At 31.7% G+C, this 72089-nt stretch overlaps 3 protein-coding genes and 1 long non-coding RNA gene across 7 annotated transcripts; 2 read left to right on the plus strand and 2 right to left on the minus strand.

Moving 5' to 3' along the window:
* The first annotated feature begins 13885 nt into the window (after positions 1-13885).
* On the plus strand, positions 13886-19688 carry LOC139491838 (uncharacterized). The gene is made up of 7 exons (XM_071279730.1): positions 13886-14047; positions 14417-14503; positions 15022-15162; positions 15879-15989; positions 16698-16896; positions 18532-18640; positions 19459-19688. Exons 2-7 carry the CDS (start codon positions 14438-14440, stop codon positions 19607-19609), a joined length of 777 nt encoding a protein of 258 aa, XP_071135831.1. The 5' UTR covers positions 13886-14047; positions 14417-14437; the 3' UTR covers positions 19610-19688.
* A 5352-nt stretch (positions 19689-25040) lies between these two features.
* Positions 25041-25901, plus strand: LOC139492541 (uncharacterized). The gene is made up of 2 exons (XR_011656886.1): positions 25041-25271; positions 25695-25901. It is a non-coding gene; the product is annotated as an uncharacterized lncRNA (long non-coding RNA).
* A 7214-nt stretch (positions 25902-33115) lies between these two features.
* Positions 33116-41699, minus strand: LOC139491839 (uncharacterized). Of its 2 annotated transcripts, none has more exons than XM_071279731.1 (7): positions 41585-41699; positions 38875-38956; positions 38191-38331; positions 36792-36902; positions 35947-36145; positions 34112-34226; positions 33116-33332 (listed from the first exon to the last, which is right to left on the minus strand). In XM_071279731.1, exons 2-7 carry the CDS (start codon positions 38941-38943, stop codon positions 33194-33196), a joined length of 774 nt encoding a protein of 257 aa, XP_071135832.1. In that variant the 5' UTR covers positions 38944-38956; positions 41585-41699; the 3' UTR covers positions 33116-33193. The 2 variants fall into 2 exon arrangements, with proteins under 2 accessions (XP_071135832.1, XP_071135833.1); XM_071279732.1 differs by having other exon boundaries at positions 35956-36145; positions 41585-41698.
* Positions 41700-60999: 19300 nt separating this feature from the next.
* LOC139491836 (uncharacterized) lies at positions 61000-67284 on the minus strand. Of its 3 annotated transcripts, none has more exons than XM_071279726.1 (7): positions 67167-67284; positions 66602-66683; positions 65914-66054; positions 64512-64622; positions 63671-63869; positions 61997-62114; positions 61000-61217 (listed from the first exon to the last, which is right to left on the minus strand). In XM_071279726.1, exons 1-7 carry the CDS (start codon positions 67190-67192, stop codon positions 61082-61084), a joined length of 813 nt encoding a protein of 270 aa, XP_071135827.1. In that variant the 5' UTR covers positions 67193-67284; the 3' UTR covers positions 61000-61081. The 3 variants fall into 3 exon arrangements, with proteins under 3 accessions (XP_071135827.1, XP_071135828.1, XP_071135829.1); XM_071279727.1 differs by having other exon boundaries at positions 63680-63869; positions 67167-67283; XM_071279728.1 differs by lacking the exon at positions 67167-67284 and adding an exon at positions 67129-67152.
* Between the last annotated feature and the right edge of the window lie 4805 nt (positions 67285-72089).

The raw sequence follows: 72089 nt of genomic DNA on the forward strand, positions 1-72089 counted from the left end.
TCTTTCAGTTTAACGTTAGCTAGTGTTTCAAAGCTTAGGCTGGTATCTACTTAATCTTTTAACTTGAAATTACAATACAACAATCCTTTTAGTTCTTATATATCCAGTTTGAGTTTAAATGTGAATATAAAATCAAACCATCATGACTCGTTTCTATTCTTTCAACAAAATCAGTACTTGGGCTTTCTAGTTATTATTCCTTTAATATATACTTTATATGGAAGAACATCCTAAGACACTTTCAACAAATAAATGCATATGCAATATCTCGTGTTTTTAGTTTTTAAGGTCTGTTATCGCAAATAATCTCCTTTATCAAATAGACCATTTCGTGTAAAGATAGCATGTTTTCCTATTATCAATATATGCTACACAGCAATCTAACTATTCTATGTTTATATGCTGTACATGTGAAAAGGGGTGTATGTGGTAAATGTGAGCCATAAATGAGATTTTCCCAGAACAGAGTGTTATTGCCATCCATTCAAACAAAGAGTTTACCTGTTGAACCTGTTATGTTTAATACTTCAGCATCCTGAGGTATCTTCTTTTCCTTATACACAGGATATTTAAAATCTTGATGAAACTTTTTCAAAGAACCTTTAAGAGAATTGTCGTCAATAACTCCATCCAAGTTAATATAATACATTTCCTTCACCACTTTGTCATTGTCAATATTTATGGTATTATCTCCTTTGTTCTGTAAAATAAAGAGTTTGTTATTATTCACACGTACACATAAACAGACGCATTATACATTAATTATGAATTACGGTAAGATTAAAGGACCTGACATGTGTTTAATTTACGTAACATGCATGGTGTTTATAATTCATCAATTAATGATTTATGGGTATATCACTACGAAATATAGCAATTATATTTACTATTTAAAAAACAGTTCTAAAATCGTCTTTTCTAAAATATTTGAATTGACCAATGTTTTTAATCGAATAAGAAATCATCAAATGGATTACACACATGCGACCAACAATAATATACATGTGTCAGACAGGATTTCAATCTGTGAATTGTTCCTCAGTGTATAAAAACTAATAAATGTATCACAAACAAAGAAACGTTGATTGAAGTTTGCTTGTTTCAGCCACATTAATATCGATCATAGCGATCATAGGATTTTAATCTGTGAATTGTTCCTCAGTCTATAAAAACTAATAAATGTATCACAAATGAAAAAAAACGTTGATTGAAGTTTGCTTGTTTCAGCCACATTGATACCGATCAGCGGTTTCAATCCCTTTTAGAGTTTTTTAACCGATTTTTGATAATCTGAAAAATATGACATTTAAACCAAGGTGAATATATTTCATACCCAGATGTGAATAAAACCCTCCGTTACTTGACCGGCGTCTCCTGTAGTTTCTGTGTCTATGTCCCGCAGTCTACACTGTTTCAAGGAAGGAAGACATTTCAACTCGTGAGCCTGTAAAGAAACGCTACTATTTTAAAGGATAATGAACAGTCTGTAATGTTAAGTCGTTTATCAACTGATTAATATTTGGTAGGTGCATATCTTTAAATTCGCAATACTCTTTAATATACATTAATGATTTTAGTCTCTAGAAGAAGGATGAGATCATTCCGTCTATTGAATCAGAAAAAAAACGTAAAGTATAGGTCACAAATTGTATATATTAAATTGACAAATATTCCTGAAAACTGCACTTTTTCGGTCTTTTTATTTCACTCAAGACGGTTATATGATTTCAACTAATTTTTTTGTCTTTTATGATAAATATAGAATGAATACTCGTTTGTTCATACATTTGAAAAAGCTTCATATTAGGGAAGATATGGTTTTAGGTTTATAATGTACTGGATCAAATTAATTTCGTAAGCGTTTCTAGTGAAAGTAAATCCAATGAATTTTATTAAGAATATTTTCATTGTGTTGACATGAATAGTCTTTTATATTTCATTTCTGATTTTATACTTCCAAAGTTTATATCGTACCGTTACTATAGTTTTTGTCAGTGCATGATCGTTTCCTTTTCATAGACGGAAATTGGCACAACGTTTTTAAAAATGAATGCGTCGTCCTATAATTTACTGTTAGCAGTTTTTGTCTCACTCGATATGAACTGCAAGTAGACAAAGAATGACAATCGGTTTCGTTTTATAGGTCCTAAAACGACCTTAAACACATATGATCTATATTGACTGAAGCAAGCAGAAATTATAAATTAAAATGAAAATATTGTTTTACGAATTAATTGTTGACTTTGATTGAAATAAAGGCAACAGTAGTATACCGCTGTTCAAAATCCATGGACAAAAAACAAAATCGGGGTAACAAACTAAAACTGAGGGAAACGCATAAATATAAGAGGAGAACAACGACACAACACTACAATGTAACTAACACACACAGAAACGGACCAAGCATCAGACAAAATCCCACGAGAATAACAAATATAACATTAAAACCAAATACATGAATTTGGGATAGACAAGTACCGTGACACGTCTTATCGCAATGTCAATTTACACTCAAAATAAGAGAAAACAAACGACGCAACGTTAAATTGTAACACACACAGAAACGAACTATAATATAACAATGGCCATATTCCTGACTTGGTACAGGACATTTTTAAAGGAAAAACTGGTGGGTTGAACCTGGTTTTGTGGCATGCCAAACCTCGCACTTTAATGGCAATGTTAAATATAACATAGAAATGACAACATAATATTACAGGACTACAATACAAATGAATAGGAAAACGTATTAGACAAAGAAACACATGATTAATGAATAACAAAAATCATCAGGTTTACAATTTAATACTCCAAAAACGCGCCTCGTCCACACAAGACTCACCAGTGACGCCCAGATATAAAAGATCGAAAGCGAAAAAAAGTACAAAGTTGTACAGCACTGAAGATCAAAAGTTGAAAAAGGTTGTGTCAAATACGGCTAAGTTTGTATGCTTGGGATAAGAACATCCTAAAGTTATTTATAGTTACCATTAGCAATTTTGTGATATTTTTATTTAAAGGCTACCACCTATTTCAAGTGTGTAAGTAATGATAGTTGTGTTAATAAATCCCCGCTCCTAGGTTATAGTGTTGTTGTTAATCATTGTTATTTACAAACCTGACGGAAATCTTGGATAAGGTACAATTCCATAACATCATTATGAGCTGGAGTGTGAATTTTAACTGTATTCTCTTCTAAATGCGTCTCTATATTCTCCAAATATTTTGTGTTCCCGTCTATAACGTGATAACCAAATTATGAAAAATACTGAATAGAGACTTCACAGGTCAGAAATCAAAAATGTTAAAACAGAACTATGATAGAAGAGGGCATATCAAATTCAAAACAAAACTACATGTAGATCACAACAGTGTATTTGTCTTTGAATAAACAATTTAATACAAATACAGTTTATATATGTGAACTGGAACCATTAATCAAAGAGACATTATACTAATGACAAAATATATTTGACACGATTTAGCCTTTACTTAGCAATATCATATATTAAGGAGGCTCGCGGATATAAGATTTTGGGAAAAAAATTAAACATTAATTTTTCATTACAAATTTTATCTATTAACTTAAGTAGTTGATACTTTATCATATGGTACAAAAATCTTTCCAAAAAATCAATTCGTGTTGGCCCCAGGTGACTTTTAAAATGTAAATATCATTGAAAAAGCTCGAAATTATCTCCCTTTGGTGCAAAAATGCCATTTTTTGGCATTAAAATTGAAATATCTTTTTTAACTCATCGGTGACCTATATTTTTTATTGTTGTTTTCGAATAAGCTGTACATAAACTAAATAATTAAGTTCTTTTTTTATTTCGATATTACCGCTATTTCTCCTATTAGTTCAACATAAAAAAAGGACATTAACAAAAATGTATGCTTCTTTCGAAGGCAGATTGTGAGCGTTCATTTACGCATCTTTTTTATTTCATTTTTCTATTGGGTATAAGATAAAGTTCATTTATAGAAAAATATAGAGAAATCCTATATTAAATAAAAATATTGATTTAGACCCGCGAGCCCCCTTAAATGTCAGATTTGTGAAATACAAACGATCCCAGTATAAACTTGTTTACGATTTAAAAATAATATCCTTATCAGTAACAGTTTGTATAAATAGTTATCAAAGGTAACATGATTATGATTTAATCCGCCAGACGCGCTGTCGTCTACATATTACTCATCAGTGACTCTCAGATCAGATCAGTTATAAAGCCAAATAAGGTAAAAGTTGAACAGTATTGAGGACCACAATTTCCATTAAGTTGTGCAAAATACGGCTAAGGTAATCTATTCCTTGGATATAAAAGTCATTAGTTTGTCAAAAATTCGAAGTTTTGTAACAGGAAATTTATAAAAATGACCATATAAGTGATATAAACTAAAAGGACATTCACAAACATTAAGTCTAAAAACTTTTATCGTTTATCAAAGAAGTGTAGCGGATAAGAATGTATGAAAATAAATGATAAGCACACACAATGTATTTTAGTTATGCAGGGAACTCATGCGTGCTCTGACAACGAAATAAACATACCATATCCATAGAAGCCGTGACAACGGACAGAAGTAAAGCATTTATCAGAATCATCACTGAACGGTTCATTGTTGAATTATTTCTATCTAAAAACATTAGGGAAAACAAATTAATCAACTAAAGTTTACTCATAAATTTACTCACAATTGCAGTTTAACACTTGAGTTCTAGGTTGTAAGTGAAAGCTCGAATTTACACCTTAATTAAATCGAAATTTTTTTTTCGATATAAAAAAGTATAAACAATTAATTTAATTATAGCAAATAAATTGTTATCTATACATTAATTTTGTCAGAATGATAATTTGAACCTCTACAGTTTAGTTTATTAATGATTGTTATTATTTTTTCGCTTTATTGGTTACATAAAACAATAAAAAAAAAGTAAAGCAATCCGATTCATTCAAGTCTTATACCGCTAGAACATATCACTTTAGAATTCGGATTCGCTTTCTTTTTTGCAGTCTTCCCACTGATGGGTGAGGCGTCGTCGCTTTAATACTGTTAATCCAGGATGTAAAATAATTTTCACAGTAATTTTATGCCACTTATGTTTGGAGGAGTTATTTTGGATATATATGTCAAGTAAATACAAGTGGTCATAAGATTTTTGGACACGGAAGATATCTTGTAAGAAAAATATCATTGAAACACGTTTTTTCTAGCATTCCACGAAAACATATTGAAATTTGCTTATGTAGTATTTTATAGTCTGCAAAAACAATTGTGCATTTACTCTTATGAGAATACAAAATCATCTCGACCATTTAAATAAAGTATCGATTTTCAGACTTTAACGCAGTTCCATCATCATGTTTGCCACATAACAACAGATCTGTTCTAAACATCTCCTTCTTTTTCTCTGACTGTGACCTATCTAATTAGACCAATAACCTGTCAAATGTGTACGTCATTTCGAATCCAGTAGATATCACATTGGCTACCATACTAGATTTTCTTACTGTTTTGAAATATCAACTAAAGAATATTCGACTTATATATTACATACATAAAACAAATATTGAATTTAAATATCATTTTATGTTTGAAAATTTTCAAGGACATTACGACAACTATACAATGGTTTATGTATTGACTTTCGTATTATTCTAAGAATTTCAATTACCTTGAACAATACATTATATTTAGTGGCTAATTTACACCTTATATTGTGTCTAATTTGTACCTTCACGTTTGGGCAAAAATTATTTCAAGATATTCAAAATATAGAATTTATGCACAAATTCATGTATCAGAAAATATTATCATTCGCCTCTTTTGATATAGACTGGAATTTTAGAATTCTTCAAATACAAAGAATACAAATCTTAAACTAAATACATGCTTACTTAATATATAAAAAAGAAGATGTGGTATGATTGCAAATGAGACAACTCTCCACACGAGACCAAATGACTCACAAATTAACTACTATGGGTCACCGTACGGCCTTCAATGATGAGCATAACCCATACCGCATAGTCAGCTATAAAAGGCCCGGAAATAACAAATGTAAAACAATTCAAACAAGAAAACGAACGGCCTAATTTGTGTACAAAAAAATGAACAAAAAACAAATATGTAACACATCAAAAAACGACAACCACTGAATTACAGTCTCCTGGCTTGGGATTCTACAAATAGAATTTGGCGGGTTAAACACGATAGCGGGATCCCAACACTCACTAATCTGGGACAATGGTGTAACTGGTCAACATAAGAACGAACTATACAAATCATTGTATAAGGTTTAACTCATCAGATTATATCCTTTTTGTATTTCTTATTGGAAATGTGCTTTTCAAATGAATGCAATGGTTAAAACATGATAAACACTGCTTCGACAGATTTAGAACATTTTTAGTATACAAGGAATTTTACTTAGAGTTCTTATATAAAACGTGAAGGTCCGTGACAAGGAAAAGTGTTTACAATTGCAAAGTACAAAAGACACAGAAGGATTTTTGTTTCAGTAGAAAGGGAAGAAAAGGAAACTGTATTAATATTTTGATGTCTTATGAATAGCAAAATGAAATAATACTCTACCTTTGCCGCTTGTATTATCAATTTAGGTTGTGAAATAATTGTTTACTAGTATTAGTTTAAGTGTTATCAATTGGTCATAAGTGAATAAGTCAAGGAAGTTCGGTGTAAGTATTAAAAACCTCACTTTTCTATATATAATTTTTTATCACTTGCTGAATAACATTTTTTAAATAACAATTCATAGTATCCTTTAATACGAATTTAAAATAACACCCTCCATGTTAACAATCATTTATAAAAGTAAAAGGCAAATAGTCAATTCTTATATTACCGACTCCGGAATTAATATTTTTGTAACCGATTACTTTCAATGTGGTACTCGATCAAACAGGAGATACGTAAATAAGTAAATTCAAGATTGTACTGTGTACAATTTTGAAGGAAAGTTAACTGTTTAAATGATTTCTATACATGGCTACATCATTGGAAAATAGTGAATGTCCCCACAAATTGCACCGATTATATATTTTATTTTTACTTTTTTTGACTGCTCGTAATTGATCGAGTACCAGGATGTCCTAACACAGAGTAGCAGTGTCGAATAATTGTAGAACCCGGAGTCAAAAGTCGCTATATGAAAATGGTTTAATTTATAGGGGATCCCGTGATTTATAAGGGGTATCCTAAGATATCGGTTATCTGAATCCAACGCAACACTATGAAAAATTCTGATATCCAGAATAAAATGCATGAACCAAATCTCTAAAACAACTGTCGTCTAATTCGATAAAAAAAAAATTCAAGAATGTATCAGTATATTCTGCGTCAATTTTAAATGTATATTCTCCATTTGAAAGTGAAAGATGCTTTATTTATAAAAAGAAGATGTGGTATGATTGCACTTAAGACAACTCACTATTGAAGACCAAATGTCACAGACATTTACATCTATAGGTCAACGTAGTGCCTTAGTTTATTATTCTTTTTTCGCATCAGTACAAATTGATGTATATCAGTTTTTCAAACTTATTAAACTGATCTGATACGGGATAACATAATAATGTAGACACCATCTGTTAAACTGAGATATACATTGTAAAGTATAAGTCTCAACTGCATATCATCAATACAATAATTTACTATTAATAATTAACTCAAGTTAACTTTTCTTTTTTAGTTTTTCTTCATTTGGGAACACTCCTAATTATGTTCATAAGTCTATATGGCCAACTGGAACCTAACTATTATGACTAAATGCAGTATAGATAAATTGTTTCACAGCTTCGATAAGATGTGAGTTACTCTGGCCGAGATGATTAAAAACCTACTTATTTGCTTCTTAGTGTATAGCCATGGCCAGTTTAAGTTCTAGAATTCTTATGACATAAAGTATACAAACTTTAAATCATATATGCATGCTTACTTCATATTACTTATTCATTCAATTGGGTGTGTCATTGCCACACACTTTCTCACATTCATGATGTAAACTGCCATGTTTTACATAAGATTTGCAAATTATAGCAATGGTTAAAATAAAATAAACAATGCCTTGTCATATTCAGATTTTTTTTAAATACATATATATAACTTGACTGTACTTGAAGAGGAAAAAGTGAAAACAATTGTATAGTGTAAAAGGCATATCAGGTATCTGTTTCGGAAGAAAGGGTATATGTGTTCCAGACCATATGAGTATTTGGACCGTACGCGTACGGTCCGGACCGTATGCGTATACTCGTACGGTCCGACCATACGCGTACGGTCGGACCGTATGAGTATACGCGTACGGTCCAGCTGACCAGACATGTTTTGAGATCATATGGGTTAAACTTTAAACAAACATTTATCAAAATCTTTATTTTTAGTTATACAAATTGTTATTATTACAAATAGATGGATGAAGTGAATAAGCGAACAAATTGACATTAAATATTTGTTTAATAGTATATCGGAATCCTATTTTGTTACTCTGGCCCAAGGTGACAATATAGTCTTGCTACCACAAGGAACGTCATATTTTTTTTTACATTAACATGTTTTGTTCATGCATGTTCCTTTGCATATGCATTTTTTTGTAAAGTTCCTAGATATTCTATAACAATTGTCCTCCCACATTATGCTTACTTCCGATAACTTCAATTTCAATGAGCATACTGAGCTGCAATTAATGAATTACTGACATGCTAAATACAGAAGATTAACAGATTTTAATAAGCGTGATTTTTTTTTAAATAGTTAAAATATTAAGTTTTTATTTCAATTACTATTGAACTTTTTATATTAATTTGAGATATAAGTTATGTTGATCTGTTATATACATTTGTATCTAGTAAACTTGACCAACTTCTTAATATTAGTCAGACCGTACGCGTACAGTCCGACCGTATACGTATTTTGAATGATTTTTATGATTTATACAAATATTTTATGCATGTTCAGGACAAAGCTATAGATATAAGAAGAGGTGGTATGACTGCCAAACTGTCAAAGTACAGTCTTCAACAGAGAGCCTCGTCTCTAACTGAACAGCAAGCTAAAAAGGGCCCCATAAATGACTAGTGTAAAACCATTAATACGGGAAAAGCCACGGTCACATATATATATAAAAAAAAAACGAGAAACACTTACGAACAACATCAGCAAACGACAACCACTTAAAATCAGATTTCTGACTTTCATGTAGGGCAGGTGCAAACAAAGGCAGCAGGTTTAAACGTTTATATAGGTACCATCCTTTATCTTTATAACATTGTAACATCACAACATAGAAAGACACACTATAAAATTTCAATTCAAATTGTTTTACTCAATCAAAAGAAATATTAACACAAGTGAGCCAACAAATAAGGGGTGGCATGTTATACAATTTTATAATGATAACCATGACATTGAACAACATTCTACCAAATAGAATTATGTACACAATTAAATGATAATATTTTTTGTACGGTATACAGTAATGGAGAACGGAAATAGTTTTTTTTTTTCATAGTACGAACAGAAGTGAAAATGTATAGTCATACCAAACAATGTATCATAGCTGGTATATATGAAGAGAGAGAGACGAGATGTAACACTTAATAGGTAAACATTAAATAACAAAAAAGCATTACAATTTGCATCAACAGGTGAAAGTTACACGAATTTAGGATTTGAGAATACTCGCAGTTTCTGAAAGCTAGTTAAAAGCAAACTTAATTAATAATATAAAATCATGCATCAGAGACTAAATTTAACTACCAAGGGATTTAGTATTTCAACGTCATGGACAGTCAAGGAAGACATGACTTGTGCACTGCAAAAAATAACAGAATCAACAGGCAGTAGGACAGTTCGAAGTTAACCTCTATATAGAAAAAAAGTTAACATGGATGGGAATTTATACATCTCGATTGAGAAGAATACAAATTTAGTTATATTTTAATTTGCTTATGACAAAATCGATATTTGTATTGAAACCTTGCGGCTATTACGAAATTAGTACAGTATTTGTAAAGCGCATTATAAAATAACAACAATCACGTCATTGATCAAAATTAGGCGCATCACATTAAAAAATAAATATAACAAGAGTGCATACGCTGAAATGTCTCGCCTACTTTACTAATCATTGATATTATGTTGATAGTTCTTAATATAAAGCTTTATTACAACTGTCACATAAACTTCACATTTACCAAGAAAACTAAACATCTGTTTCTCGTTTCTTGTTTTTTTATTTTATATAGATTAGACCGTTGGTTTTTCCGTTTGAATGGTTTTACACTATTAATTTTGGGGCCCTTTATAGCTTGTTCTTCGGTGTGAGCCAAGGCTCCGTGTTGAAGGCCGTACATTGACCTATAATGGTTTACTTTTTTAAAATTGTTTTTTGGATGGAGATTTGTCTCATTGGCACTCACACCACAGCTTCCTATATCTATCTGGAGCTGGCATGTCAGAAACTGCTAGTAGTCTGTTGTTATATATGTATTAATGTCATTTTGTTTATTTTCTTTTGTTTCATATTCTGACAACGGACTTGGACTTCTTTTAAACTGGGTTGTACTTTGCGTATTGTTGTGCATTTGTTTTTCTACATTGGCTAGATGTAGAGGGGGAGGGTTGAGATCTCAAAAAAACATGTTTAACCCCGCCGCAAATTTGCGCCTGTCCCAAGTCAGGAGCCTCTGGCCTTTGTTGGTCTGGTATGATATTTAATTTTAGTTTCTTGTGTATAACTCGGAGTTTAGTATGACGTCCATTATCACTGAACTAGTATGAATATTTGTTTAGGGGCCAGCTGAAGGACGCCTCCAGGTGCGGGAGTTTCTCGCTACATTCAAGACCCATTGGTGGCCTTCGGCTGTTGTCTACTATATGGTTGGGTTGTTGTCGCTTTGACACATTCTCCATTTCCATTCTCAATTTTATTGACCAATGAACCATATGAAAATAAGGTCAAGGTCAGATAAACCATGCCAGGCAGACATGTACTGCTAACAATGCTTCCATACAACAAATAAAGTTGACCTATTGCTTATAGTTTAAGAAACACAGACCAAAACACAAAAACTTAACAGTGAGCAATGAACTGTGAAAATGAGGTCAAGGGCAAATTGAAACGGCGCGACTGAGATATAGATCATAAATGTTTTTCCATACACCAAATACATTTGACCTATTGCATATAGTAATAGAAAAAAAGACCAAAACTCAAAAACTTAACTTTGACCACTTAACCATGAAAATGAGGTCAAGGTCAGATGACACCTGCCAGCTAGACATGTACACCTTACAATCATTCCATACACCAAATATAGTAGATAGTTATCAAAGGTACCAGAATTATAATTTAGTACGCCAGACGCGCGTTTCGTCTAAATAAGACTCATAAGTTACGCTCATATGAAAATATTTATAAAGCCAAACAAGTACAAAGTTGAAGAGCATTGAGGATCCAAAATTTCAAAAAGTTATGCCTGGGATAAGAAAATCCTTAGTTTTTCGAAAAATTCAAAGTTTTGTGAACAAGAAATTTATAAAAATGACCACATTATTGATATTCATGTCAACACCGAAGTGTTGACTACTGGGCTGGTGATACCCTCGGGGACGAAACATCCACCATCAGTGGCATCGACCCAGTGGTGTTAATCGTTATCAAAGGTACCAGAATGATAATTTAGTACGCCAGAAGCGCGTGACCTATTGCATACAGTACGAGAAAAACAAAACAAAACACAAAAACTTAACTATAACCACTGAATCATGAAAATGAGGTCTAGGATAGATGACACCTGCCAGTTGGACAAGTACACCTTACAGTCCTTCCATACACCGAATAATCTAGACATATTGCTTAAAGTATATGAGATATGGTCTTGACCACCAAAGCTTAACCTTGTCCACTGATCCATGAAATGAGGTCAAGGTAAAAAAACTGTCTGACGGGCATGAGGACCTTGTAAGGTATGCACATACTAAATATAGTTATCCTATTACTTGTAATAAGAGAGAATTTAACATTACAAGAAATGTTTACTTTTTTTAAGTAGCCACTGAACCATGAAAATGAGGTCAATGACATTGGACATTCACTGACGGAAACTTGGTAACATGAGGCATATATATACAAAGTATGAAGCATCCAGGTCTTCCACCTTCTAAAATATAAAGCTTTTAAGAAATTAGCTAACGCCGCCGCTGCAGAATCACTATCCCTATGTCGTGCTTTCTGTGACAAAAGTCGCAGGCTTGACAAAAAACGAAAAAAGAACCAAAATAAAACAACAACAACAAAATACATAAAAAAGATTATAAAAAATCAAAAAATATATAATATAGATATGAAGCACCAACTAAAACTTATCAATCAAGCAGATTGGGAAAAATTATGTACACTAAAATATATTTAACGGTCTCAAATGAAAGAAACCAAACACAATGTCCTTCACATATCTATTTGTAGCTCAAACATATTTTGTTTTTCGATGTGTGTTAATTAGAAATATTTATTTATGTCGAGGCGATGGTTATAAATGTCATAAATTTGCTGAACACTTGAACAAAAAATGATGAACTTGCATTAGTTAAACACTATTAAGCAATCTTCTTATGCATACTTAATGCCACTTGGAACCTCATCGAATTTATCATTGCAGACTTCCGTAATTGTTATAAAGAAAATATTTAACACTTGATTACGACGAAAAACGTTAAAAGCAATATTTTTTCAAAAATGTTAGTTTGTATAGGTGTAATACCACCAAATCATAGTATGTCACATCCGGTTATATATAAAAAAGGGTCGAAAAAAATAATCACTTGAATTTGGCAGTTGTAGGATAATACCATTTCATAGCAGTAATAAATTTCTTAGTCAAAACATATATCTCAAAGCACAAATGTTTTTTATCTGTTTTTAGGTGAAATTCGTAAATAATTCCCTGTATGGGGGAGATCCTATCATCCAATAATTAATTATAAATAACTGTACGCTCTTTGATTCTTCTCTCCGGGAGTAACATAGTTAGTACGTCGGTGGGAGCTACAAACAGTTGTGTGTCCTTTCCCAGGTAACGAAATCTTGATATCAAAATGTGTCTGTCTCATGTACCAAGTCAGGAATAGGACAGTTATTCTTCACTTGTTGGAATCAAAATGTTAAAAAGGCCAAAACAGGACAAGTTATAGTACATGTACCCCGTTTAGATGTCATCAATGTAAATTTTAACATTAAACTAAATGAACTGATCAATTAAGCCAAAATTAAGTTTCGACAGAAATACATTGTAGACTACTAAGATTGATATACACTGGGTTTAAATGTATACATTAAAAAGACAATACAATGTCACCTGAAAATAAAGTGGCAATCCACAACAACTCCAAAATATGAAAATAACGATATATGGTATGACTATCAATGATACAGCTATCATCATAAGGAAGGTGATGCTATCAACTGTTCACAAATCTAGTACCTCTTCCCAAGTTTTTAATAGTTCCGAACTGGCACAATAAAGCCAGAAATCTATCTACCTATTCATTGTACAACACTATACAAAAAATAAATATGTGTCAGACAGCAACCAACAAAAACAGCAGCAAAAGGGTAACAAATAAACTAACAAACTCCAAGGAAAAGTTTTTTTAAAGTCCTTTAACAAAGACACAATCATTAAAAATGTGACCTGAATTATCATGTTTGTAGATGTGAGGAATCTTTCTAATAAATTGTTTTTCACAGGGCGTTGATAGTTATGAATTCGCAAAATACTTAATCATAGACGATCACATCAAAGAAGGTTTCTAGGTCAATGCTGGTATGACTTCTTCATTCCACTTTACACGTCGTCAAGTTAATGAAGGTCTTCAAAATATGCTTAGGTGGCGAATAATTTATAGATTAACAGAATATTCGTACTTTATATGTTCTCAGAAGCAGAATCTGCATCCTGGTTGGTTAACATAAAAGCATTCATGATTTCTTTCATTTCGAACTTGAGAAGAGATTGCAAAGGTAAGTAGTTTCGAAATCTATAGATTATTTACTAGAGTTCATAATTGTACCATTTACACAGTTATAATTTAAATGATATTTTATATCTGCTTAAATGTTTTTGGAAAGCATAGTAAAATCAAGTTATTATTTTTTTGAGTGCTGTTTATTGGAAGTAAACATTACGGAATAATAAAAAAAAATCAACATTTACCAGGTATCTTCTTTCACACTGAATTAATAAGCAAGTCCGACTATTTTTTTTATTAATATTTTCTTAAAAAACGTTCTTCCTGTAAATAATAGACCTTCAATAAAAACTGTGTCTAAATTGTCTTAGCTTTATAACGATTTCATTAATAAGAACTAATAATTTAAATTTCATTGCAGAATTAAAAATAACCTTTAAACATGGGAAGAATAATGATTATTGTCTTTGAATTTTTGTTCCTGTCTGCTGTCATGGCTTTTGATATGGTATGTATATTTCTATGTCAGATCATTAACAAGTTGGACACATATCTGATATATGACAATTTTCTTTTATGTATTATTTTGTTTTTTGTATTAACACATTTGTACGGAAGTATATTAGCGCCACACAACTATTTTTTTTTACATTTTTTCCTATGTTTAATAACACAAACGCAAACCTTTGCGATATAACACAAACATTTGTTTGAAGTTGGATATGCAAGTCTACATCTTGATAAAATTAATACTTAACATGCTTCCATGGTACCTTATTTTCCTGTTGATGGCTTCTACCTTTTGTCATATACTGACATGTATTTCGACTAAATTGTCAACCGAGGTAGCCTTTCTTCTACTTGTCTTTCGTTTAATAGTCAGAGTTCCTTGTTTCGTACTTTATTTATTGTTTTTTGTGTTTGTGTTACCGCCTTATATATATTAGATTATATATAATATCATGCATATGCTATAATACGACTTATTTTTAGCGTTTGAAATTGATGAATTTCGATCGTTTTCAGAAATTTGATTATCAAATAATTGATGGGGAGGCAAAGTATTTGGAAAACATAGAAACCAATCTCGAAAAGAATATAGTGAAGAGTCATACACCAGCACACAATGATGTTATCGAATCCTACAAAATACAAGACTTCCGTCAGGTTTGTAGTATAACACATATTGAGTATTTCAATCTCCAGAGCAGAGATCATATCTGTTCTGTACAATACTTGACTGTCCCTTTGGTATCTTTCGTCCCTCTTTTCTAGCACATTATAAGTCATATTGAGTGTTATAAATGAAGAGCTTATAATTAACGGATATATGAACTCTGTGCACCGGAGACTGAAGTAATAATACTAAAACAAAGTCCTGTATCTTGTATTACGCAAATAACAGTAAACCCAACTACATTTTACTTTAACAAGTTACATTTTAAAATTCTTCTCCGGTCATTTTTTCGAAATAAAATGATTTTAAAGATAATAATATTGATTAATAAAAAAAACATTTTTGGTAGGTATAACTTGGTAACAACGACATTAATAAGCCAGTCATTTTACATACGAATACTTTTAATTTCTATTTAGGTGAAGTTCAGCTTTTGATATTTTCATTTATATCATTTCCACGGTTTTAATAGATACTTGTCTCACTGAAAATACTTACGTCTGTTATTGTTTATGTTGATTAACTTCCCATGTTGAAAATTAACATTTCAAAGGATTTTAATTTGTTAATATTGTAACTCATTCTCCCCAGAAAAGTCGTTCATACCATGCCAATTCAAATGGCTTAAATATCTACTAGCCTGACGATTGGCTAGTAAACTAACATCTTATTACTTTTTGATTGACACTATAGTATTGTGTTATAGGGTCAACAGTTGACATGTCTCCCATCCATAAATCAGTGTAGAGTTAGTGATATAGACAGAGAACACACAGTAGATGCTGGACAAATAACAGAGGCGTTTATTCATAGCTGGGTATGAATATTAACAATGTGTTTATTACTATGACATATGCTACGTTTGTACCTGCTTACTCTTCTTGAGGAACTTGTATCGTCTACAGCGTTTGGTTATATCAGGTGCTCTGGAAGGGTAAATGAATAGATCTTAATGCACATATGGCATCCGTTCAGTTTTGCGAATATTTCGACTTCATGTCATTTATTCTCAGTTACCCTAATATGTATAAATGCATGTATATAATACAAAATATCCAATTCGGGAAGTTTTATATGGATACAACTCGGAAAATATAATTTTATAATAAAATTGAGAATGGAAATAAGATCGCGATTCATTTTTGATTTGCTATTACTGAAAGGAATTCAAACAAGTCATCAGTGATTTATTTCACATTTAGTTTTCATTTTCCATATAATTACTATATAATAATGACAAATTTATATAACCTCTGATTTAAAACATATTCGAAGAGCTTTTAAGTGTAGGTATGACATTATTTTAATTTAAAAATAATCAGCTGAAATATAGGTTTTTATTATTCTTTTGTCTTTTTAAAAGATAAGAAAAAACATGTGTTTTCAGTCTAGATATAAATGAATAGTTAGATCTACAGACTATGCTTGGCCTCAAGCATTACTAAAGAACTATCAGTGTCGACGTTTGAATCTTTTGCAGTAAATAGATAGGGTTAATTTTAATCTGTTAAACTGTTTTTTTAAGAATAAAGGCGATAAAAGCATAATCAGTGCAGATGGGGAAGTTGTCACGGAAATGTACTATGCCGATAATCATGACGTCATTCAACCTACTTTCCTCAAAGGAGCTGTCAAAGAATTTTATCAGAATTTTGAATACCCACTGTACAAGGAAAAGAAGATACCTCAAGATGCTGAAGTATACAATATGACTCACTCCACAGGTAACAAAAATATTCTGCGTCTCAAATAAGAATTATGGAAGCTTTAATGAGTTTGTACGTCCCTAAGGTTACCGTTTTATCTTTTAAATTATGTATTTTTAAATAGTTTGTCGTCGGACATCAGTGAAGAGACTGCTATTGTCAAATTGAACATCTAGTAAAGAAATATTGGTACCGTAAGTGTGTTATCACAGTCAGGAGTCTACTTCGTCAAAATTATCTCCCCATTACGCCAGTTCATTTTCACAATCGTAGAAATGGAAGCCATTGTAGGGATGACGCGCTACCAATATTGCTCTTGGAAACCGATAAATTTATCCATATTGCACCACTACGATCCTTATATGTTAGTTGTATTTTAAAAGACAAATGTATCAACTAGCTAATGAGCATCAGTTAATAATCTTGTCTGCATTGATTCAACTTAAAACTATTGTCTGATCGGTTGTCAGGTGGAATTTTCGAAAATTCATAAACATTTAAAAAAAATTTAATTAAATATTTCGTGGAAGGGCAGACTAGATTTTTTTAGTGTATGAAGACTATAAACCCTAGTAATAACACACAAAAAATTAGAATTTTTCGAAGATATGCATTTTCATCATCCAACTTGAAAGACTGTCGTCAAGTACTTTCAGTAAAAAAACAGCTATTCGAACACACCTTCTCTGTTTTTGTGACTCATTAGATAGGTATTTCACTTGACCCATATATTTCATCTTTTAGTACTGTGATTCTTTTGTGTTATAAAGTCAACCTGTAGCTTTAATATATAAAAATGATAGAATCTGAAGCGAGACGATGTATGAAATATTCTTACTTTGTACGATATCAAGACAAAATACTCAACTCAAACACGCCCTAACACAAAAAGGTGCATTCGATTTTCTCTTTTTGTTACCCATTTTTTGGAATTTTTTCTTCAGTCACATAATGGAAGGGCAGACACGAAAATTACTGAACTAATAGATTGATATGTTTTCCGTCCGTGGTAATTTTTTCATAAAAATTGGAGGTTATGCATTTTCTTCATCCAACTTGAAAGATTTCTATGTCGTCGACTTGATATCTAATTGTTCTGCTTAACTATGTACTAGATAAATTGAAAACTTATGCAAATGGTGTTTTTAAAATAAAACCTCTCGTAATTGAGAAGAAAACTGCAATTTTGTTTGTTTCTATTTACTTTTAAAAATTTGGTCACTATAGTAAACAATACAGTAAACATTTATCGCCTTCTCTAACAAAGAGCTTCGATTCTTTTGTTCTATTTCAACCTGGTTTCCGACTGATCAGCTACCAAGAAATCATATATATAGTCATGCTAAGTAAATGTACTGATTATAAAATATTAAAATTCCAAATATTAGGGTTTCTATACCCATGCAAAAATAACCGAAGCAAGATTCTCCACATCTTTTGAAAAAACAAATGTTTATGACTTCAAGTATATGGTGTATTGTCACAGTGAATGAATGATGTATTTTGCTTGGGCGATTGGGCTATTTTTCTTAATCAAATAAATGTTAAGCTTTTTAACGGGAATATCCTTTGGGACATTTCTTGTTATATAATTGATGTTTTTTTATGGATATGAAAGAGAAAGCTCTAATAGTTGTGGTACTTTTTATTTAGAACATCGTGCTAAAAGAGGACTCGACATTTTTAATAATGACTGCAGGATGAAGGTTGTGTACGGTATTGATTCTGGACGGAGAAGCAATCATCTTAGAATATGTCAAAGGTGAGTGACAAATTACCATTCATACTTAACCTGATTATTTCGGTTCTTCTCGGTAATCTATCTCTACTTCTTTCGAGGACCTGAATTCTTTACGAATCCTGCATTGTGATTGGTACTCTTTAGAAGAGACGATTTATCAACAATCATATCAATTTTATCGAAATAGGATTAGGTATATCCCGAGCTAATTCTGAATATTTGGTGAAAGATTTTTTTTAATGTCTATGCATTCAGGCAATCTATGAGTTTGACACTGTCCGTTTGGTATCTTTCGTCCCTCTTTGATCTTGAAAAAAAGATATCTTTGAATAAACCGACATCGGTTAATATAAAAAAAATTATCAATAATTTAATCTTAGTACTTCAAACTGAACTTTCAGCAATCAACGATAAATCAATCAAAAAGTTTCTCGAATATGAGAAAACGTTCTCTAAAAAACTCATCGGATATCAGAATAATTGATCACTTTATGGTAAAAGCATGAAATTTGGCATAGTGAAAGATGTCACAAACTTAAGGAATACAACTAAGATGTGTAAATTATTACTTTTGAAAACCTATATACAATATATAAAATATGTAGGTTTATTCAATGACTTATCTACAATCGATGGAAAAAAACGTTTTCACTGTGTCAAAATTATGATACGCATCATTTCTTTTTCCAGACTTCATTTATTTTACTCACTGAATAAAGACTGAGCCGTAATGAAAGGAAAAGTGCGTTACATGACAAGATCGATTAAGCAATATATAACAAACGTTTACAACATTTGTTGTGCAATACGGTAACATCATTTACGTTGATATTTTTCAGGCAAGCAATGATAAACAGAGTGATTGTATTCAGAGATTGTAATAATGTTCACATTATTTCACCACTGGTTCATAGGTGCATATGTTGTTCTTGGGTTACATCCATCAATCTAGCAAGCGGTGATTGTCAGTGTATGAGTATGGGATGGTAGAATATATCAAGTGTTATTCTTCCAAAAATTGGAACAAGCAAAATTATATTTTCATCTTAATAAAATAATTTTGCAAATGTTATGTTTTGTTTTATCATAATGGTTATCTTCTTACTGGTGATTTAGGTCTACATATTGGAACATTATACACATGGCAGTGATTTGTAGATACAAATAGTCTACAATATTTTAAAAAAAAGCTTGAATTGAAATATGAATAGGATATTAGATATTGTTCAAAATTCGATATTTCACATGAGGCAATATCAAGGCTAAATTTGTTAGAATGAAAACTATTATGAATCTATTAAATAATTGTATAGTTAATTTAAAAAGAAGATGTGGTATGATTGCCAATGAGACAACTCTTCACAAGAGACAAATAGACATAGAAATAAACAAATATAAGTCACCGTACGGCCTTCAACCATCAGCAAAGCCCATACCGCATAGTCGGCTAAACAAGTCCCGAAATGTATAGTAAGGTTGTTACCAGTTTACTGTCATAGTTTTTTTCCATATTATATATTTTTTCTTTACGTCCGGGTATGTACTAATATGAACAACATGACAGAGAGCCGCCTTCTGGAGCACCTGAGATCACCCTCGATGTTTTGTTGGGGTTCTATGTTATGTTTTATGTACTTTTGTTTGTCTGAGGGTCTTGTCTTGTTTTTGCCATGGCGATTAATTGAGTTTAAATGTTCCTTTTGGTATTTTGCACTTCTCTTTTGCAGGATTTATTATAAAGAGAACCGTAACACAAATCAATCAATAAAAAAAGAATAAAAGAACGTAAGATAGACAAAAAAAACAAAGGAATAAACATGATTTTACAATAATTTAAGCCTATTTTGCAAGCATCTTTGTTCGAGATTTGTACCTTAGAATTAAACATATTTGTAGCTGAAAATATCTGACCGCACCAGTAGCGTACATTTAGCATGGTCGGTAATGTTCCCGGTAAAGGGGTTCGTTGGTTCAATCACTGACATAGGTCAAATCAAATATCCTAAGATAATAACAAGTAAATAATTTCCATTAATTCATGTGACGGTTCATTCTAATACCACGGATATTGAAAATATTTTTACCCACTATATTTTAGCTTACCTGTCACAAAGGATTATGCGAAAGAACAGATATCTTTTCCACTGATTCTGCTGCTCCAAAGTGTACCAAATCTGAACTATGCAATCTTTAATTACCTGACAACAGTATCGTAACTATGTCCCTTCTTAATAGGTCTATTTAAAGGTTATGTTAGCTTCTGAGGTGAATACTGACAATTTTGTGCTTTATAAAGAATATTACCATAAAAGATTGGATGTGAAATACCTGAGCTTATGTTTAGATGTTTAGTGCAAGATATAACCCCTCTTTTCAGATGTAAAACAAACAAAAATATATGTAATTGATATTTTGTTTACATAGTTCCAATCTTAGCAATAGTTTAACCGTTTGAGAAATTTATTTATTGTCATTGATCTAGCCTGAGGGTTTTCAAAAACAGAGGTTTTTTTTCCCTAATAGACACATAAACTATACACACACATACACACACACACACTCAGTCAATCATTAATAGAAGATACTTGCGTAGATCATGTGTTTTCAAAAGTAGTATCAAAAGACGCAAGATCATGAACATGGGTAAACGAATGTGGGACGCACAAAAAAAAATACAATTGACTAGAGGCTGTGTCGTTCACCTGTATTTACTGATGCTTTGGAAATCATGTAAAATAAGGTTAAAATCATAATTAGTAGTATTGGATATTAGATATTATAATGATATCTAAGATAATGACAAAAAACTGCAAAATTTCCATAAAATTACTAACTCAGGGGTAGCAATTCAACAATAGATTGTCGGATTCGTCTTAAAATTTCAGGGCAGATAAATCTTAATCTGATGAACATGTTTGCCACCAATTCGATTGGCTCTAATTGCTTTAGTTTCGGAGATATAAACCAAAAACTGCATTTTACTCCTATGTTCTATTCTTAATCATGTTGGCCATAATGGTTCCAAGGCGGGGTCATCGGACACATTTTTTTTAACTAGATACCATAATGATGAGTGTTGCCAAGTTTGGTTAAATTAGACCCAGTTGTTTCAGAGGAGAAGAACGAACGACGAACGACGGACGACGGACGGACACCGAGTGATGAGAAAAGCTCACTAGGTCATTCGGGCCAGGTGAGCTAAAAAAGGAAACTTCACAAACATCTATACATGTATTATCATAATCAGGAGCAAAACCAGGTGTGAACAAATTAGCAAGCATTTCCTACTACACATGTGAATCCTAAAATATGTTTATCAAATTCACCTGCAAAATCATTCAGTGCAGAAACCCGTTGGTCTGCTACAATCACTATCAATTCAATATCCACCGTCATGTTCTTTGGATCACTCTGAGGCTACAGGGTTTCGCTGAAGAGGGATTAATGAAGCGAAAATACTACTTTCTCAAAAGACAGGGCTATGAATCAATCAAATTAAGGTCATCACTCAAGAAATTTTACGGTCGCCATCATGAGATGATTGGCCATTATGACAAAAATGTGTCAGAAATCATATCTGATATTCTTCCTCAGTCATAATAACCTTCCATCATTACCGAACTGAACAAAGAAATAACACGACGGATGCCGTATACGTTGCAGCAAATGCTTACCCTTCCGGATCACCTGATTTCACTCCCGGTTTTTAGTGGAGTTTGTGTTGTTTCTTAATTATTATTTATAACTGTTGATGTAAATGTCCTTTGGTTTTGTGAGTCTTTGTTTTGATTGTTATTGTCTTTTAGAATGGGAACATTAAATATATTTATTAAAGTTATGTACACCGGTATGTAAACATTACCACGTGTATTTGTTTATAAATTTACACGTGTTTGAAAGTATATAATAGGTTAAATGTTTTTCATTGGTCGAGTTAGAACTGACCATAATATTTGAATAAGGTCATTTCAAATATTCCGTGCTATACTTTTGGCGGTTTTGTAAATTAAAGATATTGTCATTCGAGGTTCGCTTTTGGTGCAGTAAAGTTGTAAGCTTGTGCTTAACCTGAGTATGTCTGAGAATAGAGAAGGAAGTCCAATGTCTGAAGGTGAGACTGAGCATTCACACATTTCAAAATCACAAAGTAGCAACCACATAGTAGAAGAGCGCCGTGATTTAGCTGATACTTTTGAACTTTTAAGTGTATTTTGACAATAAGTAAGTAGATCTTAAATCAGATTTGGTCCGTGAAAAGGACGTAAATTCAAAAAAGTTAAAAGAAGAGGTTTCCCTTAAATTCAAGCACGAGGTCAACAAAATACAATACAAATTTAACGAGGAAACTATTACCGAGTTAAACAAGGTTTATAGCTTTGTTCCCCGTTCCGAAACCAAGGTTTTACGTATCATCATAGACCTCATAGATAAGGTTAAGGACAGAAACAAACTGATACGCATAGCAGATACTTCAGCCGGTGGTTGGGCTACTGTCAGAGAGTATGAAGCAAATGTTATCGCTTCAGACTCTGAAGATGAAAAGAAAATCCGCCAGGCGGAGTCCAGAGCCATGTGTTCGACTAAAGACAAATCCCGTCTCCCAAATCCCTACAAGACAACTTCTAGACCGGCTCCCGTTGAAACTGCTCCTAATCCTTATTATTCCGATCAGTATCAGCGTCAGAACCCGCCGCCCTTTCGAGCCGGCAGCGGGCGGCGTGAGCCGTCCCTGCACGATATGTTCCATGCCTGTAAGCAATTTGGCCACTGGAGGAAGAACTGTCCACTTGTCAAATGCAACCAGTTCAACTTCAACAATACACAACAGAACAATTAACAATGAACAGTTAGTTAATGATAAGTATTTATATTTATTTTCTGAATTTGATAGTGATTATTGTTAAAATCATGATATTGAGATTTGACAAGTAAGATTTTTTGAAAATATCAAATCTAACACGGGTATTTTCTCTGGTGTAAAGGGAAGGTTAGCTAAAAGTATTCAGTACTGGGAGCATATTGGTGCTAATTCTTTTATTTTAGACACACTGAAAAATGGTTATCTTATTCCATTTATTGATACTCCTTCGAGCCTGTACATGAAAAATAACAAATCTGCTCTTAAGAATGATGATTTTGTTAGCAAATCTGTAAATGAACTTGTTCTTTCAGGTTGCGTCATTGAGGTCCCATTTCAACCTTACATTGTCAATCCGCTCAGTGTAACTACTCAAAAGTCTGGGAAAAGGCGTCTAATTTTAGATTTGAGCACTTTGAATTTATCGGTGAAAAAGGAAAAGATTAAATTTGAAGATTGGAAAATAGCTGTGCAATACTTTCAGAAAAATGATTATCTGTATAAATTTGATTTGAAATCTGGTTATTTTCATTTGGATATATGTCCACAGCAGCACACGTATCTAGGTTTTTCGTGGGAAGGTAAATTTTATTGCTTCACTGTTTTAGCATTTGGTCTTTCAACGGGTCCATACATATTTACAAAGTGTCTCAGACCATTGGTCAAGTATTGGAGAAAAAATGGTATAAAAATAGTTTTATATCTTGATGATGGATTTGGTATGAATAACGAAAATAATGAATGTATCAAAGATGCTGAATTCGTGAAACAATCACTTTTGAGTGCGGGTTGAGTTATCAGACTGCAAACAAACAATAATTTCTCAATGTCACATGTATATCAGAAATTTATAAAGAGAAAACTAAAAGGAGGTTTTCTTAATACACTGTAGCTATAAATCAGTCATCAAAGTTTAACGAAATTTTAAGGATACATGTATTTCCAAAAACTTGAAAGTCACCCCTTTTCTTATGACATGTATGAAGAAAATCTTATAACTCAGAAACTGACAAACTTAATTTTATAAAAATCAAATGGGACCTTACAACAAAAAATATGAACAATTTAACTAAGTTTCATGATATTCAGCATTTTTATGTCCCACTCAACGAAGTTTTCGGGGGTATAATGTTTTTGACCTGTCTGTCTGACGTCAAGTCCTGTTTCTTGTAATCACAACTGTTCTCAAACCACACAACATAATTTCATGAAATCTTTTTAGATAATAAGGTCATACATGTAGATGTGCATATCAACAGGAAATTAAGATTCAATTTTTTTTCTAGGAGTTAAGCCCCTTTGAACTTATTTGCTTTAATGTACTACTTCATCAGTTTGTTATTGCAACTCCCCTGAATCCACACAACAGAATTTCTTGAAACTTTGTAGATAATAAGGACATACTATGTAGATGTGCATATTGACAGGAAATTATGATTTAATTGAAGTTTATCAATTGCCAAGGTACATTGAAAGGTTGTTCTTTTATTAAAATCTGCACATATATAGGATTTTTTATAAGCTTTAACTTGATCTTCTTTATGTTGTTTGCTTACATTTTGTTTCAATTTACTTAAAAGTAAAAGTATATAGGAAAGGTATAAATTAGTGAGCATCGGTTCATACTACATGTAGTTTTTGTCTGGACTTCTTGATTAATTTATATATATATATATACAATTTTAGCTTGTTACCAAATGAAAGGAAAGGACATTATTGGCAAGGATTGATATTACTGGTGAACATGTATGTCATGTAGGTGTGAATGCCCTGCAAAACAGAACTGGTATCAAAGTAAGTTCATCTGTAGAATTGCAGTTAATTTAAATAATTTTATGTTATCTACCTAAAACTGTTTCAAGTTTAATTGTACATGTACACTGTGGCTTATTTTTTTCACTTTCTGATTCAATGCATGCATCAAGCCTTACTCTGCTCGCCTCCTTCTGCTCCATACACACACACTTGAGATGTCAGAAATTCAGACTATCATAGCATTTACATTACAAACTGACCTAGTCAGACTGGCCTATATTATGTATTGATAAGTTAACGCTGTTATCATTTAGAAAACATAAAATATTTGCCACTGGACAGCAAAAAAAAACGACCAGTTAATGATTTTGCATTAACAGAATGAATTTGCAAACATATAGCAATTAGCTTATGTAATTCATGGAAGTTAGATTTATATTCTTTATGAATATTTTATTTCAGTTACCATCACAGTGAACATAGTGAAGAATAACCAATACCATGAATACAGGACATAGAAGACTACCTCACAAACTTGGGAATTTTACAAAAAATAGAACGTTTAAATTGACAAAGAAGACATTTATTTTGACATTCATAGACTTGGAAGGTAAAGAAATTAGAATGTGAATATAAATCCTTGGAAATAAAATTTTGAACTTTGAAGAAGATTAAAGATTATGTTTGTTCTAAGAAAGTTTGAAGAAAAAGGATACATTCAAAACTGAAAAAAAGGAAACCTTACAGTATTCTCAATTTATACTCTTGAGATCAATTACTCTTGATATATAATTAAAAGGACTTATAAAAGTAAGGACATTTGGTTGAATTGCCAATGAGAAAAATATCCACTAGAGTTCACATGATGTGATAGTGAGCAATTATAGGTCACCATATGTCCTCCAACAATGAAAAACATGAACTATATAGTGAGTTGTGAAAAGGTTTGGACATGACAAATAGAGAAAACTAAGAGCCTTATTTTATCAAGTTAATACAGGAAAGCAAAATATGAACCAAAGACCACCACTGAAATACTTCTGATTATTGTTGATTTACTCTTGAAATATCATGTAAAATGTTTAAAAAGATATCATCAATATTCAACTTGTTAAACAACAAGTCACTGTATGACAGAAAGTTCTATGACAAAATCCTTGTATGTGTATTGCATCAGATTTTTTTTTAGATAGAACACTACGAGACTATATATATACATGATATAAGGAAATGCAAATAAAAAGTATCATCACCTTAAAAAGAAGTATAGCATTTTATCATTGACAGTTCCATCAAAAGTTTCAGCAATACAATGCAACTGTTACATAAAATTCAAACTGTACTATATACTATAATAAGTGTGTTATACATAATACAATAAGTGTGTTATATACTATAATCATGATAATATATATATATATATATATTATAATGCATAATAATAAAAGACGTTATACGTCCGTGGTACAAAACATCCGTATTACGGACGTGGTACTAAACGTCCGTATTACGGACGTGGTACTAAATATCCGTATTTCGGACATTTTACGTCCGTGGTACTATTCGTCCGTAGACGTGCCGTATAATACGGACGTATTACGGATTTTTTACGGACGTAAAACGTCCGTAGCTATTTTACCTGTGTAGTATTGATTTTTTGTTTAACAATAAACGAAATACTTTACAGCTTATCATGAAGTAGTGGATTCGAAGAGTCTATTAATAACAAAGTGGTTTGTTTCATGCATGTATTGATCACTTTCAGCTTACGATTTCGGAAAGTGTGTTAAATGAAAATAATTTAATTTTGGATGTAACGTGTCTTCTATTGGATGACGTCGTTTTGTTTATCAGCCCATAGACATAATTTTGTCATGTGACCGTGACGTCATCAACGTTTTTTCATGATTTACTCCGGTTTAAAATGGATTTAAAAATTAAATTATAAGAAATGACAGTAATATTTTTTCTGCCTATTCGAAATAACATAAAAAATGTGGTGCACACTTTAAATGACCTGCTACGCGCGTTATTCAGTGAGCACCACATTTTTATTTTTATGTTATTTCTTCATAGACAGAAAAAAATATTACAGTCATTCCTTAAATGAAATTGAAAATGGATTTTCACAACTTGATTAAGAAGAAAAACTTGATCAGCAATAAAATTTTCGATTTGAGCATTTGTAATGATGACAAATTCACGAAATGAATCAGGAACCATATTCATATATTTTCCTACAAAGAAAGAATATTGTAGATAAAAAGTCAATACTAATTACTTAGTTATTTGCATACTGCCTTTATTGATACAATATCATCGTTATCACAAAAAATAGAAGATAAATTATCAAAAGAACATATGGTAATCGGAAGTTTAAAGTAAAACACTACAATATTGACGAGATAAATTAAAGACAGGCTCAAATGTCTTCAACTGTCTCTGGAAAAAAATGGAGTTTTAACTAGCAATAAAAACAATGTTTAAACCATCATTTATTCCGGAAATGCCTGTTTCCAATAAGGAATGTAAAAGTTGTTTTCCTTTGTTCCGTTGGTTGAGAAAGTTCAAAATAATAGTGGTTGCCCCAGAAAATAGTAAAATAACAAAAATACCGAACTCCGAGGAAAATTCAACTGAAATTCAACTGCTAAATGGTAAAATTAAAAGATCAAACACATCAAATGAATGGATAACAACTATCATATTCCTGACTTGGTATAGGCATTTTCTTTTGTAGAAAATGGTTTATCAAATCAGGTGTAAAAGCTAGCGAACCCTCTCAATTATATTACAGTTGCAAAAGAATTCCATTATATGACAACGACGTGTGAACAAAACAAACAGACATCATAGGTAAAAATGTAAAACAATTGGGGTACAGCAGTCAACGTTTTGTTGTTATCTTAATCATTATAAAAACAAATAAATATGTAATAAAGAACCAAAAAAGGCATATAAAACAAGCCAATTAGCAAAAATGATAGACAAGAATACAAAAATTTACCATTGCACAATAAGACAATGACGAGGTGTATAAAGACACAAAAGAAATACAAAAAAGCATATAGACAAAGAACAATTAGGCAAAAATAAAAGACAGGAATACAAAAATTACCATATCACAATAACACAATGACGAGGTGTTTAAGTATAGAGCCACGTCGTATGTAACGAAGAAATACAAAAATGCATATAGACAAAGAACAATTAAGCAAAAATAAAAGACAGAAATAAAATAACTATAGCACAATAACACAATGACGAGGTGTATAAGTACAGAGCCAGAGATGTAGGAAACTATTTTGTCAGGAAAATGTTTGGTTTTTTTACTATTTGTATTAGATATGGATAGGAATGAATGGTAGAATCTTGATATTATAAGTGTTTTATCACTGTTATTTTAATTGGGGAGAGTTGTTTTTATTATTGAAAGTTTTTCTAACAATTTTCGATTTCATTCGTCCTTCGGTCAGAATTCAAATTTTCAATATTATTTGTGATCCACAGAGAAATTTTCCCAAGTAGTGTAAATCTACTGGAACCTCAATCCCCACTAAATATGCATAGTTTCTTGGTTAATTTTGTTCTCCCCAATCCAAACAACTTTGGACTTGTTAGTTTATACTTAATCCTACTAAATATGCATATTTATCAGAGTACAGAGAGATGTATCCAGATTCTTGTGATCCATCTAGTATAAGACACGTATCATCTGCATATTGTGAAATGGGATACTTTGAATCATCTATAGGGATTCCTTTAATTAGGTCTTTCCACTTTTCTGTGGAAAGACCTATTGTATTTCTTCTGATTATTATTATTTTTTTTCCGCCAAGTTTGGAAATTTTTGTTTCGTAATATGTCGCCTAGATATTTCTTATATTGTTCCGTTCAGTTTATGCGCTTTTAAATTTCACCCTGCTAAGACGAACACTTTTCTTTGTAAGAGTAATCTCCCTATTTACCAATTATCAAATGTGTGCCTTTTCTTTTTAACTAAAAAAGATATCGACACATATCATTTCACAAATTGTTTGTTACATCCTCAGGAATTTTAGGCTAATTTGGATCGAAGCGATTCAATGAAATTTTATAGGAATTATCTACCTTTACACAATGTTTTTTAAACTCATAAACCGTTGACCGTATGACCCTAAAATGTTTTTATTTGAGGCCTTTAGGTCCTAACTTAGAAAATGAGATCAAGGTCAAAGGTCAAGGTGAAGTTCTTAATTTGGACTTTTCCTGGTTTTTGCATTTTTTTAACACTTTTAAAGATATATATAAAAGAACAAGTGCAAAATGTTTGTTTTTTTGTAATGAAGATATGTTACATTTGGTCTGAAACAATCAAAGAGGGACGAAAGATACCAAAGGACCCCACCAAAAAACTAGGGGTGATCTCAGGTGCTCCGGGAGGGTAAGCAGATCCTGCTCCACATGTGGCACCCGTCGTGTTGCTTATGTGATAACAAATCCGGTAAATAGTCTAATTCGGTAGGTCACATTCATGAAAGGGAAGGGGATTGTAGTTACGACGTAAGGAACATATCCGATATCATTTGTGAAAGGTTATTCCATAACGGTCACCCAGCTCATGATGGCGTCCATAAAATTTTCGAAGGGATGATTTCAACTTCACCATTTGGAACTCTTGGTTTAATAGCTTCCTTGTGAGCAGCAACCCTCTATCAAGAAAATCATGACAGGAAATGCAATCACGGGAATATCGTATCAATTGGGAGATATATACCCCGTATGCAGGTGTTGCTGGAATGTTGCTACTTAGAAATGGAAAGTTCACAATTGGAAAGTTGAAATCATCTCTTTTGTCGTAAAGTTTTGTTTTCAAACGACCCTAATTGTCAATTTCTAGATGTAAGTCAAGATATGAGGCCGACTTAACTGTATCTGTAGTATCCTTTATCTCTAGCTCCATGGGATAGATGCGTTCCACATAGTCACCAAATGTTGAATTATTTAGTGAAAGCGACATCTTATGGGAGTTAAGGCCCCTGAAATGTCTAATTGTAAGGTTAATTGATTATTTCTTCAACCTGGTTCATTATAAAGCCATATGACCTTTTACAACAGGTTGGGAGACATATGACCTTGAAAAATGACAACCGGGAGTGACCTTGAGAAAACCGGAAGTAGCCAAACGGAAGTGTTTGCATTTTTTTCATGAAAAATGACTGGGAATTCATATATTTTGTTATTTGATTACATTAACTTATCATGAAAGACTAGAAGTGACTTTCGATAACCGGAACTGGTCAATTATCTCCTGATTGACAGGCAAAAGTAATATAGAAACTATATATTTTTGGAATCGGAGTTAAATAATCTATCATATAAACTGGAAGTGACATTTACTTCACCAGAAGTAGCACATTATCTCCCTTATTTCACTGAGAAGTATATAATAACCATTTATTCTTTGCATCAGTATAAAGAAACTTATGATTTGAAGCCAATTTCAACTTTGAGTAAACAGGAACTAGCTTCTTTTCAATAACTTTGAAAATTGATGTGGAAAGACCTTCAATTGTTCTCTGAACAATTAGTTTTTAATTTTATTATTTTTCTTTTAGATATACCTATATGCACACAGTAAAAAATATGGTGACAAGGGATCCACTTATCGACAGCCTCTGAATTTCAAAACATTCTGAACTTTGGTAATTTTGAGTTACTGCAGATTAAATGTAAGTATTAAAAGTGAGGATCCAATGTTTAAAAGATGGTTCGAAATTAATAAGTTCAATACGCTTTTAATAAAACTCTTTTGAAAATCAAAAATGAGGAGAATACTAGGTATGTCATTTCCTGTATTCAATTAAATATCCTTAATTAATTTTGTATTTTCACCAAGATTATCTTCCAGCAATAAACCCTGCTTGATTTATTAAAAGTGACAAGATAGAAAATTTACGCTTTGAATAAAGCAATACCTAAATTTATATTATGTTTAAAAACTTATAGGTTGCCAGGTTTTCATATATTGTCTTAGTTTAATCCCCGTTGGTTTATAAACGATTATTCCCCTTTTTTGAGATATTGCCATTTCACCAAATTTTTACCCATAGGTGATTGACCGGAAAACAAAATTGCCTACATTGTACATATTTCCAAAAGAATTTACAAAACTCACTGATGTACCCATCCAATCATGGACTTTACTTATTTTTCATTCTTTTGATAGCTACTGTTAATTCTGAATGATTAACGTTCGCCTCAAGGTCATCCCTTATTTCATTTGTTAACTTTGGAATATCTAAATATTGAATTTCATTTTGAGATCAACATTTTCTTTTGAATTTATTTAGACATAAATTTTTATAGTAGTTTTTGGCTTTCTTGACAATGTGTTTTTATTTGTTTAGACAAGATATCTTCATCATTGACATGTCTTGGTGCTTTTCGCTGACTGTTAGTGACGTCTTTACTCTCAATCCATTTGACGTTTGATGTGTACTGATTGATATTTTTGGTTTAGATAAATGTTTGTTTTTCTATTAGTTCTTATGGACTTTGATATAGCTGTCGGTGACTACGAGTACTCGAAAATCTGCTCTTGGTGTCTTATTTGTTTATAGAGATGAGGGAAGAACAAATATATTTCCATGTTCGGTCTGTGTTTTTGTTTGATTTTTCTGCTTTGTATTGGTCTGGTGAGACAATAACAATCAAAACCAAGGAGTAAACAAAGACTCATAAAACCAAAAGACATTTACATCAACAGTTACAAATAATAAATAAGAAACAACACGAACTGCACTAAAAACCGGGAGTGAAATCAGGTGCTCCGAAAGGGAAAGCATTTCCTGTACCGTATACGGCACCCGTCGTGTTATTTCTTTGCTCAGTTCGGTAATAATGGAAGGTAATTATGACTGAGGAAGAATATCAGATATGATTTCTGACACACTTTTGTCATAATGGCCAATCAGCTCATGATGGCGACCGTAAAATTTCTTGAGTGTTAATTTGATTGATTCATAGCCCTGTCTTAGCAACTTTTGAGAAAGCAGTATTCATTCAACAAAATCAACGCACTTTGAGCTAGCTCTAGAGTAAATAGAGTTAAGCCTTTTTTAATAGTTTTTCCCATGTTGTGCTATATTGTTTATCATAAATCAATTTAAAATAACATAAGGTTTAAGGAAGCTTTAAAGTAAATAAATTCCAAAAAACATATGAACCAAATAGTATTCAAAACAGACTCAAATATATAAAGATAAATATGAAGAAAGCTCTGTCCCAGACTATTTGATAACAGCAATTAATTAATCACTTTTTAAGAATTTAGTTAAAAGATTGTTATAGGCTAGTTACGTGCAAATTTATGGATCACATTATTGTCAAACATTGCATGCAACGTCTAGAGAAATTCACATCAAAAGATGATTGTATCTAGTATTATAATTAGTAACAAGAGTTAAAGAAATATCCAAACCTCTATAAGTAGATATGCTGAAATCAGGCCCATATCATGGACAACAAGACAATAGGACCAATGTAAATTCCGAAAATATCAACTATCAAGCAATATTCACAAATACAGTTTCTCTCCTCGTATCATCAATGATTGTACAGCTCACGAACGAAACGTTTGTGTAAAGATAATGCAGAGGTATTGAAAGAACACTCCCACATTTTATTACAGAATCGACACACAAGAAACGTCATTATTTTTATCTGAACCCTCATGTAAATCTGTTTTAAATTAACAGCAATTTGAAAATTTGGTTAAAACCTTTGCATTGTACAAAATTATCCTTTATTACAATAGTATGTATCACGCATTACTTTTTGGTGAATAAAAAAAAACAGAGACGAAAAAACAACCATAGTGAGAGAAAAAATGAAACACTGCAATTGATAAGATATTTTAATCGGATAAGAATATAATTGTGTATGATACTGTTATTTTCAACCTTTAACTTTCTTATATTCTACCATCCCATATTCATATCACATATACATTCTCCTGTATTAGCGACGGATGTAACCCAGGGACAACAGATGCATATATATACCATAGGTGAAGTTATATGTATATTGCCACAATCTGTCAGTATGTTCCTTTCTATTCTGAAAATATCAATGAAACTAAACTGAATTATATATATCATTCTAAAAGTATAGTAACAAAAACATTTCATGTAAGACAAGGATATTTTGAATACTTAACTTTAGTTCAAAATTGTTTCACATCCCACGTTTCAGTCATTCAGACGAAACATCCGATCGCTGACGTCTTTCAAAGTAATATTACAAAGTAAGCAGCACCTACTTTTTATGCTTCAACCTCCATGCAAATCAAAACTCGATCTAAACTTTCTAATTAGGAAACAGGATGCAACCTATAAATTTTTAGATCATGTCACGATATCAGTGTCTTGTGATCAAAGACTAGGATATGAATTGTCTCATGACCTGTTAGACAGACACATTATATCGGTCAACCAAATCGTGATGATGCCAGTAAATATTGTGACGTGTCGGATAGATTTTCCTCAAAACTCATCTGAGGGAGATTTGTTTTAAAAGTCTCTTATTCTTGTTAATGTAGGTGCTTAATGTGGACATGAACTTGAGTAATTGATAAATAGGAAAATATAAAGTGTCGGTTGACCGATGACTCATGTTGATCACAAGGCTTGAGAAAATGAGGATTTAAATCAAGGATCAAGTTTTCTTTTTTTTCTAATGGAACACAACTTTAATGCTATTTAAAGTTATCTATTTTAATAGTTTATTGTTAATAACCAAACACATGGTTTAGAAAATTTTAATTCTTACAAATATTACATTGATTATAACGATTCAATCATATGTCATCCAGAGAATAATGATAATGTATTACTTACTGGCAGATTTTAAGATGATTGTCACTTCTACCTGTATCAATACCAAACACATACTTTGGCGGCTGTCCATGACATTCAAGGCCGATCGACATTATAGCCCTTTTAACACGACTGCCTGCAAAAATATGTTACAATCATTGCAGTTTTTTTATATATATTTTGAGTACCGAACACAAATGATCATATTAGCCAATTGAAGATATATTAAATAATAAAGTAACACAAAAGGCATTGCATTGAAAACAACTCGCCACTTATTTTTATTTTCTATTTAGGTTTTATTACATTATAGAGTTTTTTAAGACATTTCAGACATTAACTAGTATTGCACTTCGACTTTGGTTATTTAACGGATTACAGTTTTCTATAGGTATGAACGCAGACTTTGACATAAAAAATGATTTCAAATATATGTTTTTTGGGATTTTTTTGTTGTATTGAACACCCATTGGTCGCCTTCTGCTGTTTTCTGCTCCTTGTTTGGTTGTTGTCTCTTCGACACATTCCCCGTTTCCATTCTCAATTCTAAACGTTTTCATATAGATTAGACCGTTGGTTTTCCCTTTTGAATGGTTTTACACTGGTAATTGTTTGGGCCCTTTATAGTTTGCTGTTCGGTGTTAGCCTTGGTTCCGTGTTGAAGACTGTACCTTGACCTATAATGGTTTACTTTTATAAATTGTGACTTGGATGGAGAGTTGTCTCATTTGCACTCATACCACATCTTCCTATATCTATATAGTAGTGAATTTTGAGTAATAAAAAGTCAAATAAAGTACAAGTAGTCAAAGTACACGTATACAGAGTCAAATAAAGTATTCAAAGTCCACGTATAAACAGTCAAACATAGTAGTCAACGACCAAATATAAAAAGTCAAACAAAGTAGTCAAAGTTCACGCATAAACAGTCAAAGTCAATATATAACATTCAAATATAGAAGTCAGAGTACAGGTATAATCAGTCAAACACAACAGTCAGAGTCAATGAATCAGCAGTCAAACATAATAGTCAAAGTCCCGGTATAAACATTCAATCATAGTAGTCGGAGTTCATGTATATATAAAGAGTCAAATACAGTAGTCAGAGTCGAGGTATAAGGAGTCAAACATTATAGTCAGAGTTCAGGTATAAAAAGTCAAACATAGTAGAGAATATCGACACGTAATCAAGTTCAGGATATTTACTGACAAATAAACAGAAAAACACATAGGAGTAAAAATCCAGTCATAAACAAACAAACATTGGAGTGCATATCCAAGATTCAATAGATTAATCAGGAAATATTATATAGTATTTTACTTGTCAATAACAGAACAAGCATTCTTTCAGATTAACGTTAGCTAGTGTTTCAAAGCTTAGGCTGGTATCTACTCAATCTTTTTACTAGAAATTACAATGTAACAAATCCATTTAGTTCTTATATATCCAGTTTGAGTTTAAATACGACATTGAGAAAGGTTAAATTTGAATCCAAAATTAAACCAATATGACTCTTTTTTTCTCTTTCAACAAAATCAGTATACCTGGGCTCTATAGTTATTATTCCTTTAATCTATACTTTATATGAAAGACAATCCTAAGACAAGTTCAAAAAATAAATCCATTTGCAATATCGCGTGTTCTTACTTTTAAGGTCTCCTTTAAAAGACATTTTTCATGTTACAATAGAATGTTTCCCTTTTATCAATATTTGCTATACAGCAATCAAACTTTTCTATATTTGTAGGGTATTTACTTTTTACGTATGTGCATCTGGTGGGGTAAAATATGAATCATTAATGTGATTTTTTTCCGAACAGAGTGTAATTGCCATCCATTCAAACAAAGAGTTTACCTGCAGTACCTGTTATGTTTAAAACTTCAGAATCCTGTGGTATCTTCTTTTCCTCATACACAGGGTATTTAAAATCTTGATGAAATTCTTTCAAAGTCCCTACAAGGGATTTTTCATCAACAACTTCATCCAAATTAACATAAAACATTTCCTTCACCACTTCTTCGTTGTCACTATTTATGGTATTATCTCCCTTGTTCTGTAAAATATAGAGTGTGTTATTATTTACACGTACACATAAACAGACGCATTATACATTAATCGTGAATTACAATAAGATCAAAGGACCTTAAATATGTTTAATTTACGAAACATGCATGGTGGTTATAATTCAGCAGTTATTAATTTATGAGATACGAAATATAGCAATACTAGTTTAGAGTTCTGAAAACCTCTTTTCTAAAGTATGCCTTACTGAGTTAATATTTTTAAGTCGAATGAAACAATTATCAAATGGCTGACACAAATACCTCAAATTCCAACATGCAGTCAACAACAATAGATATATGTCTTTATGGAATTTCAAACTCTGAACTGTTCCTTAGTTTATAAAAGTTAAAAAAAAATGTTTCAGAAATAATCAAAAACTTTTCTTCAAGTTCGCTTGTCTCACTTACATCTATATTGAGCATAGCTGGTTCAAGTTGTCCACAAAATATAAACTTCATTGGCCATCATATCACATTTCCTTTTTTTGATATTTAAACAATATGTAGAATAAAAACAATTAGCATTGATGCTTTTTTATTTAATAAGTTTTTCATTAATCAAAGAGTTGGGTTTTTTTACATATTCTGATAACCTGACAAATATAACATTTAAAACAGTGTGCATATATTCCATACCCAGCTGTGGATAAATCCCTCTGTAACTTGACCTGCATCTGCTGCAGTTTTTCTGTCTATGTCCCGCAGTCTACATTGCTTCAGGGAAGGAAGACATTTCATCTGCAGACCCTGTAATGAAACGCAACTATTTCAAAAGATAATGAACTTTCTGCGATGTTAGGTCGTTTATTAACTGATTAATCGTTGGGTAGATGCATATTATTCAATTCAATATATTCTTCAATAAACATAAATTATGTAGTCTATGAGCATTCCATCATTTCAGATCACAAAAAAACAAAAATCATAGGTCAAAACTTTAATCTTAAATTGACAAATTTTCTCCAAAACTGCAATTGTTTTTTAATAAAGGCAACAGTAGTATACCTCTGTTCGAAATTCAGAAATCGATTGAGAAAAAAATCCGGGTTGCAAACTAATACTGAGGGAAACACATAAATATAAGAGGAAAACTACGACACCAAGAAACATAACGTTAAAATGTAACACACACAGAAACGAACTATAATATAACAATGGCCACTTTCCTGACTTGGTACAAGACATTTTAATTTAGAACAAATAGTGGGTTGAACCTGGTTTTGTGATATGCCAAACCTCCCGCTGTTATGGCAAAATTAAATATAACATTTAAATGACAACATTATAAGACAGGACTACAATACAAATAAATGGGAGAATATATAGGACAGAGAAACACACGAATAATAGCTAACAAAAGGGACCGGGATTGAAATTTAATACGCTATACATGCGTTTCGTCCACACAAGACTAACCAGTGACGCTTTGATGAAAAAAGTTCGAAAACCAAAACAAGTACAAAGTTGAATAGCAATGAGGACCAAAATATCCAAAAAGTTGTGCCTAATACGGCTAGAGTTTTCTGCCTTGGATAAGAACATCCTTATTATTTATAACTTTTCATTTCACTCAAGAATATTATTTGAATTGAACTAATTGCTTTGACATTTTATGATAAATATAGAACGTTTCCTCGTCTGTTCATACATGTGAAAAAAACTTCATATCAGGTAAGATCTTGTTTTAAGTTATTAATGTATTGGATGAATTTCTTAAGCGTTCCTAGTGAATGTAAATCCGAAAAAGTGTTTGAAACCCAAAGAAGTTTATAAAGAGTATTTTAATTTTTTTATATGAATTATCTTCTATATTTCACTTCAAAATTTATCCTTCAATATTTTCTATGGTTATGTTATTGAAGTTTTTGTCAGTGCATAATCTTGTCCTTCATATAGAAGAAAATTTGCACAACTTTAATAAATGAGTGTGTCGTCCTATAATATACTGTTAGCACTTTTTGACTTACACGATCTGAACTGCATGTAGACCGTTCCTATGTTATAATGTTGTGGTTAATTATTCATGTTTACAAACCTGATGGAAATCTTGGATTTGGTACGATTCCATAACATCATTATGTGCTGGTGTGTGAATTTTAACTGTATTCCCTTCTAAATTCGTCTCTATGTTCTCAAAATATTTGGCATTCCCGTCTATAACGTGATAACCAAATTTCTACAAAAAAAAATATATTGTGTATTACAAAAACCAAATGAGTTAACAGGTCAGAAAAGACAATAAACAGGAATCAAATTTTATCAAAAATGTTAAAACATAACTATGATAGAAGAAGGCGAATCAAATTCAAAACAAAAGAAGATCATAAGAGTATATTTTTCTTTGAATAAGCAATATCATACAAAAACAGTTTATATATGTGAACGGTAACCATTTATCAAAGAGAGATTATACAAATGACAAAATGTATTTGACATAATTTAGCCTTTACTTAGCAATATCATATGTTATGTCAGATTTGTGAAATGCAACCAATCCCAGTATAGACTTGATAACGATTTAAAATTAATATCCTCATCAGTTACAGTTTGATATATAAATACCAAGAGGACATTCACAAACATTAAGTCTAAAAACTTTTATACATTATCACACAAGTCTAAGCGGATGAGAATGTATGAAAATAAATGAGAAGCATACAAAAATTTATTTAAGTCTTGCATGGAACTAATGCGTGCTCTGACAAAAAAATAAACATACCATATCCATAGAAGCCATGACCACAGAAAGGAATAAAGCATTTAACAGGATCATCAGTGAACGGTTCATTGTTGAATTATTTCTGTAAAAAAAAACGTTAGAGGAAAAAAAAACAATAATATAATGTTTCATAAATAAAAATACAACTGCAGTCTTACACTATATCGTTATAATAACAGACATATGCTTAGCGATTTATGTTATAATCATGAATTTATTAAAGTAAATTCAAAATATATCTGATTTGCATGCCGACAGACCAAAAAACATAAAGTGCTAGGTTGTAAGTGAAAGCTCGAATTTAACTTAATTAAATCGCATTTCTTATTCAGTATAAAAATGTATAAATAATTAATTTAATTATAGCAAATAATTTTTTATCTATACATTAATTTTGTCAGAATGATAACTAGAACCTCTACAATTTAATTTATCAATGTTTATTATTGGGTTTTTTTTCGCTTAATTGGTTACATAAAACAATAAAAATTGAAAACCAATCGTTCAGAGAACCATTGATGGTCTTTCCACCAGTTAAGACCTTTTTTTTATATTAAAATATTAAAATTTGGTTTTAAATGTCAATTTTAGCGTCAAATGACAGCTTATTGAACGCTTATTCCAAAAAGATATGGTTTCTATAAAAAAAATTAAAATAAAAAAGGGAGATAATCTTTTACTTCCGGTTTAAAAAGTTTACTTCCGGTATTGTTTGATAGTTTACTTGACACTGATTCCAAAAATATATGGTTCTATATACTTTTACATTGATTTAGTGCAAAAAATAGCTTCTTCCGGTTTACAAAAGGTCACTTCCGGTTGTGTTTTTTAAGGTCACATTGCTTACAACTTAATGCAAACAGTCCCATGGCTTTCACACGTGTACATATGAGGTAAAAGCAAAGTTCAAAATCTAGAACGTATAATTAGCATATGACCTTGAGCTCAATTTCAAGGTCATAAACCAAGGACCTCAAATCAAAAGACTCTAGTCCTCTACCTCATATTGTTCATGAGTTATATTACCATACGTATGATATTAGATATAAAAAGGGGGAAAACTCGCGTCAAATGTCTACGTACCCTTTCGACTAAAATTTATGTGTTACTACATGTCGTAACTAATAATTTTATGAAAATATTTTGTCAATATCTTATATGATTTCTGAAAATAAGAGATCACAAGCCAAAATCAAAATTTTAATCATGACCTTGACCTTTGACCTTGACCTAAGTTTCATTTTTTGGGACCAAGGACCTCAAAACAAAAGACTCTAGGCCTCTAACAATTATGGTTTTCCAGTTAAAAATGCATATAACTTATATCAAATATAAAAGGGGAAATAACTCTCATATGGAGTCTCCGGATAGCTTCGGTCAAAATAAATCAAATCATCCTGAGGATATATCGGGCAATTTGGTAAAATAAATTTGTTGGTTTCTTATACGGTTGCGAATATTAAGCGATCACAAGAAAAACAGTGTTCGGGGAGATAACTCTTACATTGAAGAGATTTTGGTTACGCGGTGTCAGTTACAAAAGCGTAATAACTGTTCGATATCATGTACCATATGTCTAAGCGACATCTTGCGAAACAAAAATCTTGCGAAGGAAAAAAAAGTTGGCGGAAGAAAAAAAATAATAATTAAAAACCAATTGTTCAGAGAACCATTGATGGTCTTTCCACCACTTACAACATATTTTGATGTGAAAATATTAAAAATTCAGTTGATATGTCAGTTCCTATGACTTTATGATGTCTAAATATGAATTTGGAGCAAAGGTCAAAATCTAGAACGTCCAATTAACCTATGACCTTGACCTCAATTTCAAGGTCATAGACTAAGGATCTCAAACCTAAAGACACCAGTTCCTTAATATGTATGGTTCATGAGTAATATGACTTTACGCATAATTCTAAACATAAGAGGGGCGAAAACTCCCATTTATTGTCTACGCACCCTTTCAACTAAAATTTATAAGTTACGACATGTCGCAATTAACAATTTAGTAAAAATAATTTGTCGATAAGTTATACGGCTTTTGAAAATAAGTGAAAATGAGCCAAAATCAAAATTTATAATATGACCTTGACCTTTGACCTTGACCTTTGACCTTGACCTTATTTTCATTTTCTTGGACCAAGGATCTCAAATCAAAAGACTCTAGGTCTCTATCACTTATGGTTTACCAGTTAGAAATGCAAATTCTTATATCAAACATAAAAGGGGGGATAACTGTCATATGGAATCTATATACGGCTTCGGTCAAAATAAAACAGAACATCCTAAGGATATAACGAGCAATTTGGAAAAATAAATTTGTCGGTTTCTTATACGGTTGCGAAGCCTTAGAGATAACAAGAAAAACAGTGTTCGGGGAGATAACTCTTATTTGGGAAAGTACTCGGTTAAAACGAGTTGGTTTCAAAAGCGTATAAACTGTTTGATATCATATTCCAAAAATCTAAGCGACATCTTGCGAAACAAAAAAACAGCGAAGGAAACAAATTAGGCGGAAGAAAAAAAAAATAATAATCAGAAGAAATCCAATAGGTCTTTCCACGGAAAAGTGGAAAGACCTAATAATCAGAAGAAATCCAAAAGGTCTTTCCACGGAAAAGTGGAAAGACCTAAAAAGTAAATCAATCTGATTCATCCAAGTATAATACCTCTAGAAAATACCATTTCAAAATTCGGATTCGCTTACCTTTTTGCAGTCTTCCCACAAGTTCATTATGGGTGAGGCGTCGTCGCTTAAATACTGGCAGTCCAGGATGCAAAATAATTCTCCTAGTAATGTTATGCCACATATGTTTGGAGGAGTTATTTTGGATATATATTTCAAGTAAATACAAGTGGTCATAAGATATATGGACACGGAAGATATCCTGTAAGAAAAATATCATTCAAACACGTTCCTTTCTAGTATTCCACGAAAACATATTGAGAACCTGCTTATGAAGCATTTTATAGTGTGCAAAAAAAATCATGTATATACTCTCATACGAATACAAAAGCATCTCGATCATTTTAATAAAGTATTGATTTTCAGACTTTAACGCAGTACCATGAACATGTTTGCCACATTTGTATTATAAAGTAGACCATTGTTAAAGTAATAATACATTCTGAATAATCTTTATTTACTAAGAATCTGACTTAAAACAAAATGTGAATTATGTTATAGGCAAACAATTAATATTTATATACATTAGAATTTTGACATACCGCGGCCGGTAGTATGAATGCTTAGACAGGATTCTTGGTTTTCATCGGGGTAGAGAAAGACTTAAAGGCCACACAGCGCATCCATACCAAGTTGGATAATTTTAAAACTAAGTAAATAGAAACAGAAGTACGAGTGCCGCTGTAGATCCATGCGCAAATGTTAAGTGGGTAGTATTTATCAATTTCTATATTCAACTTCACAGGTGACAACGGATCTGTTCTAATCGTCGTTACCCCAATTATCTCCTCCTTTTCTCTGACTGTGACCTATCCAATTAGACCAATAACCGGTTTTGTATTGATATGAACAACATGACAGATACAACATTTTGAACAGGACCTCCGCACCCTTCCGAAGCAAATGAGATAATAAATGGCTTTTGGTGGGTTCGTAATGCTTATTCTTTAGTTTCCATGTGTTTTTGTCTTTTTCTGTTTTTTCTTTCGCCTCTCTTCTATGTCATAAAAACAACAATGTTACTTCAATTAAGTTTGTAGTTTTAACAGGTATTTTGTGAGATTTTTGTCTGTCGTTTTTATGTTAGACCAGTTGTTTTCTTGGTTATGTTTCCTTTTTAAACCAATTGCAATTATCTGATTTCTGACAGTAGTTCAAAATTAATTGAATGCGTGTTTGCATGTTAGGTTTTCAAGGCCGGTTGTTTTTTCCGTTGATAAGAACGCAACATAAATTTAATATTTCATATATAACATAAATATGTCCTTTATGTCAAATAATGGATGGCTTATTGTAGTAAGAGTATAGATAAAGACAACAGAAGTATACCGGTGTAAAAAGGTCATAAATCGATTGAGAGAAAATGAACAAATCTGGATTAAAAACTAAAACACATGGAAACACATCAAATATAAGAGATAAACAAACGAACAGGAACACTGGATTGAACAAAAACACCCTTAACATATATACAAAGAAACCAACAATTTGATAACAACTGTCATATTCTTAACTTGGTACAGGTTTTTTAAGAAAAAATGGTGGGTTAAGACTGGTTAAATGGCTAGCCAAACCTCTTGCTTGACGACGATTTAAAAAATATCGCTTAAATGACATCACTACGAGAGAGAAATACAGCACATACACACGCAAGAACACCTACCACAGAGAAAAGCACAAACAAACAACACAAAACGTGACTGTCCTTGAAGATGAAAAGTGTAAACAATTCCAAAGTGAAAAGAAACAGGAGGGTTTTTGGTCCGGTAGAAAAGGTAGATATGTTAACGATATCAATATTTTGATTTCTTATGCAAAACAACATTAAATAATACTAGAAGACACCCGCGAAATCATGTGCATTTAGTCCGTGATGAAGTATATAAATTGTTTTTCAAACAGATTTTATGACCGGAGGATTTTAGGCAAGGTATCAGAAGTCTAAGCCTATTGGTACTGTAGTGACCGGACAATTTTTTAGCCCTCCCCCTTTTTTCCAAAGTCCGGGTTTTTTTTCTGTTTTTGTGTATTCTATGATTAAGCTTATTTGCCATTTAAATTACTACCAATCCAAGTTTACTTACTATCAACGGCAGTCACTAATATATTATATAAATAATCTCTATATAATATATCAGTGACCGCTGGGGATAAACCTAAAATCGATTGTAAATAGCAAATATACTTTGTTTAGAATATAAGTTTAATTAAAGGATACAGAAAAACATGAAAATAGTTGGCCTGTTCCCAAGTACAAAAGATTTGTATAGGTAAAACAGCCCTGAACGAAAGTCTATGACTTAAAAGTACATCCAATGACGGAAACAATATCCGGACGTCATTATTTTCGTTTTTCTCCTTAAAAGAGGGACGAAAGATACCAAAGGGACAGTCAAACTCATAAATCTAAAACAAACTGACAACGCCATGGCTAAAAATGAAAAAGACAAACAGAAAAACAATAGTACACATGACACAACATAGAAAACTAAAAAAAAACAACACGAACCCCACCAAAAACTAGGGGAGATCTCAGGTGCTCCGGAAGGGTAAGCAGATCCTGCTACACATGTGGCACCCGTCGTGTTGCTTATTTGATTACAAATCCGGTAAATAGTCAAATTCGGTAGGTCACATTCATGAAAGGGAAGGGGATTGTAGTTACGACGTAAGGAACATATCCGATATCATTTATGAAACGGTTATTCCGTAACGGTCAACCAACTCGTGATGGCGTCCGTAAAATTTACGAAGGGATAATTTCAACTTCACCATTTGGAACTCTTGGTTTAATAGCTTCCTTGTGAGCAGTAACCCTCTATCAATTACCCAGACTGATTATTATAAGCAAGAATGACACATGCGACAATGCATGGTACCTATAGGACACAAAGTCATAATGATCAATTTATTGTGGAAGGAAGAGAAGCGACACACAAAATGAGTTCTTCTCATTTAAAAGTATAGATTTCTCCGTCGCCGCTTGTATCATCCATCTAGGTAGTGAAATAAATGTTTATTAGTTCAAGTGTTATCAAGTGGTTATAAGTGAAGTAGACAAGGAAGTTTGGTTTAAGTGTACTACGTTTTAAAAACATAAGTTTTCTAATTACCAGTCTTCGTATACCAGATTACCACTTGTTGGATAGCCTTGAATCCTATCCACTTATACGGAATCGAAGTTATCTCGTCCGTGTTAACACTAAAGAATTGAATGCTTCTTTTTATGCCCACTTTATGGGCATTATTTTTTCTGGTCTGTGCGTCCGTCCGTTCGTTCGTCCGTTCATCCGTCCGTCTGTCACGCTTCAGGTTGAAGTTTTTGGTCGAGGTAGTTTTTGATAAAGTTGAAGTTCAATCAACTTGAAACTCAGTAAAAAATGTTCCCTATGATATGATCTTTATAATTTTAATGCCAATTTAGAGATTCTATCCCATTTTCAGGGTCCACGGAACATAGAAAATGATAGTGCTGATGGGGCATCCGTGTACTTGGGACACATTCTTGTTGTAACTTCATTGGGATGTAAAAGCGTTGACCGAAGTGCATTTTGTATGAAGCGCACGAATATGGGCTACTATAGATTTTCAAGGAGTATTCTAAGATATTGGTTATCAGACATCAACGCAATACTAGGAAAAGGTTTGACATTATTTTGTCATGCAATTATAACGATAAGATATCTAGAATAAATTTGTATTGACCAATAACTTGTATCTAAAACAATCGTCTTTTAATTCGGTAAAAAAATTTCAAAAATATATAGAGTATATCCTGCGCCAATTCTAAATGTATTTTATTCATTCGAAAGTGAAAGATGTTATATTGATAAACAAGCGATGTGGTATGATTGCCAATTAGACAACTCTCCATTAAAGATCAAATGACACAGACATTTACATCAATAGGTCACCTTCGACCTTAGTTTATTATTCTTATTTCGCCTCCGTGAACATTTCTTAAATACATATATAAAACTTGAATATCCTTGAAGAGGAAAAGGTGTAAACAATTGTATGTTGTAAAAGTCACATGACGGTTTCTGTTTTAGAAGAAAAGGTAGATATGGAAATTGTATTAACATTTTTATGATTTATGCAAATATTTTATGCATGTTCAGGACAAAGCTTCAGATATAAGAAGAGACAACTCTCCGTCCAAGTCACAATTTGTAAAAAAAAAACCATTATAGGTCAAGATAAGGTCTTCAACACAGAGCATAGGCTCAGACCGAACAGCAAACTAAAAAAAGCCCCATAAATGGCTAGTGTTAAACCATTCAAACGGGAAAACTAACGGTCTATTCTATATAAAAAACGAGAAACGAGAAACACTTATGAAACCACATCAATAAAGGACAAGCAGATTCCTGACTTAGGACAGGTGCAAACAAAGGCAGCGGGTTTAATCGTTTTAATATGTACCAACCTTCTTTGCTACCTGAAACAATAATGTAACATCACAACATAGAAAGACACACTATAAAAAATAGCAATTGAAATGTCTTAAATCAATCAAAAGAAATATTAACACAAATGAACAACCAATCATAAAATAAGGGATGACATGTTTAACCATTTTTGAAAGACAACCATGGCCTTGAACAAAATTCCATCAAATAAAATAATGTACACAAGTAAATGTTATTTGTTTGTACGGTTTACAATAATGGAGAACGGAAATAGTTTGTTTTTTTTTGTTCATAGTACGAACAGAGGTGAAAATGTATAGTCATACCAAACACTGGTATCAAACCTGATATATATTAAAAAAAAGAGAGATGAAATGTAACACTTAATAGGTAAACATTAAATAACAAAAAAGCATTACAATTTGTATCAACAGATAAAATTTACACGGATTTACGATTTGAGAATACTCGCAGTTTCTGAAAGCTAGTTAAAAGCAAACTTAATTAATAATATAAAATCATGCATCAGAGACTAAATTCAACTACCCATAAATTTAGTTTTTGAACGTCATGGATAGTCAAACAAGATTTGTTCAATGCCAAAAAAATAGAAGTATTGACAGGCAATAGGAAAGTTCGGAGTTAATTTCTATATAGAAATATTAACTTTATAATTCGCTTCATAAGTATCTTTAGAAGATCATCAGTAAGTTATTTGAAGAGGTGTTAAGATATATTAAGTCATACGAGCATTGGACAAGAAACCTTCTTCAATGTGATCGTCTATGCTTAAGTATTCTGCAAATTCATCTCTATCTAATTCGAAATGAAAAAAAATCATTAATGCTTTTATGCTAACCAACAAGGATGCAGATTCTGCTGATAAGAATAATTTACTTAAGAAAATTATGTTAATGTATTAATTATTCGCCATCTAAGCATCCTATAAAGACGTTTAGTAATTAATTTAACAACATATAAAGTGGTATGACGTAGTTATGCCAGTATTAGCCAAGTATTAGCCAAGAAACCTTATTTGATCTGATCGTCTATGGTTAAGTATTCTGCGAATTCATCTCTATCAACGCCCTGTAAAAAACAATCCATTGGATAGAAACATTGCACCTACAATCATGATATTCTGGTCACATTTTTAATTATTGTGACTTTGTTAAAGGACCTTTTTTTTTGGAGTTTGTTAATTTATTTGTCATCGTTTTGCAGCTGTTTTTGTTGGTTGATGTCTGTCACATAAAGTATTTATACATCCCGAATTTAGTTATGTTTTAATTTGCTGATGACAAAATCGACATTTGCATTGACCCCTTGCGACTATTTTGAAATGATAATAACTAAAACTGTATTTGTAAAGCGCATTATAAAATAACAACAATCATGTTATTAATCACAATTTAGCGTATAACATTAAAAAACAAAGGTAAAAAAAAACGAAAAAAAAAACAAAATAAAACAACAGCAAAAAATAACAAAATACATATTAAATTAATAAAATAAAGATATAAAGCGCCAAAATGAAACAACAGCAAACAAATAACAAAATACATAAAAAAAATAATAAAATATAGTTATAAAGCATTGTACACTAAAATAAATACAACGGTCATGCAAGAAACCGAATACAATGTCCTTGACATATTTAGTTGTAGCTCAAATATATTTTGTTTTTTCGATGTGTTTTAATTAGTAATATTTGTTTACGTGGAGGCAATGGTTATAAATTCGCTGAACACTTGAAAGGAAATTGATGAACTTACATTCGTTAAACACTATAAGGCAATCTACTTATGTCTACTTAATGCTACTTGAAACCTTATCGAATATATCATTGCAGACTTCCCTTATTCTTATGAAGAAACTATTTAAAGCTTGATTACAACGAAAAACGTTATAAGCAATACGTATTTAAAAGTTTTAGTTTGTATAGGCGTAATACCACCAAATCATAGATTGTCGAATATTATAATAATACTGTTACATGTAATGCAGTACAAACTAATATTTATTTGTCACATAAATATGTTTCAATGGCAAATTTGTCATATTTTTTCTAAATTGTACCTCCAATATTCGTTCACTTAGATACATGAATATAACTGAAAATCATAAATCATTTAAATACATTTTTTGAAAAATCAAAATTAGCTTGTACTGCATTACATGTAACAGTTTTCGTAACGAATGAATAAAAATATAAATATGTAGAAAACACTTCGATAAAAATGTATAATTTACGTTTTGAAAGACGTATTCCTTTCAAATAATTGCATAAAAAAGCAAAGTCTCAGGTACAAAATCTTAAGTATGTTAGTTCTTAAGAACATTGAAGATCAGTAATGATTATATAATGGTAGACCTAGTAATAAGCAGCGGTATCAATTTGACACAAATTACAAATTCAATAAAAGCATGTTATGTTTTTCCAGCCAAATAGGCTTTAACTACAAGCTAAAAAAAATGTTTGTTAGTTTTAATGTTTTCAGGTAGCATGCAGCATTACTAATAAAACAACAGAAAATGAATATTCGTTGAAAACTTAAAAGGTCAAACGTAACATTTACTCAAAAGTGGATCTTTTTTCAATCTGTTTTCTTCTCTTTATATATGATATCGTATTATTTCTTATTATCATATACTTAGACTAAATATGATATGTTTTTTACCGTATGATAATAACATTAAATTAAAGTATTTTCCATATTTTTCGAATTGGTGCTTAGCGGGCTGATATGAAAAGTTTATCACATGCTTCGATTGTTATCACATGCCTTTCCGTAACGTTATCACATGGCATTCCGGTGATACTCGACAAACTCCGAAAAATACACCCAATGCTACGTTTTCAGTGAAAACCATTAGAAAGTAGTGTACAAAACAATTATATAAATACTGGAAAGTATATTGTGTAAAATATTTAAATTAGATTAAAAAAAAAAAATTAAATAAATGCATTTTTTAAAGTTTTTCTGAAACATTATTTAGACAGATACGACGGGTGCCGCATGTGGACAGGATCTGCTTACCCTTCCGGAGCACCTGAGATCACCCCTAGATTTTTGGTGGGGTTCGTGTTGTTTATTCTTTAGTTTTCTATGTTGTGTCGTGTGTGCTGTTGTTTGTTTGTCTTTTTCATTTTTATCCATGGCGTTGTCGGTCTGTTTTAGATTTATGAGTTTGACTGTCCCTTCGGTATCTGTAGTCCCTCTTTTAAAAAAAGTTGACTTTTCAAAACAATTTTCATTATGTATATTGTTGAATTATTTTTTTGTCGATTCGTCCATATTATATTTCTCTGTTGAGGCTTCGCCTCAGGCCAATACAGCAAGCCTCAGACCAATAACAAGGCCAATACAGAAATACTTACGTAATAATATCATATAATATATTTGAAATATAATATGTAATAGGCTACAGCTTGATCAAATTAACACTTGACATGCTTATCTCATTCGCCTGTTGATGACGTCTTCCTTATTTTTATATACTAGTAATATCACGTGTAGTAAAGAGGAGCTTAAAAGGAACGAATGTAAGGGTCTGTGCACCGAGGACAGGACTATGACACTAAAACAACGTTTTATATCTTGTATCATGCAAATAACAATAACCCATCTGCATTTTAACTTTAGCAAGTAACATTTTATGACTTTTCTCCGGTCATGTAAAAATTATTGATTTAAAAGATATCAATATTGATTTAAAAAACGTTATTGGTAGCTTACTTTGTAACAACGATAATGATCATTTTACATACGAATGTTTTTCATCTCTATTTAGGTTAAATTTTACTTTTAATATTCTTATTTATATTATTTCCATGGTTTTAGTTAATATTTGTCTCAATAGCAAGGATTATCCTTTTCATCAAAATTTTGGTTTTTAATGTAAAATTAGAATAATAGGTGAAAAAGCCTTTGTGAGACCTTGAAATTGAAAGTATTATCTTTTTTCTTAATCTAACTATTATTAATCAATAAAAAATCACCAAACAAATAATCGTGCTTTGGTACTGGCTGTTATCAAAGGGGGACAATTCAATCTCAATCTCAATGTGTTTAAGGATGTACTTAGGTGAGGTTTTGGAATTTGTGTCAAACGTTCGGACTCCTTGGTGTTTTTCCATACAATACAATGTTAAATATTTTGCCCCATAACACCCATTTATATTTTCATATAAGACTTAATAGCGCATGAAAGGCCATTTACCAAAATTTTAGAAGATTCTTGATGTTCTTTCTTTTGATTTGAGACCCAAATAATACCAATCCAAATATAAGGTAAAAGTCAGCCTTTTCCCGCCATAATTTAAATCTCAAATATCTCGAAAAGGAGGTCCATGACCTATCAATATTTTTAGCTTATCTTTATCCTTAATTGATGCTCTACCAGCTTAAAGTATCAATTTTAATTTCTTAATTTCGTAAATTTTACCTGACCTCACCTAAGTACATCCCTAAATCACAGGAGAGAAAGATCGTGTTACAGGAGGGGATAGCTCATCAACAATAGTCTATTTTAAATTATCTAGATATTTATTTTGCTTACCCATGTTCTATAATTGATTCCTCACGTTGGGCTCACAAAGTAAACTTTAATTAAACCCCTTAATATGTATTTTCTATGTAATCTTTGTGGTTTTGTGAAAAGATAGTTTGTTTTGAGGCCATATAGTTGATAGTAAAAATACGCATGGGAGTTAAAAATGAGATATGTGAAAAAAATGGCCAGTATTAAAGCAAACAAAACTGACTTGCAATTTTTGCATATAGGAAACAAAGCAGGTAGTATAATATAATTTGTTGCCTAATGGTGGGTTGTTAATAGGTGCGAGTCATTGTGACACTGATAAGAGGGTGGATAGAATTATAAAAACTATGTAATGAGAGGACTAGAAATGAGAATTTAATGGATGACAGCTTGATGCAGGGTGGTTTTCAATCGTGGGGAAAGTGTTGTTAAACAGATAATTATGTTAATGAAAAAACAGGAGTGCAGAGGAACACAATATAGAGTGAAGTAGGTGTTGGGTAGGGAACTGGGAATCAATTCCCTCTGTCCACCAAATAACCGAAAGCAATTGAAGAAATAAGGGAGTGGGGCCCGACTTGTATGTAAAAGGATCATTTATGCAGGGGATGCAGACCATAGATTGGTCTAATATGACAACTGATAAAAAAGAAGACTATGGATGCCGAATATAATAGCACTTTCTAAATTTACAAAAATTGAAAACAATGTATAATTTATTGAATAGTTCTTTATTTATTATGTAAACCAAAAGTAGAGAAATGTAGCATTGAATGACTACATTTGAATGACTCTAATAATTAAGAATGCATCCGGCAGAGCACAGCTTCCACTGGTCGGATGGATTCCTATTTGAGACCTCGAAGCTGTCGTGTAAATGTCAGCTCTACAACATCATCAGAGCGACAACTTGAGTGTAGCGTACCACAGGGAAGTTGCTTAGGTTCTTGGCTTTATTTAGTCTACGCTGGAACTCTATTCGACATTATTCCACCATCTATTACTGTGTACGGATTTGCCGACGACCATACTGCTAATAAACGTTTCGTGCCAACATTAACGAATGAGATGGATGCAATTCGTGACTTACAGGACTGCGCTGTTCATATAAACACCTGGATGAACAGTAACAAACTAAAAATGAACAATGCGAAAACAGAGCTTATTCTCTTTGGCAGTCGACACCAACTCTCTAAATGCCAGACAAAAGAAATAATCATTTGTGAAAATGTTATAAAATCAAAAACATGTATACGGTACTCAGGAGCTTTTCTGGATGAGACTCTAAACTTCAAAGACCATATTACTGAAAAATGTAAGACAGCAATGATGAACTACTACAAAATAAAGTGCATAAGATCCTATCTATCGAAAGAAGCAACTGAAACGTTGGTCTTATCTTTGGTTATATCACATTTAGATTATTGCAATGTTATACTTTTTGGAATTTCACAAACTGATTTATATAAATTGCAACGTATACAGAATATGTGTGCCAAACTTGTGTTAAACCGTTCTAAGTATGATAGTGCCAAGCAGGCATTGTTTGACTTACACTGGCTTCCGATCAAAGCCATAATTACATTCAAAATCTTAACATATATGTACAACTGTCATGTAGGTAATGCACTGTCATATTCGATCAATTTGTTAAATCCTCAAGTGTCAAAACGTTCATTAAGGTCGTCAGAGTCATCTATTGGTTGTTCCATATAACAAAAAGAAAACTTTTTCAGATATAAGCTTTAGTACTATTGGGCCAAAATTGTGGAATGAACTAGGTACAAATGTAAGAAACTCTGAATCTTTGGATACTTTTAAATGTCGGTTGAAAACATTGTATTTCCAAAATTATTTTGAACTTTTCTGACTTTTTTTTTTGTGTCTCACAGTGTATATTTTCAATGTTTGGTAGAGTACATACATATTGTATTTTTGTATAGTATTTTTGTATTTTATATGTCATTTATGTATAACGCCATTGAATACATATTGTATATGTAGAAATAGGCGTTTAATTAAGTTTTCATGTTTCAAGTTTTCATGTTTCAAGTTTTCATGTTTCAAGTTTTCATGTTTCAACGTCAGTCCACAGACATCTCAATCATTTAATGATGTCAACAAACATATACAGTTTTAGCCTAGGCAGCCTGTATAGCGCCAATGAGTGCCTTCAATCAACAATATTTTTTCAAACAACTGATAGAAAACTATTAAGTCTTTCAACAAAGGTTAAGAATGATAAGCAACGATGAAAATATTGAACGTTAGAACATAAATAGTTATCTTTAACAATGAATTCAAAAAAGCAAAATCTATTCAATTTAACAAATATGTACTGAAAAGTGGCATGTTAATCGTTAAATATAGAAACACGCAATTTCTATTTTTAAACAAGGGAAATAACAATAACATGACAATCCTGTCTTCCAAATGTATTTAAAAACATTTTGTTTTTATAAACAATTACTAATTAGAAAGAAAGAAAATACACACACACACACACTGAAAATAAACAGTGTTTTAGTTGCAACAACTTTATTGTTGACAAACAACTGCCATCCTGTACCAGAAACAAACAATGATTTGGAACAAACTATACACTACGATCGACAACTCGACATAAAATGTTACTCACATTTGGTGATAATGTAAACAAACATTGTTTTAAAAAAAAATGGTAATATGTAGCAATTAATAACAATCAGAATGCTGGAGTAAAGATCATCCGGAAATTGATCTGGTTTACCGCCCGGAAATGCCGATTAGTGATATTTTACAAAATCATGTTTTCAGGGGAAGTGATGAATTGTCCTTGCCAAAATTACAATAATTCAGGTATCTTAAATTACTAACATATATTGATACCACGATAATACATTGATAATACTGCCTTGTTAAATATACCTTATTGTCAAAGAATGCAGCAATAGTTCTATCGTCGACGGCCAAAGGAAAAATCGTGATTATAACGCATGCAATTCTTGAAAATTGACCGTCTCCAAAAATATTAAATTGTAAAATTGAGTTATCGTCCTTTTCACGCCAGTCGACTATTAAAAGGCTACTGAAGGATTGCGTCTTCTTATTCTAATGTTGATCGAAATTAAGATTTGATACGGATTAAATATTGATATATTGTAACACACTCTCACCAGATATGTCGAATTATGATATACCCCTTTACATGCTTAGATTAATCACTGGCATAACGGTTGCATAGTAAATCGTGAACCAAACATTTAACAAATAACTATTAACAAAAAAAGGCAACACGGTTTACCAGTGTTCAAAACAAATGCGGGTTACAAACTAAACCAAGGGATACAAGTCAACTATATATGTGAGAAAACCAAAAGATCAAAAGGAACGGTGTTTTTCTTGGATTATCTTTCTTTCAACACATGCTTATCCACTTTCTATTTTTTTTCAAATGTATGTTAAAGCAAAATAGATATTGGTTTCATTGCAAATTAGAAATTTGTTCGAGGTTTAAAACAATAAAATAGATAATAAATTGTTCTCTTAATATCGAGTCTGAAAAACAGGTTTGAAGAGATTTGAGTTTAAACTTTTTTCTGAGCGATTGGGATTCAATGTTCAGTGCGAGAATTCTTGATAACTTTTTTTTATCATAATCAAACCATATTTTTTACCTTAAGAGTCTTTAGCTTCATCAAGGAAAAGACAAAATTATCGAGCTCGGAAGAAACTTGATTTTTTTTATTAAAATACCGATAACATCATTTGTCATTTTATTTACCTAGGTTTGATGTGTGATGTAAATTATTGTTATAATATATTTTGTGTGTATAACATATAATTAAGCTTGATATGGCTTGAAAGCCACAAATTGAAAATATTTTGAATCTACCCTTATTAGTATGCCCGCTTCCTTCAGAAACGAGACGATTTAATTGAGAAAATATCGATTTTCCCCTCCTAATTACCATTTAACCAACTTATTTTGCATGTTGGATATCTATTTCCACACTTGTACGGTGGTCTAAGCTTGTCATATATCTAGCATAATTTAGCAAATATACGAACCAGCAGTGTTCAAACAAAGCCATGTTTGCAATAGTTGTATATATGACGATATCAGTCTGTTGTATGAATTCACTGAAAGTTTTATAACAATGAGTGCTAACGTCTGATTTTTGCATAACTTCCAGACATGACAAACCTTACTAACATTGTCCGTTTATAATTTTTTTTATTTTTTTTTATTTGAAATTATTATGTAACTAAGGTCTTCAGACAAAGTTGGCTGTAGATGAATTTGGCTATTTATTTTCTGCATTTTTGACATATAGCTCTTTAACGGTTTCGGTACTTACACATCTTCGGATTTCTAGTGTTCCTGACGAAGGTAAATTCAGAAAAGCGCTTCGGACTCAAGAAATTATTAAACGTGTTGTTTTCATTTTTTTTCCAAGCACAATCGTTGTTTCTAAACAAAATACCTTTAAAATAATAAAATCATAGCACTTACAAGTTAAATTATCTATTTAATGACCCAGAAGGTAGACATCTTCCTCTGTTGTTTTTTTGCCTCTGGAGTCTCAATTTCCTAAGTTATTCTGCTGTTTCTAGCAATATGGAATATTTAGTACATATCTCGGATAGAACGCACTATTGTAAGTTTTATTGAGATATTTGGGTATTTTGAGTTTGTATTTGTTTACATGAAAAAGCACATTTAGGCGTAACGCCTATATTAAGGTTATCGGCAGAACAAAAACATCTTACCACTATATTCAAGAAGGATCAATGGTTGCATGTTTTGTAAATATTGAAAAGGCAAATTCCCATTTACGGCTACAACTGTACTACTCTTTCCATCAAGTTTTTAAAAAATCAAATTATATCATAGAATGGAAAGGTCATATCCACTACTATTTTGTTCAAATATAAGGCTGTGCGGCGTATTTTCAACGATAATATATATCGAACTTCTAAGAGTTTCAACTTATACTAATATTCTGGTTTCCCCCTGCTACCTTGAATTTTCCATATAACATTAAAAAAAAGAGATTTCCGGGAAGATAACGCTTAAACAGAGATAATGGATCCAGAAGCGCCCCATGTGATAACTATTCAAAGAACAACAATTATAGGAATGACTGATGATTCAATAATTGGTTTTAAATATATAAGAATATATGACTTCGAAGAAAAAACGGATGCACTTATTATTAATGGTGGAAAAGATGTATCAAGACTAGAAATAAGCATGTTTTTTATATAGATTATACCGTTGGTGTTGCCGTTTGAATGGTTTTACACCAGTTATTTTGGGGCCCTTTATAGCTTTTTGTTCGGTGTGAGCCAAAGCTCAATGTTGACGCCGTAAATTGACCTATAATGGTTTACTATTATAAATTTTTATTTGGATGGAGAGTTGTCTCATTGGCACCCACACCACATCTTCCTATATCTATATATGAAATGAAGTAGACGACAGATAAATTATATTGAAGGACATTTTTTAAGAAAAACTATAAACAAATGTACAATAAAGGTGCAAGCGTCATATATGTATCAGTATATGTTTGTGAAACTAAAGCCAGCAAGATATGAAAATACAGATAAGAATGTGGTAATGCTGAGAGAAAAGGCACTTAAATAAGAAAATGAAGTGGAATAGGGACAAAGAAAACTGGAACATAGTATACAGACTATAAATAACCAGTTATTGATAAAGAGGACATAAGCAAACGTAGGATTCTGTTCTAAGTTGTCAAGAAAAAGTATGAAATAGAAGCCATTATTTATTTGCAGACGTAACAATACAGAACAACAAATATTACTACAGAGCAATGCAATAAAAATATGACGACAATGACTGAATGTTGTTATTGTAGGTTTGGTCATGGTGAGGAAGAAAGATGGCCAGCATATGGGAAACAGTTAAGAAATTGTGTAATCATTTTACATCAGTGTGCAGAGCAGAAAAGAGAAAAAAATTATATAATAGCTTGGACCAGAGCGATATTGGTAACTTCAGAAACAGAAAAAATTTTAAGATAGTTATCAAAGGTACCAGGATGAAGAAATAAATATTTTTTGAGCGATTCATTTTACAGATCTAAAGCGATAGTACTTTTACAAAACCAGATAATTCGGGGATAACATACAAACAAAAAGATTTCAAATAGTTACAGATCAAGACAGAGGGAAAATGAAACACACCAATACGACAACAAAAAAGAAAAATCTACAAAAGAAAAAGAATCCAAGAGCTAAATAAAGGCAACAGTAGTATACCGCTGTTCAAAACTCGTGAATCGATGAACAAAAAACAATATCGGGGTAACAAACTTTAACTGAGGGAAACGCATTAAATATAAGAGGAGAACAACGACACAACATTAAAATGTAACACACACAGAAACGGACTTAGCAGTAGATAAAATCCAATGAGAAAAACTAATATAACAGTTGATGTGTATAAACACGAGATGTGTATGGTAACACCTTACAAGACCATCACCATACAAATGTCTAATGAACAGACCCATTTAGATACAATAAGAGTATCAACCGAGACCAGCGGCAATGAAGGAAAATTATATAATGATACTAGAGAAAATGGATTCACAAGACAGATACGGGACGGGGGGAGGCCAAAAGTAATGATTTCGCGCAAGACAGGTAAGTGACCGTAACTGAGACTTAATTCAATTTATTTATTCAAATTGAGAATGTGTACATTATTCTTATTAAAACAGTATAGGTAAACATTACCGAGACTGCGACAATTTAAATCATGTAAATAAACTCATCAAAGATACCAGGACTAAATTTAGTTTATACGCCAGACGCGCGTTTCGCCTACAAAAAACTCATCAGTGACGCTCGAATCCTAAAAAGTGAAAAAAGCCAAATAAATTACGAAGTTGAAGAGCATTGAGAACCAAAATTCCTAAAAGTTTTGCCAAATACAGCTAAGGTAATCTATGCCTGAGGTAGAAAAGCCTTAGTTTTTCCAAAACGAACTTAATTGTATATTCAATTACAGTTATAAAGTTATTTTCTATTTCAAAATTAAGAAGGAGTGTTCCACTCAAACCTACGGGATATTGACGCTTAACGTTACTACGATACTGTAATACATTTTATATTTTTTTAAGTAATTATTCAAATATCATCTGAATAATCCAGTTAATAGTTAAAAGCCTTACGGTTGCCTATAATTGCTTACTTTATTTAAACTTTTGTGAATAGTTGTCTTATTTGCAATTATACCACATCTCCTTATTTTGATATTGCTAGGATCTTTCAGGTATTAATATTTTGACAGAATACAAGGTTGTGTTTTTGAGTTTTATATTATGGTCTTGGAAGCTTTGAACTGCAAGTACTTTTATATCGGTGCGTTGAAAAAGTAAGTGTTTTATACATGTAAAAGAGGGGGAAAGCTACCGAAGGGACATTCAAACTCATATGTCGAAAATTAAAAGACAACACCATTTAAAAAAAAGATAAAAACGATAGTACAAAAAACACAACATAGAAAATTAAAGAATGAGCAACTCGAACCCCACCAACAACTAGGGGAGATTTCAGAGGCTCTAAATAAGGAGATCCTGCTCCACATGTGTCACCCATTGTGTTGTACAAACCCAGTTATAAGTCAAATTCAGTAGTTCACAAACGGGGAAGTGGAACGGGATTGTAAGGATATTCCATAACGATCAACCAACTCGTGATTGCTTCCATAACAATTATAAAGGGTTTACGTCAACTTCATCATCTGGAACTCTTGGTTTAACTACTCTAAGTAGTGTTGTTACTTTGTGTTGATCTGATAAGTGAAGTCTGTTCTAACTGATTTTAACCTTTGCTCTTATATGCTTATGTCGTGCTGTTACATGGAGGGTTTCAGAGTTATTTGTCATTAACAGGACCTTTCATAACTCATCGTTGAAGATCATTTTTTCAAAGCTACGTCATTCGTTATCGCGTGAGGAATTGTCTTATTGAAAACCACGCCATATCTTTTTTTTTAATAATGAATTTCTATATATTTGCACATTAACATATATCAACATTTTATGCAAAATATAACATAGATAGCCAGAAGATATACATTTTATTATAGTAGTTTAATACATTGCAGAATATGATTGCAACACAACGATTGATTGGATACAGAATACGTATTTTTAAATCATTCAACATATCGTGTCTGTAACATACTTTTGTTTATGAGAATAAAGGAGTCCATGGTTCCAGCAGTTCTCGACCCTACTGAGTCTTTTACTCTAATAAAATATATGTTTCTCTATTATTAGTTTTCTTGTTTAGTGCTATCATATTAGTAAGTTTACTCTATAAATAAAACTTTTGCTAACAAAATATTTTAGTATATTTTTTTTTTGGTTTACGTAAGAATATCAAATAAAGCTAGATCTATATTTAAGTTTCTATCTTCTCAAACATCAAGGAGTTAAGGTCTTTCATAATTTTGATACATACGAACAAGTCCTAAATATGTGTTCTATTGCTCCGATCAAAAGTCATCAAATTTTCACAATCATCAAAAAAGCCATAAATCAGCCATACCTCTTTTTTAATCCAATCTATATACTAGTATACAACTGATTGATATCCAATCTGTATTTTACCATTATTTCATAAACTGAATGTACATTTTTTAAATTTATTTTGTATAGTTTGAGGATGATATCAAGCATCAGATACTTCTTTTCAAAAACGTTTTTTTTTCAGCTTTTTATAAGGGCCAAGCAATAGCGTTTCCAAATACTAAATTTTCCTGAAAAGAGGGATAAATTCAAATTTTTCAAAGTTTTGAATTATTTGTATACATCTTTTGATCCAGGTTGTTTTTAAACTTTTTATGAATAATTCAATATTTGTCATTTTTAGACCTCTGAAACGGTGTGGTTTGGATAATCTGTCGTTTTTAACTTATGTCAATTTTTATTCGAGATATAGGAAACTATTTTGTCAGGAACATTTTTAGCTTTTACTATTTGTATTACATATGTGTAGAAATGAATGGTTTAATCTTGATAATATATGTGTTTTATTACTGTTATTTTTCTAATTGGGGAACGTTTTTTTGATTTTTCAAAGCTTTTCTAGCATTTTCGATTTTTTTCAACCTAGGGTCATAGTTTAAATTTGCAATTTCATTTTGATCCACAGCTAAATTTATCCAAAGTAGTGTAAATCTTAGTAATCTCCTCGCTACGTTAGAGGCGTAAACAGATGTAGATCAAAATCTATATATTAAGCAATTATAGTTCACAATCACACTTAAATTGCATACCATTTTTAGAACGGAGGCTTAAGATACTAAAACAATAAGCCCCACGAGACGAAATATCAATGACTTCCCGAAATACATTCAAAACAGAGCATATCAAAAAGTAAAATCACAAAAATACTGAACTTAGAGGAAATCAATTCGGAAAGTCCATAATCGCATGGCAAAATCAAATAACAAAACGCATCAAAAACGAATGAACAAGAACTGCGGTATACTACTGTTGCCTTTATATATTCCTGACTTGGTACAGGCATTTTCAAATGTAGAAAATTTTGGATTAAACCTGGTTTTATAGCGCTAACTCTCTCACTTTGATGACAGTCTCATCAATTTCCGTTATATTTACATTGATGCGTTAACTAAACAGACACAATAAATAAAATAGTCAGAATATGGGTACATCAGTCATCATCGTATAACAATTTCAAAAGGAACAATTTAACAGAACACAAAAACATCTATCTACAAACACATTAATTGATTTGTGTGTCTGACGTCAGAAAATTTTATACGTCACATAGATTTGTCGTTCAATGTGCATACAAACAATTTTAAAATTTACCTAGGCAATGTTAGCATACAGGGTTAAAAAATCAAGCGTCTGTTAGACCAACTGTTGAACACATGAGTAGTCCCTATTATCTATTAATACCAGAAAATCACATAAAAAGATAGACATCGTGCAGAGAAGGATCAGTCACTAACATACTGAGGGATATGAAACTATCGTCAAAACGTGTTGTCAAAAAATCATAACGCTGTGTATGTTTAAAAAGACCCCACATCATGGAAAACAAGGCAATATGAACAATTTAAATTCCGAAAATATCAACCATCAAATCATATTCACAAATACAGTTTCTTTCCTCGTATCATCAATGACAGTATAGCCCTCGAACATAACGTTTTAATATAGATGATGCATTGGTATTGAAAGAACACTCCCATATTGTATTACAGAATAGACACAAAAGAAAGGGCATTATTTTTTATCTGAACTTTGATGTAAATCTTTTTTAAACTAACACCAATTTGAAAACATGGTTAAAATATTTTTAATGTACAAAATGATCACAAATAGTATTTATCAAGCATCACTGTATGGTAAAAGTATATAAAAGTGCAGAGACGAAATGATGTACCATAATGATTATGATTTTTTTTTTAAATAAACACACTTCAGTTGGAAAGGTATTTTAATCATATAAGAATTTAATTGTGTATAATCCTGCAATTTTCAGCGTTGCACTTTCTTATATTCTACCATCCCATACGATTACATTGACAGTCTCCTGTTGTAGCGACGGATGTAACCCAGGGACAACAGATGCATTGATATACCATAGGTGAATATATATGTATGTTGCCACAATCTGTCAGTATGTACCTTTCTATTCTGAAAATATCAATGAAACTAAACTGAATTATATATATCATTCTAAAAGTATAGTAACAAAAACATTTCATGTAAGACAGGGATATTTTGAATACTTAACTTTAGTTCAAAATTGTTTCACATCCCACGTTTCAGTCATTCAGACGAAACATCCGATCGCTGACGTCTTTCAAAGTAATATTACAAAGTAAGCAGCACCTACTTCTTATGCTTCAATCTCCATGCAAATCAAAACTCGATCTAAACTTTCAAATTAGGAAACAGGATGTAACCTATAAATTTTTAGATCATGTCACGATATCAGTGTCTTGTGGTCAAAGACTAGGATATGAATTGTCTCATGAGCTGTTAGACAGACACATTATATCGGTCAACCAAATCGTGATGATGCCAGTAAATATTGTGACGTGTCGGATAAATTTTCCTCAAAACTCATCTGAGGGAGATTTGTTTTAAAAGTCTCTTATTCTTGTTAATGTAGGTGCTGAATGTGAACATGAACTTGAGTAATTGATAAATAGGAAAATATAAAGTATCGGTTGACCGATGACTCATGTTGATCACAAGGCTTGAGAAAATGAGGATTTAAATCAAGGATCAAGTTTTCTTTTTTTTCTAATGGAACACAACTTTAATGCTATTCAAAGTTATCTATTTTAATAGTTTATTGTTAATAACCAAACACATGGTTTAGAAAATTTTAATTCTTACAAATATTACATTGATTATAACGATTCAATCATATGTCATCCAGAGAATAATGATAATGTATTACTTACTGGCAGATTTTAAGATGATTGTCACTTCTACCTGTATCAATACCAAACACAAGCTTTGACGGCTGTCCATGACATTCAAGGCCGATGAACGTGGTTAAAGCCCTTTTAACACGACTGCCTGCAAAAATATGTTACAATCATTGCAGTTTTTTTATATATATTTTGAGTACCGAACACAAATGATCATATTAGTCAATTGAAGATATATTAAATAATAAAGTAACACAAAAGGCATTGCATTGAAAACAACTCACCACTTATTTTTATTTTCTTTTTAGGTTTTATTACATTATAGAGAGTTTTTAAGACATTTCAGACATTAACTAGTATTGCACTTCGACTTTGGTTATTTAACGGATTACAGTTTTCTATAGGTATGAACGCAGACTTTGACATAAAAAAAGATTTCAAATATATGTTTTTTGGGATTTTCTTGTTGTATTGAACACCCATTGGTCGCCTTCTGCTGTTTTCTGCTCTTTGTTTGGTTGTTGTCTCTTCGACACATTCCCCGTTTCCATTCTCAATTCTAAACGTTTTCATATAGATTAGACCGTTGGTTTTCCCTTTTGAATGGTTTTACACTAGTAATTGTTTGGACCCTTTATAGCTTGCTGTTCGGTGTTAGCCTTGGTTCCGTGTTGAAGACTGTACCTTGACCTATAATGGTTTACTTTTATAAATTGTGACTTGGATGGAGAGCTGTCTCATTTGCACTCATACCACATCTTCCTATATCTATATAGTAGTGAATTTTGAGTAATAAAAAGTCAAATAAAGTACAAGTAGTCAAAGTACACGTATACAAAGTCAAATAAAGTATTCAAAGTTCACGCATAAACAGTCAAAGTCAATATATAACATTCAAATATAGAAGTCAGAGTACAGGTATAATCAGTCAAACACAACAGTCAGAGTCAATGAATCAGCAGTCAAACATAATAGTCAAAGTCCCGGTATAAACATTCAATCATAGTAGTCGGAGTTCATGTATATATAAAGAGTCAAATACAGTAGTCAGAGTCGAGGTATAAGGAGTCAAACATTATAGTCAGAGTTCAGGTATAAACAGTCAAACATAGTAGAGAATATCGACACGTAATCAAGTTCAGGATATTTACTGACAAATAAACAGAAAATATAGTATTTTACTTGTCAATAACATAAGAAGCGTTCTTTCGGTTTAACGTTAGCTAGTGTTTCAAAGCTTAGGCTGGTATCTACTCAATCTTTTTACTAGAAATTACAACATAACAAATCCATTTAGTTCTTATATATCCAGTTTGAGTTTAAAAACGACATTGAGAAAGGTTAAATTTGAATCCAAAATTAAACCATTATGACTCTTTTTTCTCTTTCAACAAAATCAGTATACCTGGGCTCTGTAGTTATTATTCCTTTAATCTATACTTTATATGGAAGACAATCCTAAGACAAGTTCAAAAAAAAATCCATTTGCAATATCTCGTGTTCTTACTTTTAAGGTCTCCTTTAAAAGACATTTTTCATGTTACAATAGAATGTTTCCCTTTTATCAATATTTGCTATACAGCAATCAATATTTGTAGGGTATTTACTTTTTTGTATGTGCATCTGGTTTGGTAAAATATGAATCATTAATGTGATTTTTTCCGAACAGAGTGTAATTGCCATCCATTCAAACAAAGAGTTTACCTGCAGTACCTGTTATGTTTAATACTTCCGAATCCTGTGGTATCTTCTTTTCCTCATACACAGGGTATTTAAAATCTTGATGAAACTCGGTCAAAGTCCCTGCAAGGGATTTTTCATCAACAACTTCATCCAAATTAACATAAAACATTTCCTTCACCACTTCTTCGTTGTCACTATTTATGGTATTATCTCCCTTGTTCTGTAAAATATAGAGTGTGTTATTATTCACACGTACACATAAACGGTCGCATTATACATTAATTGTGAATTACAATAAGATCAAAGGACCTTAAATATGTTTAATTTACGAAACATGCATGGTGCTTATAATTCAGCAGTTATTAATTTATGAGATACGAAATATAGCAATACTAGTTTAGAGTTCTGAAAACCTAAAAAAATATGCCTTACTGAGTTAATATTTTTACGTCGAATGAAACAATCATCAAATGGCTGACAAAAATACCTCAAATTCCAACATGCAGTCAACAACAATAGATATATGTCTTTATGGAATTTCAAACTCTGAACTGTTCCTTAGTTTATAAAGGTTAAAACACATGTTTCAGAAATAATCAAAAACTTTGCTTCAAGTTCGCTTGTCTCACTCACATCTATATTGATCATAGCTGGTTCAAGTTGTTCACAAAATATAAACTTCATTGGCCATCATATCAAATTTCCTTTTTTTGATATTTAAACAATATGTAGAATAAAAACAATTAGCATTGATGCTTTTTTATTTAATAAGTTTTTCATTAATCAAAGAGTTGGGTTTTTTTTACAATTTCTGATAACCTGACAAATATAACATTTAAAACAGTGTGCATATATTCCATACCCAGCTGTGGATAAATCCCTCTGTAACTTGACCTGCATCTGCTGCAGTTTTTCTGTCTATGTCCCGCAGTCTACATTGCTTCAGGGAAGGAAGACATTTCATCTGCAGACCCTGTAATGAAACGCAACTATTTCAAAAGATAATGAACTTTCTGCAATGTTAGGTCGTTTATTAACTGATTAATCGTTGGGTAGATGCATATTATTCAATTCAATATATTCTTCAATAAACATAAATTATGTAGTCCATGAGCATTCCATCATTTCAGATCACAAAAAAACAAAAATCATAGGTCAAAACTTAAATCTTAAATTGACAAAATTTCTCCAAAACTGCAATTGTTTTTTTAATAAAGGCAACAGTAGTATACCTCTGTTCGAAATTCAGAAATCGATTGAGAAAAAAATCCGGGTTACAAACTAAAACTGAGGGAAACACATAAATACAAGAGAAGACTACGACACCAAGAAACATAACGTTAAAATGTAACACACACAGAAACGAACTATAATATAACAATGGCCACTTTCCTGACTTGGTACAGGACATTTTAATTTAGAACAAATAGTGGGTTGAACCCTGGTTTTGTGATATGCCAAACCTCCCGCTGTTATGACAAAATTAAATATAACATTTAAATGACAACATTATAAGACAGGACTACAATACAAATAAATGGGAGAATATATAGGACAGAGAAATAACGAATAATAGCTAACAAAAGGGACCGGGATTGAAATTAAATACGCTATACACGCGTTTCGTCCACACAAGACTAACCAGTGACGCTTTGATGAAAAAAGTTCGAAAACCAAAACAAGTACAAAGTTGAAGAGCAATGAGGACCAAAATTTCCAAAAAGTTGTGCCTAATACGGCTAAAGTTTTCTGCCTGGGATAAGAACATCATTTAAGTTATTATTTATAACTTTTCATTTCACTCAAGAATGTTATTTGAATTGAACTAAATGCTTTTACTTTTTATGATAAATATAACGTTTCCTCGTCTGTTCATACACGTGAAAAAACTTCATATCAGGTAAGATCTTGTTTTAAGTTAATAATGTATTGGATGAATTTCTTGAGCGTTCCTAGTGAATGTAAATCCGAAAAAGTGTTTGAAACCCAAAGAAGTTTATAAAGAGTATTTTCATTTTTTTATATGAATTATCTTCTATATTTCACTTCAAAATTTATCCTTCAATATTTTCTATGGTTATGTTATTGAAGTTTTTGTCAGTGCATAATCTTGTCCTTCATATAGAAGAAAATTTGCACAACTTTAATAAATGAGTGTGTCGTCCTATAATATACTGTTAGCACTTTTTGACTTACACGATCTGAACTGCATGTAGACCGTTCCTATGTTATAATGTTGTGATGAATTATTCATATTGACAAACCTGACGGAAATCTTGGATCTGGTACGATTCCATAACATCATTATGTGCTGGTGTGTGAATTTTAACTGTATTCCCTTCTAAATTCGTCTCTATGTTCTCAAAATATTTGGCATTCCCGTCTATAACGTGATAACCAAATTTCTATAAAAAGAATATTGTTTATTACAAAAACCAAATGAGTAGAGACTTAACATGTCAGAAAAGACAATAAACAGGAATCAAATTTTATCAAAAATGTTAAAACATAACTATGATAGAAGAAGGCGAATCAAATTCAAACCAAAAGAAGATCATAAGAGTATATTTGTCTTTGAATAAGCAATATCATACAAAAACAGTTTATATATGTAAACGGGAATCATTTATCAAAGAGAGATCATACAAATGACAAAATGTATTTTACATAATTTAGCCTTTACTTAGCAATATCATATGTTATGTCAGATTTGTGAAATGCAACCAATCCCAGTATAGACTTGATAACAATTTAAATATAATATCCTCATCAGTTACAGCTTGATATATAAATACCAAGAGGACATTCACAAACATTAAGTCTAAAAACTTTTATACATTATCACACAAGTGTAAGCGGATGAGAATGTATGAAAATAAATGAGAAGCATACAAAAATTTATTTAAGTCTTGCATGGAACTAATGCGTGCTCTGACAAAGAAATAAACATACCATATCCATAGAAGACGTGACCACAGAAAGGAATAAAGCATTTAACAGGATCATCAGTGAACGGTTCATTGTTGAATTATTTCTGTAAAAAAAACATTAGAGGAAAACAAATCAATAATATAAAGTTACATCAAAAAATTACATAAAACTGCAGTCTAACACTATATCGTTATAATAAGAGACATGTGCTTAGCGATTCATGTTATAATCATGCATTTATTTAAGTAAATTTAAAATACATCTGATTTGCATGCCGACAGACTAAAAAACATAAAGTGCTAAGTTGTAAGTGAAAGCTCGAATTTACAACTTAATTAAATCGCATTTTTTATTCAGTATAAAAATGTATAAACAATTATTTTAATTATAGCAAATATTTTTTTATCTATACATTATTTTTTTCAGAATGATAACTAGAACCTCTACAATTTAATTTATTAATGTTTGTTATTGGTTTTTTTTTCGCTTAATTGGTTACATAAAACAATTAAAAAAGTAAATCAATCTGATTCATCCAAGTATAATACCTCTAGAAAATATCATTTCAGAATTCGGATTCGCTTACCTTTTGCAGTCTTCCCACAAGTTCATTATGGGTGAGGCGTCGTCGCTTAAATACTGGCAGTCCAGGATGCAAAATAATTCTCCCAGTAATGTTATGCCACTTATGTTTGGAGGAGTTATTTTGGATATATATTTCAAGTAAATACAAGTGGTCATAAGATATATGGACAAGGAAGATATCCTGTAAGAAAAATATCATTCAAACACGTTCCTTTCTAGTATTCCACGAAAACATATTGAGAACTTGCTTATGAAGCATTTTATAGTGTGCAAAAACAATTATGTATATACTCTCATACGAATACAAAAGCATCTCGACCATTTTAATAAAGTATTGGTTTTCAGACTTTAACGCAGTACCATGAACATGTTTGCCACATTTGTATTATAAAGTAGACCATTGTTAAAGTAATAATACATTCTGAATAATCTTTATTTACTAAGAATCTCACTTAAAACAAAATGTGAATTATGTTATAGGCAAACAATTAATATGTATATACATTAGAATTTTGATATACCGGTAGTATGAATGCTTTGACAGGATTCTTGGTTTTCATCGGGGTAAATAAAGACTTAAAGGCCACACAGCGCATCCATACCAAGTTGGATAATTTTAAAACTAAGTAAATAGAAACAGAAGTACGAGTGCCGCTGTAGATCCATGCGCAAGTGTTAAGTGAGTAGTATTTATCAATTTCTATATTCAACTTCACAGGTGACAACGGATCTGTTCTAATCGTCGTTACCCCAATTATCTCCTCCTTTTCTCTGACTGTGACCTATCCAATTAGACCAATAACCGGTTTTGTATTGATATGAACAACATGACAGATTCAACATTTTGAACAGGACCTCCGCACCCTTCCGGAGCAAATGAGATAATAAATGGCTTTTGGTGGGTTCGTTATGCTTATTCTTTAGTTTTCATGTGTTTTTGTCTTTTTCTGGGTTTTTTTTATCTTTCGCCTCTCTTCTATGTCATAAGAACAACAATGCTACTTCAATTAAGTTTGTAGTTTTAACAGGTATTTTGTGAGATTTTTGTATGTAGTTTTTATGTTAGCTCAGTTGTTTTCTTGGTTATGTTTCCTTTTTAAACCAATTGCAATTATCTGATTTCTGACAGTAGTTCAAAATTAATTGAATGCGTGTTTGCATGTTAGGTTTTCAAGGCCGGTTGTTTTTTCCGTTGATAAGAACGCAACATAAATTTAATATTTTATATATAACATAAATATGTCCTTTATGTCAAAAATGGATGGCTTATTTTAGGCAACAGAAATTCATCGATGTCCAAATATCAAAACTCTATTAAGCATTTATTTTTCCAAGTTTAATATTGTCGCTATTTTCTATTTAAAAAAAGTCTGTAGTCAATTTGTACGTCATTTCGAATCCAGCCGATATCATATTGGCAATCATACTACATTTTCTTACTTTTTGGAGACATTATTTAACGATCGATATACGACTTATATGTTACATTCATCAAACGAATATTTAATTTAAATATTATTTTATGTTTGAAAATTTCAAGGACATTACGACAACTACATCCTCTACCAGTATGGAATATGAATTGACTTTCGTCCTACTCAAAGAATTTCAATTACCTTGAACCATACGTTATTTTCAATGGCTAATTAAGACGTACTTTTGTCTTTTTTGTAAATTCACATTTATGCAATCATTATTTCAAGACATTCATTAAAAAGTATTAAGTATAACAATCATTTCTCAAAGAGGGACGAAAGATACCAGAGGGACAGTCAAACTCATAGATTGAAAATAAAATGACAACGCCATAGCTAAAAATAGAAAGACAAACAGACAAATAATAGTACAGAAGACACAGCATAGAAAACTTAAGACTAAGCAACACGAACCCCACCAAAAACTGGGGGTGATCTCAGGTGCTCCGGAAGGGCAAGAAGATCCTGCTCCACATATGACACCCGTCGTGTTGCTTATGTTATTACAAATCCGGTAAATTGTCTAATTCGGTTGGTCACATTCGTGAAAAGGGAAGGGTATTGTAGTTACGATATAAGGAACATATCCGATATCATCTGTTCAACGTTTATTACATAACGATCAAGCAACTCGTGCTGGCGTTCGTAAAATTTACGAAGGGATGATTTCAACTTCACCATTTGGAACTCTTGGTTTGATAGCTTCCTTGTGAGCAGCAATCCTCTATCAAGGAAATCATGATAGAATTACAAGCCTGAGCATATCGTATCAATTGGGAGATATATATGCTGTACATATTATTATTTGCCATTTTGGATATAGCCAGTTGCAAGTTTATAATTCTTCAAACAACTTAATCCAACATACATGTAACTTCATACGGTTTTTTTTTTACTTTTCCTTCGATTGAGTGTGTTACTGACACAAACATTTTCCCATTGATGATGAAAACTCCATTGATAATGTAACATTACTTTATGACATGTGCTTTGGACATTTTCTAATATACATGGAATATGCTTTAGAGTAAGAGTATAGATAAAGACAGCAGAAGTATACCGGTGTAAAAAGGTCATAAATCGATTGAGAGAAAATTAACAAATCTGGATTTAAAACTAAAACACATGGAAACACATCAAATATAAGAGATAAACAAACGAACAGGAACACTGGATTGAACAAAAACACCCTTAACATATATACAAAGAAACCAACAATTTGATAACAACTGTCATATTCTTAACTTTGTACAGGTTTTTTAAAGAAAAAATGGTGGGTTAAGCCTGGTTAAATGGCTAGCCAAACCTCTTGCTTGACGACGATTACAAAAATATCGCTTAAATGACATCACTACGAGAGAGAAATACAGCACATACACACGCAAGAACACCTACCACAGAGAAAAGCACAAACAAACAACACAAAACGTGACTGTCCTTGAAGATGAAAAGTGTAAACAATTCCAAAGTGAAAAGGCACAGGAGGGTTTTTGGTCCGGCAGAAAAGGTAGATATGTTAACGGTATCAATATTTTGATGTCTTATGCAAAACAACATTAAATAATACTTGAAGACACCCGCGAAATCATGTGCATTTAGTCCGTGATGAAGTATATAAATTGTTTTTCAAAAAAATTTTATAACCGGGGGATTTTAGGCAAGGTATCAGAAGTCTAAGCCTATTGGTACTGTAGTGACAGGACAATTTTTAAGCCCTCCCCCTTTTTTCCAAAGTCCGGGTTTTTTCTGTTTTTGTGTATTCTATAATTAAGCTTATTTGCTATTTAAATTTCTACCGATCCAAGTGTACTTACTATCAACGGCAGCCACTAATATATTATATAGATAATCTCTATATAAGATATCAGTGACCGCTGGGGATAAACTTAAAATTGATTGTAAATAGCAAATACACTTTGTTTAGAGTATAAGTTAATTAAAGGATACAGAAAAACGTGAAAATAGTTGGACTGTCCCCAAGTACAAAAGATTTGTATAGGTAAAACAGCCCTGAACGGAAGTCTATGACTTAAAAGTACATCCAATGACGGAAACAATATCCGGACGTCATTATTTTCGTTTTTCTCCTTAAATTACCCAAACTGATTATTATAAGCAAGGATGACACGTGCGACAATGCATGGTACCTATAGGACACAAAGTCATAATGATCAATTTATTGTGGAAGCAAGAGAAGCGACACACAAAATGAGTTCTTCTCATTTAAAAATATAGATTTCTCCGTCGCCGCTTGTATCATTCATCTAGGAAGTGAAATAAATGTTTATTAGTTCAAGTGTTATCAAGTGGTTATAAGTGAAGTAGACAAGGAAGTTTGGTTTAAGTGTACTACGTTTTAAAAACATCAGTTTTCTAATTACCAGTCTTCGTATACCAGATTACCATGCACCTATTGTTAGATAGCCTTGGATGCATTACAATTCATACTATGCACTTATACGGAATCGAAGTTATCTCGTTCGTGTTAACAATAAAGAATTAAATGCTTCTTTTTATGCCCACTTTATGGGCATTATTTTTCTGGTCTGTGCGTCCGTCCATTCGTTCGTCCGTTCATCCGTCCGTCTGTCCCGCTTCAGGTTGAAGTTTTTGGTCGAGGTAGTTTTTGATGAAGTTGAAGTTCAATCAACTTGAAACTCAGTAAAAATGTTCCCTATGATATGATCTTTCTAATTTTAATGCCAATTTAGAGATTTTATCCCATTTTCAGGGTCCACGGAACATAGAAAATGATAGTGCTGATGGGGCATCCGTGTACTTGGGACACATTCTTGTTGTAACTTCATTGGGATGTAAAAGCGTTGACCGAAGTGCATTTTGTATGAAGCGCACGAATATGGGCTACTATAGATTTTCCAGGAGTATTCTAAGATATTGGTTATCAGACATCAACGCAACACTATGAAAAGGTTTGACATTATTTTGTCATGCAATTATAACGATAAGATATCTAGAATAAATTTGTATTGACCAAGAACTTATATCTAAAACAATCGTCTTTTAATTCGGTAAAAAAAAATTCAAAAATATATAAGAGTATATTCTGTGCCAATTCTAAATGTATTTTATTCATTCGAAAGTGAAAGATGTTATATTGATAAACAAGCGATGTGGTATGATTGCCAATTAGACAACTCTCCATTAAAGATCAAATGACACAGACATTTACATAAATAGGTCACATTCGACCTTAGTTTATTATTCTTATTTTGCCTCCGTGAACATTTCTTAAATACATATATAAAACTTGAATATCCTTGAAGAGGAAAAGGTGTAAACAATTGTATGTTGTAAAAGTCACATGACGGTTTCTGTTTTAGAAGAAAGGGTAGATATGGAAACAGTATTAACATTTTTATGATTTATGCAAATATTTTATGCATGTTCAGGACAAAGCTTCAGATATAAGAAGAGACAACTCTCCGTCC

This window comes from Mytilus edulis, chromosome 10 (genome assembly GCF_963676685.1).
Source record: "Mytilus edulis chromosome 10, xbMytEdul2.2, whole genome shotgun sequence".
Lineage (NCBI taxonomy): Eukaryota > Metazoa > Mollusca > Bivalvia > Mytilida > Mytilidae > Mytilus > Mytilus edulis.

What these genes read in the sequence shown, in the direction of transcription:
- LOC139491839 (XM_071279731.1), bottom strand. Translation starts at nt 38,943, where the DNA reads ATGAACCGTTCACTGATGATCCTGTTAAATGCTTTATTCCTTTCTGTG. An exon ending in AGGGATTTATCCACAGCTGG is followed by an intron (nt 36,146 to 36,791) that starts GTATGGAATATA and finishes TATATTTTACAG; the next exon opens with AACAAGGGAGATAATACCAT. An exon ending in AATCATCTTAAAATCTGCCA is followed by an intron (nt 33,333 to 34,111) that starts GTAAGTAATACA and finishes TGATATTTTCAG; the next exon opens with AATAGAAAGGAACATACTGA.
- LOC139491838 (XM_071279730.1), top strand. Translation starts at nt 14,438, where the DNA reads ATGGGAAGAATAATGATTATTGTCTTTGAATTTTTGTTCCTGTCTGCT. An exon ending in AAATACAAGACTTCCGTCAG is followed by an intron (nt 15,163 to 15,878) that starts GTTTGTAGTATA and finishes ATTGTGTTATAG; the next exon opens with GGTCAACAGTTGACATGTCT. An exon ending in AGGCGTTTATTCATAGCTGG is followed by an intron (nt 15,990 to 16,697) that starts GTATGAATATTA and finishes TGTTTTTTTAAG; the next exon opens with AATAAAGGCGATAAAAGCAT.
- LOC139491836 (XM_071279726.1), bottom strand. Translation starts at nt 67,192, where the DNA reads ATGAACTTGTGGGAAGACTGCAAAAG. An exon ending in TTGTGGGAAGACTGCAAAAG is followed by an intron (nt 66,684 to 67,166) that starts GTAAGCGAATCC and finishes TTTTTTTTACAG; the next exon opens with AAATAATTCAACAATGAACC. An exon ending in AATCATCTTAAAATCTGCCA is followed by an intron (nt 61,218 to 61,996) that starts GTAAGTAATACA and finishes TGATATTTTCAG; the next exon opens with AATAGAAAGGTACATACTGA.